Source organism: Myxocyprinus asiaticus, chromosome 46 (genome assembly GCF_019703515.2).
Source record: "Myxocyprinus asiaticus isolate MX2 ecotype Aquarium Trade chromosome 46, UBuf_Myxa_2, whole genome shotgun sequence".
NCBI lineage: Eukaryota > Metazoa > Chordata > Actinopteri > Cypriniformes > Catostomidae > Myxocyprinus > Myxocyprinus asiaticus.
Genome location: NC_059389.1, coordinates 30,877,982 through 30,938,929, shown reverse-complemented (window position 1 = coordinate 30,938,929; position 60,948 = coordinate 30,877,982). Strand labels below are relative to the sequence as shown.

At 40.0% G+C, this 60,948-nt stretch overlaps 1 protein-coding gene across 2 annotated transcripts; it reads left to right on the top strand.

Annotated features, from left to right (window-relative positions):
• Nucleotides 1-1,977: 1,977 nt before the first annotated feature.
• On the top strand, nucleotides 1,978-49,637 carry cd44b (CD44 molecule (Indian blood group) b). Of its 2 annotated transcripts, none has more exons than XM_051689474.1 (7): nucleotides 1,978-2,265; nucleotides 30,178-30,343; nucleotides 30,958-31,091; nucleotides 31,195-31,287; nucleotides 41,441-41,749; nucleotides 47,025-47,103; nucleotides 48,207-49,637. In XM_051689474.1, the coding sequence occupies exons 1-7, from the start codon at nucleotides 2,169-2,171 to the stop codon at nucleotides 48,403-48,405; spliced, it is 1,077 nt and encodes a 358-aa protein (XP_051545434.1). In that variant the 5' UTR covers nucleotides 1,978-2,168; the 3' UTR covers nucleotides 48,406-49,637. The 2 variants fall into 2 exon arrangements, with proteins under 2 accessions (XP_051545434.1, XP_051545433.1); XM_051689473.1 differs by having other exon boundaries at nucleotides 1,980-2,265; nucleotides 30,175-30,343.
• The last annotated feature ends 11,311 nt before the right edge of the window (nucleotides 49,638-60,948 follow it).

Sequence of the window (60,948 nt, the reverse complement as noted above, 5' to 3'; positions counted from 1 at the left end):
AAAGTGCTATACAAATAAAACTGACGACTCAAATGCTTCCAAAAATTAGACCCACTATGTCTTTTGACATCACTCCCATTTAAATGTTTCATGCGTATAATCATGTCTTACTCTTGCTAAGTGTTATCAAAATGAATTGCAGAGCCCAATACTTAGACTTATTATTTTGTCAAATTATTTGATCAGCAGAGCAAAATGGCTCGTTAGCCCTTTGTTAGACACATTAGCCCCATTCACACATGCAACCAGGTAAATTACAGGAAAATGGTTGGGTTGCCATTAGTGGTAAATGTACAAAATGTTCTGTTAACACATACCAACAATAAGAAAATTTATAGGTACTGATACAACTTCACAAAAAGGAAAATTGCCAGAGCCAAATTTAACAGTATTTTCAGTAAGGTTGTATGTGAGAACACGACTATTGACAACAGAAAGAAATAATAGATTGTGAATCTTTTAGAGGCAGTATTATTCCATAGATGAGGGAAAATAGGACAGCCATTATTCCTCAAGGAGCACTGGAAATAGGCCAGCCCTTTAAGAATACAAATCTACAATAGACTATATATGATTACGTAAAAGAGATTGAAGGCTTTACATTTTGGAACTAATGTATATATTTCTTTATGTATTTATAGTCATAACAACATAACAAAGGAAGTAAACATAGCCGTATCAGTAGCAACAGCTCTAAACAGGAAGTGAGAGGAGAGAAGTTGTGAATCTAAATTTCCAAGAGTTGCAATCTGTTTCTGATATTTCCTGTTTATTCAGTAACATAACAACAGTAACAAACAAAACAAATAAACCCTGTTTTCCAAAATAACTACAGACTGGTCCTGACTACTAAATTATCATGAAGTGTGAAATTGGTTAGGTTTCAGCAGAAGAGATAGGATATTCAAAACGTATGCCATTTCATATCCTTCCCTAATACGAACAACATTAAACATTAAGTGTGAGGATGTACATTTAAAACTGATCATTTCATCTTCAATCTACTTTTAATTTAGATAAATACGTGTATATATACAGACCTCTCTTAACCAAAACTAATTTAAAGAATATAAACAAAGTGTTGTTTCTGTTAGACCAAAATAACAGCATAGCCAGGCCACTGTATGGAAGCAGCATCTTTCAAATACCCTTATCAAATTTACAATGGTAACCATAGTTTCTGCCAAAATACCATTGCTATTATGGTTATCGTTACTACTGTACTACTGACACTGAAGAAGGCCTTGGGCCAAAACATTTGTTTTTATTCCCCTGCTGCTATTTTAAATAATAAAGAACCAATATTTTTGTATGACATTTCCAGAGTACAGACCTTCCTTTTGTTTCTTTTGCATGGACTTGATCATTGGGTCAAAGAACCTGGATTAACTAGGAGAGCGCAGTGATGACCTCTTTTTGTATTGTTACTACTGTAAAATAAAAAAAGAAACTTTCTGTTGATTTGAATCCGATTGAATAATACAGTTTGTTTGTTTTTTTGTCACAAACAGTTTGAATTAGATTAGTAAAAAAAACAAAACAAAAAAAAAATATATATATATATATATATATATATATATATATATATATATATATATATATATATATATATATATATATATATATTCATTCTTCTGTTCAGACTTCTTTAAACTCTGAATCAGAGATGAGAAAAAAATTTAAGATTTAGGTAGGCCTATACAATATGAGCTCATAAAAACTGCATGCACAATAATTAGGATATACAAGAATTAGAAAGATGCTTTGGAAAAATTGCCGGACATTGTAGACACTGCTTGAAATGTTGATTACTATATGTAGAAATTAATGTGACAAGCAACGGCTCACAGTATGCGAACAGTGTGATTGCTCAGATTTGCAGAAGTGGGGGGCATGCTGATGAATGAGGAAGAGAGAGAGACAGAGAGAGAGAGAGAGAGAAAGAGAGAGAGAGAGAGAGAGAGAAGGTTGTGAGTGGTGTAGAAGGGTGTGTTTGTAGACTTTTTACATGCACCACCCTCTGCTCTCCATCAGTGAGATTTCACCTCACCAAACTTACTTGGAGCTTTATTAGATAGATAGCACACTCACTCCTGAGCTTTGAATTCAAACACACTTCTTCAGTCTCACGGCTCACACACACACACACAAAAGCACACAAGGTTTAAATGCAGATATACTCTCCAGCGCTCACAATGTGGATGAAGTTACTCATTTTTGTCTCTGGATTACATCTGGCCTTTTCCGGATCAGAGATTCCTACAGGTAAGATACTTTGAAGCCGGAAAATACAAGGCTGTCTGCACATTTTTCTTTGATTGATTTGACCAGTGTATAAGTGTATGAATGTGAGTTTTACACATGTGAAAGGAAGAAAGGAGTAGCTCTGGAGTGACAGTGTTTGTCAGTGTAAGTCATAGATAGGCTTTTGTCTGAAAACAGACACAAAAGAAACCCAATTAGACCTGAAAACAGACAGAAAGAATCTCATATAAAACTCTAGGTGTTAAACATGAATCTAAACATGTGAGATTACTGGGGTATTTTTCTAAGAAGAAACAGAAGTCCTCATTTCTACTCCACTTAATCTCATTGCTGTCTAAGAGAAACAACTGATATTAAATACATGAGATCTTATTTGTGATTTTTCTCCCTTTCAAGTCATCATTTTTATTTGTATAGTGCTTTTATGAATATACACATGGGTTTAAAGCAGCATTACAGAAAATGATGCTGTAATGTCTGAGTCCTCATAGAGCAGTTTAAATGAAAACGTGATTGAAAATCATGCTTTAAAAATGATTTGTCTTTAGGCCCCCAGTGAGCAAGCCAAAGGCTACTGTGGCAAATTTGCAGCTGTGGTTTATTGATAATCATGTATGTGTTGTCTTTCATTTCAGTCTTTAATCATTATAACCGCTGTCCTTCATCAATACAATGAGACTAAGAAATGAGACTAAGGATGTTTTTGACGATAGGGCTCACTCCATGAGCGGGGTCGAGGACAACCCAGGTAGACAGCTATCCAGCTTGGTTGCCTCTAGCTCTGAAAGCACGTCTCCAAGGTCTCGCAGACTATATGGAGGGTTGGGGAGTAACGGAATACATGTAACGGGAATACGTATTTAAAATACAAAATATAAGTAACTGTATTCCACTACAGCTACAATTTAAATCATTCGTAATTAGAATACAGTTACATTCAAAAAGTATTTTACTAAAGAGATTACTTTGCATTTGTGTCATTTAATATTTAGTCCTTTCAGATGGAAAACATTAATACATATAAATGATGCGATCCAAAGTGCATTTGAACAGCGGTGAAACACTTTCTTATGATGTGTTACATTCATACGAGCAGACAGAGAAGTAAGTTTGAAGTAAGTTTGGAGCAGAAGAAATAGAAATAAACCTTGTGTAAATTGTCAGCTTTACGACTTCCTTTCTTCTTTCTTTATGTGTAATTATTACGGTGAAAATGTGAAAATGTCCCACATGGACATTATGTATTATGCTGAAATATAAACCAAAGCAAGTTCATGTTTTATTAATGCCTACTTTTGCTATTTCATAGCTTTTAAAGTCCTGCGTGGATTCTTATTTCAGTGTAGTTACAGTTTTCAGTGTCGAAAGAATTTACATCATTAGTTTTGTACAGCAGTACCTCCGCTCTCTAAATGCAGAGTATGCAGCCTAGTGTGTAGGGTACCAACCCTGGTCATGGAACATTCGCTGTGTCTGAAACCGCCCCCTATCCACTATCTAGTGCACTATTTTAAGTGTCCGCCATTTTGTAGGAGTGTCAGAATTCTGAGTGAGCCATTCGTTCCCTACTTTTGTTCACTCATTATTACCCACAATACACTCTAATTTCGGGTGTACATTTGATGAACACTCGACGACAGTTAATTACCCATAATCCACCACGGGGAAGACATACGAGCTGGGAGTTTTCTGCTTCCTCCACTCCTGCAATGGTTTCTTTCATGCTGAATGTAGTAAATCACTTTTTGACAAATCATTACTTGATTCAAATAACATAATAACATATAGAGAGGCAAAACATACAGATACATTTTTAAATGTACTCTTTATTTGATCTAATGTGTTTACTCTTTATATTAACACACAGTATATATTAAAAATGACAAACAGAATGAAGATTTATTGTATTAATATATTATTTAATAAGAATAACAAGTAAGGCCCAAGTATTTTAAAAGTTCATATGTGATGTTGTTTCTGTGACAGCCCCAGAGATCCGACGCTTTGTGTATCCGAATTCACTCATTTCATTCACTCACTGCTGACATATAGTGCTCTAACTGCCATTCACTATATAGGAAAAAGTGAACGACTGAACAGCCACTCTCTTCGCCATACGATCGCCTCGCGCCCGCACATCTCTCATGCGCGCCCCGCGCACCTCGCTGTGCATGCGCAGAAATGCTGTCTGTTCGCACTCCAGTTGTCAGTCACGCGAACAGCAGAGCCAAGGCATTTATTTACACTTAACTTGGATGTTTACATGGATTTATACAGTTAATCCGCCTGAAGTAGCTGCGATAGTTTCCAGTACCCCCGCGAGGGCGCGGAGTAAATGCGTAAATACTGCTCATGACATGCGGGACGCGGGACAAAGCGCACTGATATATTGCTGCACTTATTTAAAAATGTACACTTAAAAACTGATATCATAATAGCCCAGTTACAGAATCACATTGAAAATGACCATTACATTACACAGAAAATCCCGTGTTAGCATTAGAGCCAAAACTTACCTCAGCATGCTGCCTTAAGTTTGCCTCATGCTGCCTTAATATCAGTTTGTCTTGGTGTTAAATGAAGGCATTGCATGACGAAACTATTCTTTTTTTCACTGTGCAAAGCGAAAAAAAATTTCACTTTGAAGAGTTTGATGCTGCAGCACTGATGACTTGAGTGACAGTCTATGACAGCAGCGCTCGCCTCTGTGCAGGGCCGGAGTGGCAATCGGGAAGATCGGGAGAATTCCCGCTGGGCCGGTCAAAAATTGGGCCGGTTAGGTCCGCATGTTGATTGACAAACTTTCATGATATGTCGCATAACAATTGCCAACAGTCCGTAACATCCGGTATTTAAAGGATCAGAATTGCGTTCTGTATTATAGCGTCTGTATTTTATCATCTCACACCAAATGAGAGAGTAGCCTGTGAGAGACCAAACTGATGTTGAGCCGCTTCAGTTGACAGCGCGGGAAGGAAGATGCATCGAGAACAGATAGGCTACTAATAGCTGAATGGATGAACGTGCTTCAGGTACAAGATCATCACAAGTTTAATACTGACTGTAGTCTCACAATCACAATTAATTAATCTCTGAAATCCTCTTCCCTAGCAGTGCAGAATGATAATAGCAAAATTATTTTTTGTCACAAAATAACAGAATACTTAAAGTAAATGAATACAGATGCAACAGCACGACACGGTTCGAAAATAATGGAACTTTACAGCTCTCAAAAGATTAAACTCAACGAAACAAACTGCACAGAGTGCCTTCAAGAGTGTTGTATAATGCGATAAAACCCTCTTAAAGAGACAGTAACCATTTTGCCTTTGTCCTGAACATTTACATTCCAAGTAAAAGAAAAGTACAAATGTGTTATTTTTAGTCTTTTATTTCACTCTTATCATTGTAAAATGACACGTTTTTGAATGGCATGTAAAAATGTAAAAACAATTACTCAACCTTCATTGTTTCACTGGATCTGTTGCTATTTTAATTATCTAAAATACAAAGCACTGACCATTTAAAGTGTGAGCCTGTACATCTTGAAAGAGTTATAAACATTTACAGTTCTATAGTGTTATTATGTGCCTAGATAGTCTTTAAAATAAACTTAGTTTACCCAAAAATGAAATTTCTCTCATCATTTACTCACCCTCATGCCATCCCAGACGTTTATGACTTTCTGTCTTCTGCTGAACACAAATTAAGCTTTTTAGAAGAATTTCTCAGTTCTGTTGGTCCTTTCAATGCAAGTCAATGGTGATCAGAACTCAGAAGGTACAAAAATCTCATAAATGCAGCATAAAAGTAATCCATACAACTCCAGTGGTTTAATCTGTCTTCAGAAGCGATATGATAGGTGTGGGTGAGAAACAGATCAATATTTAAGTTTTTTTTTTTACTATAAATTCTTCTCCCTGCCCAGTAGGGGGTGATATGCTTATGTAAATCACCAAAAACAGAAGAAGAACTCTTAAGGGAGAAGAGTGCTTATGAAAGTGAAAGTGGAGATTTATAGTAAAAAATGACTTAATTATTGATCTGTTTCTCACCACTTCTCATTTACTTGCATTGAATGGACCAACAGTTCTTCTAAACATCATTCATGTTCTGCAAAAGAAAGTCATACACACCTGGGATGGCATGAGGGTGAGGAAATTAACAAATATCCCTTTAACATTCACTTATTTTTACAACACATACAATGATGTCTTATGAAAAAGTGAAAATCTTAGTGAATGCCGTATGTGGTATAATGACATGGAGAGCTTAAATAATTTTCAAGTAATTACATATATTGCATATTTTTGCTGTGATCTTTTTTATTTGTTATCATCTTCACCTCCAAACCCCCTTTTGGGTGTGGGCTGACTTGGACATGACATCATGGGCTGAATATGAATCCCACTCCGGCCCTGCCTCTGTGTGAACTTTTGCTGTCGTAAAAGTCCCATTCAATAATCTCTCAATAAATTACGCATTAATTAAAACTAAACCCAGTTATGTAACGACAGGAACGCCGCCCATTGTAAGGAAGTAAAAGTAAAACAATTTCATTAGAAATTTACTTGAGTGAGAGTAAGAAGTACCCACTTTTAAGCCTACTCTAAGACTTTGGGATGGAGACCACGGACACCATGCGAGAAGCAGACGTGTGTGAACTTTGCTAGTTTTTTAATTATTTTCATGTTATAATCCGGTGAGATTCGATACACCCAGTTACATACTTGCTCTTTGAGGTAAACATGGCAAAGAAGTCAAAATCCTCAGACTCTGGAGACATTAAAAGACACTTACGTGTTCAAGCTGAGGCTTCTGACAGGCCTGCGAGCCGGGGACTCGATTTGGAAGGCACGTCGGTAGATGAAATCCAGCGTCAACTGTTCAACATTTCGATAATGCTGACAAAGGTTTTTTATATGACTTGGAGGATCTCGCTGTAATACGTCGCTTGATTACAGCGATGGAAACAAAATTCTCTGAATTTGTTTCAAGAGTTGATAAACGAATTGATTATCTTGAGTCATCGGAAAGGGAATTATCCGCTAATCCGCCCGCATCCAAAACAGATTTGGAATTAATTTGGAAAAACTGGAATATTTAGAAAATATGAGCCGAAGGAATAACATACGAATTGTTGGAATTCCTGAGCATGAAGAGGGCAGAGATATGGTGAAATTCCTGGACAAGCTCTTCCCGAGTCTGCTCGACATAACAGGCCATAAACTGGAAATCGAGTGAGCTCACAGAGTCCCGGCTCGTAGATCTGCTGAGGGAGACAGGTCCCGATCGATTCTGGCCAAATTTCTGAAATCATCCCATAAAGATCTCGTGTTGCGCCAGGCGAGGAGCAAAGGAAAGCTTTCTTGGAGGAATCACAATGTTTTCTTGTTCCCGGACTTTGCGAATTCGACAAGAGAGAAACGCGATCGGTTCAAGGAATGTAAGAAACTCTTACACCAACAGAAGATCACTTCTGCACTGATGTTCCCGGCCAAACTGAGAATAGAAACGAAGAATGGTCGCAAAGTATTTACATGTCCAAAACAGGCACTCTCCTTAATAAATACACTGGAGTAAGCCATTTGATGTTTCTTATATTAGTGGACTGACTCGCGGTTCAGGGACTCTATTATCTGAGGAAGCTGGGTGCCATTTTTGTTTATTTTTGCACTGGCTCTGCCTAGCGGCTGGAGTTTGTTTTGTGGCATGACTCTAAGAAACGTTTGCATTGACGGAAGATCTTTTTTTTTTTTTTTACACTGAAGTTCCCGGCCAGATCGAGAATAGACACTATGGATGACCACAAAATATCTACATGCTCACATAAAGGACGTCTTTTTTAAAGTTGACGGGCTGAGCAAGTTATGGTGTATTTTTCTTTTTTTTTTTTTTTTTGTGGCCTCCGAGTTAGTTTGGCTCTTGATCATCCGAGGAACTGGGATGCCGGTTTTGTTTTTCGTGCTGGCTCCGCCTAGTGGCTGGAGCTTGTTCTGTTGAATAACACTCCTTTGGAACAGCTGTGGATAAATCTGTTTGTTCTTTGTGCTTATGCCTCCTGTTGGCTGGAGTTTGTTTTTGTGGAGTATTTTTAAGGGACAGTTGAATGATTACGTCATCTGCACTGAACAATTGTTTGTCTGTCCGAGGAAACTGAACGGCTTTATATCAGCTGGAGTTTGGTTTGCGGAGGATCACACCTTCAAGACGGTTCTGTGAATGAGTCTACATGTTTTTTCTGCCTGTTGGCTGGGGTCTGTTTTACAAAGTATTTTCTGTTATGTAATTTTGCCTCACAAAATTTGTATAGAAGCACCGGACATGAGCAATCAGATGGCAAAGTTGTCACGGGTACTCTCGTTGGCGTACATGGACTCTTTGAGTTTTAATGGATTGACACCAGTTGGCGCTGTCGTGCGTGTGGTTAATGCGCACATTTTTCTTTTTTCTGTATGTTTTGTTCGGGGGGAAGTTCAGGATTTGATTGTTTCATTAATGGGGAATGTGGTCTGTGTAATCTTAATTTTTTTATTTTTTTTATTATATCAATATGTCAAATGTTAATATGAATAAGTTGTCTCTCTCCACATGGAATGTGAATGGGTTGGGGCACCCTATAAAAAGAAGGAAGGTTATTTCTTTTCTTAAACGTAAGAAATATGATATAGTGTTCCTTCAAGAAACACATCTCTCCCTGCAGGAAGCTGAAAAATTTGTGAAGATATTCACAACATCATTTCATTAATAAATAAACATCTACAATTCAAATTTCTCAAACAGATTAAAGATAAATTAGGAAGAGTCATTATTGTTTTAGCAGAAATTCAGGGGCAAAGGTTGATTTTGGCTAATATTTATGCACCTAACGTTGATGATCAGGGCTTTTTTATAGATCTTGAAGGGATGCTGCAAGCTGCTGGCACCCCTCATGATATAATATTGGGAGGAGACTTTAATCTTTTGATGGACTCAGTCCTTGATCACAGTGAAGCAAAAGTGTGTATCGCGGCTGCTAATGGTTCCAGGGCAAGATAGAACAATAATGGGGAAAGAGGGCAAAGCTGCCGGGTGCCCCTATCCAAAGTAAAATAATCTGAAATTAACCCGTTTGTTTGTACCACTGCTACAGGGTGTCTATAAAGTAACTTAATCCAACCAATAAATGTACTCCCGAACCCATACATTCCAAAATCTTAAAAAGATAAACCCATTCTACCATATCAAACGCCTTTTCAGCGTCAAGTAAGATGGCAGCGACTGGAGATTGATCATTCGTTACTGACCAAATGATATTGATGAGACGCCTAATATTATCAGAAGAGCTACGGCCTCGAATAAACCCCACCTGATCTATATTTATAAGTGATGTCATAACTTTACTTAATCGATTAGCCAGAATTTTGGACAAAATTTTACATCTAACTGGATCAGGGAAATTGGGCGGTAACTTTTACACTCGCTTGGATCTTTGTCCTTTTTAAGAATCAGACTGATCCGGGCTTGCGTCATGGTTGGAGGAAGTTCTTTAATGATTCCATATAAACTTCTAACAAAAGTGGAGCCAGTTCTGTAGCATAAGATTTGAAAAACTCAGAGGAAAAGCTGTCAGGCCCCAGAGCCTTGCCTGTAGGCAAGGCCTTAATTACCTCATCAAGCTCCTCCAAGTTTATCTCAGAATCAAGAGAATTTTTTTGCTCAGTCGTCAGTTTAGGGAGATCTAATTGTTCCACAAAGTTCCTAATATCTTCATCAGTAGACGAAGACGTGGAACTATAGAGATCAATAAAGAATTCTTTAAAAGCATTATTAATATCAATGGCTGAGGTAAATATTTTACCACCAGCAGATTTCACTGAGGGAATGGTAGAAAAAGACTCTCTCTGCTTTATATATCTAGCCAAAAGTTTTCCTGCTTTGTCCCCTGACTCAAAGTATGACTGTCTTGCCCTGAATAACCAAAACTCCACTTTCCGTGACAAAATAGTATTATATCTATGTTTCAATCGGGTCAATTCTCTGAGGCCATCAGATGACATACGGCGCTTCAGCTCTGCCTTGGCACTTTTAATATTTCCTTCCAACTCCACAAGTTCTTGTGCTTTGGATTTTTTGGTGAATGAGGCATACTGTATGATCCGACCCCTAAGAACTGCCTTAAGTGCCTCCCAAGCCATGCCCACAGAGGATACTGAGGACCAGTTGGTCTCCATATAAACATTAATTTCAGTCTTTAACATTTGTTAGAAATCAGGATTTTGCAAAAGGGACACATTAAGGTGCCAACTATATGATTTATTTTTCTCTGTATATGGCAACACCTCTAAACTCACCAGGGCATGATCTGAGACTAAGATATTTCCAATTGAGCAATCAACAACAGATGAAATGAGGGATTTGGATATCAAAAAAAAAAAAAAAAAAAAAAATCTATTCTAGAATGAATCTTATGGACTGATGAAAAAAAAATGTATAGTCCCTACCAGATGGGTTCAAAAGTCTCCAAATATCTGTAAGACCAAGATTTTTACACATCCTGTGAAGCGTCAATGTTGCTTTAGGGGGTTTACACACTTTTGCTTCACTGTGATCAAGGACTGAGTCCATCAAAAGATTAAAGTCTTTGCCCTTGAATTTCAGCTAAAACAATAATGACTCTCCCAAATTTATCTTTAGTCTGTTTGAGACATTTGAATTGTAGATGTTTGAATTGTAGACTTGAGCCAGCACTAAAAAAAACATGTCCACCCCATATCTTCCCAAATTTTTCAGCTTCCTGCGGGGAGAGATGTGTTTCTTGAAGAAACACTATATCATATTTCTTACGTTTAAGAAAAGTAATAACCTTCCTTCTTTTTATTGGGTGCCCCAACCCATTCACATTCCATGTGGAGAGAGACAATCCACTCATATTAACATTTGACATTTTGATATAGTAGAAAAAATAAATTGTGTGTCAAAAACAAAATTATACAGGCCACATTCCCCATTAGTGAAACAATCAAACCCCAAACTTCCCCCTGAACAATACAAACAGAAAAAAGAAAAACGTGTGCATTAACCCCGCGCGCGAAAGCGCCAACCGGCGACAATCCCTCTAAACTCAAAAGGTCCATGAATGCCCACGAGCCCCCATGACAACTTTGCCTTCGGGTTGCTCAATTTTGCCTCACAAATTTGTGAGGCAAAATTACATAACAGAAAATACTTTGTAAAATAAACCCCAGCCAATAGGAAGAATGAACACAAAGAACGTGTAGATTCATTCACAGAACTGTCTCAAAGGTGTGATCTTCCACAAAACAAATTCCAGCTGATATAAAACCATTCAGATTCCTCGGACAGACAAACGAATGTTTAGTGAGCCAGCTGTTATGAGTTCAGCAGATGACGTAATCATTCCAATGTCCCGTAAAAATACTCAACAAAACAAACTACAGCCAGCAGGAGGAATAAGCACGGAGAACGAACAGACTAATCCACAGCTGTTCCAAAGGAGTGTTATTCAATAGAACAAGCTCCAGCCACTAGGCGGAACCAATACAAAAAGAAACAAAACCAGCATCCCGGTTCCCCGGATGGTCGAGTCGATTCACTCGGAGGCTGCATAAAAGTATATCATGACTTACACAATCCGTCAACTTTATAAAAGACATCCTTTGTGTGAGCATGTAGATATTTTGCGGTCATCCGTAGTGTCCACTCTCAAACTGGCTGAGAACTTCAATGCAAATGTAATCTTTCGTCAATGCAAAAGTTTCTTTAAGGAAAAGTGTTATTCACAAAACAAACTCCAGCCGCTCGGCGGGGCAATGCAAAAAGAAACCAAAATGAAGCCCAGCTTCCTCAAAAGCCAGAGTAAGTACAGTGAGTCGACCCACTCACATGAGAAACACCCAATGGTTTACTCAGCCATTGATTCAATAAAATACATTGCCTGATTGGGACATGTAAATACTTTCTTTCTTTCTTTCAAACGTCCTTCGTTTCTATTCTCAGTTTGGCCGGAAACAGAGCAAAAGTGATCTTTCGCTGATGTAAGAGTTTCTTGCATTCCTTGAACTGATTGCGTTTCTCTCTTGTCGAACTCTCAAAGTCCGGGAACAAGAAAATATTATGGTTCTTCCAAGAAAGCTTCCCTTTGCTCCTCGCTTGGCACAAAACAAGATCTTTATCGGATGATCTCAGAAGTCTGGCCAGAATCGATCGGGGCCTATCTCCCTCAGCAAATCTGTGAGCTGGGACTCTGTGAGCTTGCTCAATTTCCAGCTTGTGGCCTGTTATGTCGGACAGACTCAGGAAAAGCTCGTCTAGGAATTTCACCATATCTCTGCCCTCCTCATGCTCAGGAATTCCAACAATTCGAAAGTTATTCCTGCGGCTTCTATTCTCAAGATCTTCAAGCTTTTCAAGGAGATGTTCCAAATCAACTTTGGTCACGGGCGGATTAGCGGTTAATTCCCTCTCTAAAGATTCCAGACAATCGATTCGTCTCTCAACATCAGTCACTCTTGTAACTAACTCAAAGAATTTTATTTCCATCACCGTAATCGATCGCCGTATTACAGCGAGATCCTCCAAGTCAGCAAGAACCTTCGTCAACATCACCGACATGTTGGACAACTGACGCTAGATCACCTCTCCCGCTGTGCCATCCAAATCGAGTCCCTGATCTGCAGGCCTGTCAGGGCTTTCATCCTGAACATGTAAGTGTCTTTTAATATCTCCAGAGACCGAGTATTTTGACTTCTTTGCCATGTGGACTCAAGATGGCGCCGAGTATGGCTGCTGCGTTGCGAGCTCCGACACAACATGGTAGTGTTTTGTTTGTTTTGTTTACAATTCTTATGTTTTTTGTCTTGGATGTTGTCTGCCTTATTGTCTACGACAGACAAACACTTTTGGACATTGGTACAGCAATTACACACCATAAACCGGACTTCAAATTCCTCAATGCCGACCCGCTGTTTACAAACACGCAAGCGGAGCCCTTTGTCTGGGCTGCACGGCCGTGGAAACGCATGAGGAAAAGGGGAAACAGAGCCGGCGTTCTCATCAGAGTAAGACGCCATGCAAATCGACCCCCGCTACCCACTATTCTACTGGCAAATGTTCAGTCTCTGGATAACAAGCTCTGCAAGCTGAAACCGCAGATCTCTTTCCAATGAGAGACGAGGGACTGCTGCATTATCTGCCTTACGGAAACTTGGATGACTGCGGAGATTCCAGACTCAGCCATTGAACCCGTGGGGTTCTCCGTGCACCGAGCGGACAGAGCAAAAGACCTCTCAGGTAAAAGCAGAGGTGGTGGTGTATGTTTTATGATCAACAAATCCTGGTGTGATCAGAGGAACGTACATTCTATCAAGTCTTTCTGCTCTCCTGATCTGGAATTTCTCATGCTTCTGTGTCGACCATTCTGGCTACCGAGGGAATTCACAGTGGTCATTATCACTGCTGTGTACATCCCCCCACAAGCCAACACAGACTGTATTGGAGTATAAGTGAGCAGGAAACCACGCACCCTGAGGCTGCATTCATTGTGAATGGGGACTTTAACAAAGCCAACTTCAAGTCAATAGCACCGAAATACTTCCAACACATCAGTTGCAACACACGAGGGGACCGGGTTTTGGACCGTTGCTGCTCTCCCTTCTGGGATGGCTACAAATCCCTCCCCCAACTACCATTTGGCAAATCGGACCACTTTTCCGTTCTCCTTCTGCCCGCTTACAGGCAGAAACTGAAACAGGAAGCACCCACCCTCAGAATGATCCAGTGCTGGTCAGACCAATCAGATTCTATGCTACAGGACTGTTTTGATCATGTGGACTGGGAGATGTTCCGGTCCGCCTCTGATGACGACATCGAGGTCTACACTGATACCATAACGTGTTTCATCGGGAAGTGCATAGATGATGTAGTGCTGACCAAAAAAATACAGATCTACCCTAACCAGAAACTGTGGATTTATAGCGATGTTTGTGCGGCACTTAATGCGCTGACCTCCGCTTTTAATTACAGGAAACATAAACAAGCCAGTTATGCCCTCCGCAAAACTATCAGAGCAGCCAAACACCTGTACAGGGACAAGATTGAAGGACAGTTCAACACTGATTCTAGAAGCATGTGGCAGGGAATTAATATCCTCACTGACTTCAAAGGGAATAAAAACTCCACTGTGACCACCGCTGCCTCTCTCCTGGATGAGCTTAATACTTTTTATGCTCGTTTCGAGGGAAATAACACCACAGGAGAGAACTCTCGTGGCCGAAGCTACAGAGGTTAGTTCGCTCTCTGTCTCTGTAGTGGACGTAACCTTATCCTTCCAATGGGTGAATATCCGTAAAGCCGCGGGTCCAGACGGCATTCCGGGATGTGTCATCAGAGCGTGCACGAACCAAATGGCTGGTGTTTTTATGGACATTTTCAACCTTTTCCTCTCCTTGTCTGTGGTCCCCACATGCTTTAAAACGTCCACCATTGTGCCTGTACCAAAGCAACTCATAATCACTCATGATCACTCACAATACATATATCAGCACTGCACTTTATTAGCCTCAGACTGGACTCACATTTTATACTTCTCTTAATAATACACTGGCAACTGACTACAACCGACAGCTGAATGTCAACACAACACTTCATATTTATTTCCACTGATTACATTTTTATTGTATACAGTCTTCTTATTTTGTGTATACTGTATATTGTATATTATTAGGTGTATATTGTATATTGTGTTGTGTAACAAGATGTGTAAACTGTGTTATGTGTAAATCAGATGTTTATTGTAATTGTCATACTGCTATGTTGCTTGGAACTGCACCCAAGACTTTCACCCACTGTTGCACTTGTGTATATGGTTGAGTGACAATAAAGGGATTTTATTTTATTTGATATATGTATGTTCATATATGATTTTCACTAATATAAAAATCCACAAACTTTTTCACATTGTATAAAAGTTAAAAAATAAAAGCCACATATGGTGAGCAGGGCAGAACCGAGCGGTGTCTGGGCAGAGCGAGGCCAGGAAGATAAGTGGCGAATTACTTTCACCTGCCTGACACACCGGTCTCGTGTTCCAGCGAGGGGCAGCGGGAGTACTTAAGGAGAGGAGAAAGTGGCAGACGGGAGAGAGAGACGCGTGAAGCTGTTTGTGTGTTGAGCTGAAAAGCCAGAGTTTATGTGTGGTGAAGCTGAAATCAAACCTTGTGTGTTCTGCTGAAAAGTGGCCTTATAGTTTGCGACTGAAAAGTGCAACAATAGCAACAGCATCCTCCTTTCCACGAATTGTTACACCACATTGTGTGCAACAACACACATTTCAAAATTCTACAGAAAATGTCTGTTTTCATATATGTAACATATTTCCCAAATCAAAGAGGAATTTGAATATGTATGGCAAAATATATGAACTGTAGTTTAAATGTTCATGGCCATATTGTAAGGGACTCGACATGGAGGCGAAGGTAGAATCCATATGCAAGAAGTTTATTATAATCAGCAAACAAATCCAAGACACTAGGCAGAGACGTAATCTTTGTAGCAGGCAAAGTAGTCATTACACAGGTAATCAGTCCAACCAGGCAAACAGAGCAAAACAGTAATCCAATAACGGTAATCCAGTGAAACAGGCACAATGGTCATAACAAGTAGGCAAATAAACAGGCAATGAAAATAATGCTTGGTAAGGCAGTGAAACTGGCAATACTTCGCAAAGTCACAATGGAAGAGCATGGCTACTTATATGGTTCAAACAGGAAGTAACATAGAAGAAACGGTACAGTGTCAGTATTCGGGAGAGGGCTCCCTTTGGTGGTCATCCTCATTCGTTACACATATATCATATTTCTTTATGGGAAGGGTTATGGAATACCTTTTAACTTACACTATTAACAAGCAAACAGTATTATAATGTTCTGTATGCTCATATTAACAGACTATGTGCCAGGATCCTGTCATTTGTGTAGTTTTGTTTACAGTTCTTTGTGGCCGGATCCTGACACCCATGTCTTGTCCCGATAACACTTTATTTTAGGGATCAGACAATAAAAATTAATTAATGACTAATAATTGGACTTGCAAGGGACTAGTTAGGGATTTATAAGGCCTATAATGTATTTATTAGGCCTTTGTTTGCTGATTTCTTACCCATGCCTAATAGCCTCTTTACATTTTTTTTCCCCTAAAAATGAACTTATGAAAAGATACCAGTAGTGATGCTATTTGCACCCCTAATTAATTACTACCAGACGGTATAAGGGCATCGCTGCAGTGTGTTTATTGTGTTTATTTAGAGTCCCACAGACACCCTACACCAACCCTTTTCCTAACCCTAAACTTCCCTGCTTTGTTGAAATGCTATATGCATTCTACAGGTATTTTATACCTATAAGCCACATATTCGCACAGAGTACTGAAAAACCTATAAGGGATATCATTTGCATCATACTAGCTATTGATATGTTTTGTTTAGCTAATACATTAATTGTTATGACAAAAGCAAATGTAAAGGGGCTATAAATCAAGAAGAAGAAATGAGCCAATAAAGGCTAAATCCTAATAAATACTATATAATGCCAAACTAGTCCATACCTAGACACTTACAAGTGTAATTATTAGTCATGAAGTACTGTTTAATTTATGGTCCCTACAATAAAGTGTTACCCTTGTCCCTTGTGTTGTGTGTGTATATGTGTGTGTGTGCATGCATGCATGCAAATGGTTCTTGTTTGTGTTGTTTTGCCATGTGCTCTTTTTTCTTTGTATCACTTCTGTTCCTTTAATTCAGGTGAGCATGTGGCTTCTGTCTGTTTCTCTGGCCATGTGTCCTCCTGTCAGTTCCCTGTCTCCAGTGCTAACCCCGCCCCCCTTGTTTGCCTGATTAATAGCTTATCTGTTCAACCTGTCTGTCTCGTTACCCTCTTAATTTCTCCCCCTATTAAACCTCCCTGTGTGCTCTGTCTTGTGCCAGTTTGTTGTGGTTTTATTAAATTTCTGTCAGTCTTTTTGGTTTGTTTTCTGTCAAGTTCCTGGTGGTCCCTGCTTGGTTGGCGCTTGACCACATTGCCTGCGAGGCCTTCCCTTCAGTCCTGCCTGCTGGTTCTGTGCTCTGGCTGTTTCCCTGCCTACCCTCCTCCCTGGCTGTCAGTTTGACTCTGTGTCTGTCCTGGTTGCCTGACTGCCAGTTGTGGCTCATTGTCTGCCCCTCCAGTTCAGTCGCATGACCAGCTCCTCCATTCTACCCCCTCCTTCAGCCAGTCTGCCTGTGACTCACACCTATTTTTGGACTGCTGTTTTTTGCCCTACGGGGTACTTTTTGTTTCAGCCCATTGTAAATTAGGGTTGCAATAGTATGAAATTTTCATGGTATGATAACCGTCTCAGAAAATATCACGGTATACGGTATTACACAATTATTATTATCGGTTATAATGACATTGAACAGAAGTTTTTTTTTATTTTTTATTTTTTTTATTTTATTTTTTTTTAGTTGAACAAATGCTTTATTATAATTGAAACTTGAAACCACAATTGATGTGTAAAAAAAGTCTCCCTTTTGAAAATAAATAGAATAAATAATAAAGCTAACAGAATTATTATAATAAACCGAATTATAAACATGATAAAAAAAAAATAGCATGTAACTATAACATGTTATATAACTAAAGCATGTTAAATTAACTACTAAATGAAAAATAACATCAGCTGTGTGAGCTTTTAAAAGTAATGTACTATGATTATTAATAATTAACATATACTGTATGTGCGCGACAGTGCAGCCAGACTGCTCCTGTCTGTACCTTTAACAGTGGTTCTCAACTGGTTTTGCTTCAGGACACAGATTTTACATTGGAAAACAAGTGGCGACCCACCATAGTAAAAACTTAACCTGTATTTAATGTATCCTGGGTCGCATTTCTACAGGAAGTTTTCTCTTCCCCCCTTTTAAAAATTGAAGAGCATATTTACTTATATGAGCCCATTATATCCTGTTTGTTTCCTAATTTCAAACATAATTCAAACAGAACATACATATTACACAGGAGGAAAGACTCCTCATTACCATGGTTAGGTCAGTGTAGCTAGTCTTAAATAATACTACTAATAATAACAAATTATAGTATTTATGAAAAAATAAGTACAAGCTGAAACACATCTTGAAACTTTAACTACAACTGCCACTGTTGATATAAAATGAGGTCTGATAGATTCTACCTTTAGATTATTTCATATGAAACTATATACTGTCATAATATAACAGTTACTTTTACTCATGTAAAATCGTGAAACAGTTTTGTAAAGGTGATAAAGGTGAAAAATTTGCGCATAACACAGTGTTGCTCTTTTCCTCTTCATTGCTGTTTGGCATGTCAGGGCTGCCTACTGTCTGAGAGGTTCGACTTGACTTCCTCTGTAATGCTTTAAACTAGAAAAGTCTCACTAGAATTGAAATTGGTCACATCAGTTTTGAGGTCTGCGCGCCGCAATATCGAGGGAAGCCCGGTTTTTGCACGAGCGTGTCAGAGAGAAGAGTATATCATGATCGTGAGCTGGTTCCGTTACACTCATGCGAAAGTGCAGATGAGAAGCCTTTAGCTGATTGTGAGATTATCATTAAATCTGCCTCGGCAGTCCTAAATAGGCTATCACTTGGGTGGCTGTCGAAATATATTCAATGGGAGAACCATGGCATTGTTCTTTCCCTGCTGTCCGCAAACCAGTCCGAATAGACCTGTGACCCACCAGTTGAGAAACACTGCTCTAACTCACACACACATTCACTTATGTCAGACCCCCTCGCCTCACTTCTCTCTGACATTTTCTCCACTGCATGTGTGTGTGTGGTGCAAGCTGTCGAGTCTGACAGGCAGACAAGGAGGAAAGGAGATGCGCAGGTGAGATTCTCCGTCCGGTCGCATTTTTTTCATGTATCAATACCGTAGATAAGCAAATGTATATGGTATGATAACCGTCAATTTTCATACCGTGGTATACCGTGAAACCGCATAGTGTAAATAAACCTTTTGTGTTTAATCCTGCTACTGAGTCCTTGCCTCCTTGCTCCTAACCTGACACTATGTCACTGGATGTTTGCATTAACCCCAAAGTTTATTGTGAAAACTTGCACAATAAACTCCATGGAGGCAAAGATGCTGTTTATGAAGATTTATCATACAAAACTTTGAAACTACAAATAAAATAAAATATACCAATATGAATTTCACAAATAATACAGCAGGTAACATTATGTATTGATATTCTCAATAGAGAGGAAAAACAGATGACTTACAAGTATAAACCTTTTTTAACTACAGCATATATTATAATTTGCATATGCTGAATATGCTGAGAGATTGGCTAATTAACTAGCTAAAGCTGCCTTATGAGACTGGATGAAGAAAAGTTTTCTGCTTACCTTCTCTAATAAGCTTCAAATCTATAAAGACTATCTTTGTGTGGTAGTGTTTTGGCAATGATAGCCATAGGCCACTGATTTCACTTGGCTTGGCTGTTCGTTCATCAACTCTTGATACTTTAAAAGACATATTTAAGATTCCAGGGAAAATTTTATTTCAGGGTTTACACATAACACACATCCAACACATTGCATCCGAATAAATTAAACTGTTCACTCAAGCACAGCAGCACCATAAACTATCAAAAAGCCATGACATTTGAAATATTTATGAATGAAACTTTTTACAATTTACAATTTTTTTTTGTATTTTTATTTTTTATTAACACTTTTTATTGATTCACACAATGACAAAGAAAAATAAAACATATATTCACAGAATCAACATTTAACCCCCATTATTAACTTTCCCCCTCCCAATCCCCAACCCCACCATGACCCTCAACAAATATTCATATGGTCACATATGAGTATACACACAAAAAAAAAAAAAGAAAGAAAAAAGAAAAGAAATATATATATATATATAAATAATCACACACATTTAAAACAATGTCCAATGCCCCTCCCCGAGAGCTCTCCAAGAAGGCCAAATAGCTGCCCCAATTCCTATCAAATGAATCTAAGTTTCCCAACTTCTACATGACATTTCCTCGAATGCCGCCACCCTCCTCATCTCTGTGTACCATTCATGAAATGATGGCGCTCCAGCCGACTTCCATCCCCTAAGAACAATCTGTCTGCCGATCATAACACTGGCTAGGACCCAATTTTTTATGTGTTTATCCCCTATATTAATGATCGCCCCATCACTTAAAATACAGAGTGGGGCAAAATTAAATTTGAGCGCCCAATACATCACACATAAAACTCTGAAACCTCAACCATAATTCTTGGATCTTAACACACCACCAAAAAGATGGGTTGTGTCCCCATCTTCTGATTGGCATCACCAGCAGGTGGGTGTGTCTTTCAGACCAAGCCTATACAATCTAGGGGGGTCAAATAGAATCAATGTAAACTCTTAAACTGCATAAGATGCACCCTTGCACCTCTAGATGTAGACTTGACATTTTTTAGAATCCTAGCCCACACTCCCTCCTCAAATACCAAGTTTAAATCTTTCTCCCATAATCTCTTGAGAGAAGTTGAAGCTCCTTCCCCCAGACTCTGAATTACCACGGGGTATTATACTGATGCCTCATGACCTTTTCCAAAAGCAGTAATCACCTCTCCCAGAGTATTTGCCACTTTAGGGGGGTGTATGCTACTCCCAAAAATAGTACAGAGCAGGTGGCACAGCTGTAAATACCAAAAGAACTGAGATCTGGGAATCCCAAAATGTTGAACCATATTTTCAAAGGATCTCAACACTCCACTCTCATATAGGCCACTGAGCATATTAACCTCCCTCTCAATCCACTCTGTCCAGCAGAAAGGGGATTTATTAATACATAATTTTGGGTTCAGCCATATGCTCAAGGCTACATTTAAATAAATGTCCGAATTAAACACTCTGGACACTTTTGTCCATACTGAGTGCAAATGCGAGATAACAGAGTGTAACGTAACTTCTCCAATTAGTTTGATAGAAAGGCATTGCAATGGCGAAATAGGGGCAAGAATTTCCTGTTCAATACAAAACCAGGGAAGGGCTCTCTCAGGTGGAAGAGACCAATGAGCCAAATGTCTGAGACCGAATGCATAATAATAAAACAAAATCTTGGATAGGCCTAGCCCACCTTTGTCAGTCGGCCACCAAATTTAATCTGGGATGTTTACCATTCCAAATGAAGGACTTCGCTCTGCTATCAAATTGCTTGAAATAAGAGAGGGGGACATCTATTGGGAGAGACTGTAGCAGGTAGTTGAATTTTGGAATACAAATCATTTTAATAACATTAACCTTCCCAATCATAGATAAATGTAATGAAGCCCACCTGCCCACATCGCTCGAAAACCTTTTTTTAAAGGGTCAAAATTTACTAACTAAATCACACAAATTTGCTGGGAATAAAATTCCCAAATACTTAATGCCCTGTTTGGGACACTGGAAGGCACCCAGCTGAAAAGCCGTTACCAGGCAGTATGCTGTCAGAGCCAAAGCTTCAGATTTAGACCAATTAACTCTATATCCTGAAAACATAGAAAAATTTATAATTCTGTGGAGGCATGGCATAGATCTAGTGGGGTTGGAGACGAATAATAAAATATCATCTGCGTAAAACAAAAGCTTATGCGCCACACCTGGAAAATCATCCTCCTTTCTTATCGTGACTGTTAATGGTTCCAGGGCAAGACAGAACAATAATGGGGAAAGAGTGCAACCCTGCTGGGTGCCCCTATCCAGAGTAAAATAATCTGAAATTAATCCATTTGTTTGTACCACCGCTACCGGGTGTCTATAAAGTAACTTAATCCATCCAATAAAAGTATTCCTGAACCCGTACATTTCCAAAATCTTAAAAAGATAATCCCATTCTACCATATATCAAACGCCTTTTCGGCGTCAAGTGAGATGGCAGCGACCGGAATCTGATCATTCGCCACCGACCACATGATATTGATGAAACACCTAATGTTATCAGAAGAGCTACGGCCCCGAATAAACCCCACCTGATCTATATGTATAAGAGATATCATAATTTTACTTAATCGGTTAGCCAGAATGTTTGACAATATTTTAACGTCTTGCTGGATCAGGGAAATTGGACGGTAACTCTTACACCCGCTTGGATCTTTGTCCATTTTATGAATCAGACTGATCCGGGTTTGTGTCATGGTTGGCGGAAGCTTTCCATTCTTTAATGATTACGTATGAACTTCTAGCAAAAGTTGAGCCAGTTCTGTAGCATAAGATCTAAAAAATTCAGCGGCAAATCTGGCCCTGGAGCCTTACCTGTAAGCAAGGCCTTAATTACCTCACCAAGCTCTTCCAAAATTATCTCAGAATCAAGAGAATTTTTTTGCTCAGCCGACAGTTTAGGAAGTTCTAATGGTTCCACAAAAATATCCTGTTCAGTAGATGAAGATGTGGAACTATAAAGATCAAGATAGAATTCTTTAAAGCATTATTAATATCAGTGGTCAAGGTAAATATTTCACCACTAGCAGTTTTCACTGAGAGAATGGTAGAAAAAGACTCTCTGTTTTATATACTAGCCAGAAGCTTCCCTGCATTGTCCCCCGACTCAAAATATGACTGTCTTGCCCTGAATAGCCAAAACTCCACCTTCTGCTACAAAATAGTATTATATGTGTATTTCAATCAGGTCAATTCTCTGAGGCCATAAGATGAAATTTGGCGCTTCAACTCTGCCTCTGCACTTTTAATATTCCCTTCTAATTCCACGAGTTCTTGTGCTCTGGATTTTTTGCTGAATGAGGCATACTGTATGATCCGACCCCTAAGAACTGCCTTAAGTGCCTCCCAAGCCATGCCCACAGAGGATACTGAGGACCAGTTGGTCTCCATATAAACATTGATTTCAGTCTTTAGCATTTGTTGGAATTCAGGATTTTGCAAGAGGGATACATTAAAGCGGCAACTATATGATTTCCTTTTCTTCATATGTGGCAACACCTCTAAATACACCAGGGCGTGATCTGAGACTAAAATGTTTCCAATTGAGCAATCAATGACAGATGAAATGAGGGATGTAGATTTAATAAAATCTATTCCAGAGTAAATCTTATGGACTGATGAAAAAAAAGTATAGTCCTTACAAGATGGGTTCAAGAGTCTCCAAATATTTGTAAGACTAAGATTTTTACACATCCTGTGAAGTACCAATGTTGCTCTGGGGGCTTGCAGACTTTTGCTTCACTATGATTAAGGATTTAGTCCATCAAAAGATTAAAGTCTCCTCCCAATATTATATCATAAGGGGTGCCAGCAACTTGCATTATCCCTTCAAGATCTATAAAAAAGCCCTGATCATCAACATTAGGTGCATAGATATTAGCCAAAATAAGACTGTCCCTGAATTTTAGCTAAAACAATAATGACTCTCACAAATGTATCTTTGCTCTGTATGAGACATTTGAATTGTAGATGTTTACTTATCAGTGTAATGACCCCCTGCTCTTACTCGAGCCAGCACTATAAAAAAAATGCCCACCCTATATCTTTCCAAATTTTTCAGCTTCCTGCAGAGAAAGGTGCGTTTCTTGAAGAAACACTATATCATATTTCTTACGCTTAAGAGAAATAACCTTCCTTCTTTTTATGGGGTGCCCCAACCCATTCACATTCCATGTGAAGGGAGACAATCCACTCATATTAACATTTGACATTTTGACATATAAGAAAAAATAGATTGTGTGTCAAAGAAAAGATTATAAATACCACATTCCAACATTAGTGCAACAATTAAACCCCGAACATCCCCTAGAACAAAAATAACCCAGAAAAAAGAAAAACGTGTGCATTAACCCCGTGCACGACAGCGCCAACTGGTGTCCATCCCTCCAAAATCAAATAGTCCATGTACGCCTATGAGAGCCCCCGTGACAACCTTGCTGTCGGATAGCTCAAGTCCTGTGCTTCTATACACATTTTGTGAGACAGAATTACACAGCAAAAGATAATCTATAAAACACACTCCAGCCAACAGGCAGAATAAACACAAAGAGCATGTAGCTTCATCCATAAAACTGTCTTGAAGGTGTGTTATTCTAGAAAATAAACTCCAGCTGCTAAGCGGAACTAGCACAAAAAGAATGGGCAGACTCTTCAAACAGTCAAACGAATGTTCAGTGAGCCGGACCACTCTGCTGCAACATGAGTACAAGCAAATGACTTACTCAATCCAATGACTTTGCAAGAAATACTCCACAAAATAAACTCCAGCCAATAGGTGGCACCAGCACAAAAAAAAAAAAAAACATTCAGTTTCCTCACACTGTCAAGCGGATGTTCAGTGAGCCAGTCCACTCAGCTGCAACATGAGTGCAAGCAAATTACCTACTCCAATAACTTTGCCTGAAATGCTCCTCAAAATAAACTCCAGCCGATAGGCGGAATAAGCAACAAGAGCGTGTAGATTCATCCACAAAACCAGCACAAAAAGAGCGTGCAGAATCTTCATACAGTCAAGTGAATGTTCAGTGAGCCAGTCCACTGGGCTGCAACGTGATACCACAAGATGACTTACTCCATTGACTTTATGAAGGACATCACTTGCTGTGGGCATGTGAATGTTTAACGGTCAGTCTTAGCATCTATTCTCAATTTGGCCGGGAATATCAGTGCAAAAGCAACCTTCCATTGATGTAAAGTTTTTTGCATTCCTTGAATCGATCACGCTTCTCTCTTGTCGAGTTCGCAAAGTCTGGGAACAAGAAAATTTTGTGATTCTTCCAAGAAAGCCTTCCTTTACTCGCCTTGCGTAACACATGATCTTTATCGGATGATCTCAGAACTTTGGTCGCTAACTTGGTCGCTAGCGGATTAGCAGATAATTCCCTCTCCAATGATCCAGATAATCGATCTGTTTCTCGACATCCCCCACTCTTGTAAGTACATCAGTAAATTTCGTCTCCACGGCACTGATTGATCAACATATCTCAACAAGATCCTCCAAGTCAGCAATGACCTTCGTCAGCATTGACGACATGTTCAGCATCTCTCACCGCATTTCCCGCATCTCTCCGACTAAATCAACTCCCAGGCTCGGGGCCTGCTCAGGGGTGTCAACTTGAGCACGTAAGTGTCTTTTAATGTCACCAGAGCCCGAGGATTTTTAATTCTTTGACATATTGTCCTCCTAGAACAGTTATGGAACAGAGTGTATCGAATCTCACCAGTTTGTGTCATAAAAGGTATTAAAACTAGCAAAGTGCGCAGAGCCTGCCATTCACACGTCCGATCCTCGCATGACGTCATGTGACTCCCCGGGTCCAATAGTGTTTTTAACTGCCCCATCCTTCAATAACTGTTCATTTGCAAAGCTTGAATCCTGTTATGACTGGTTTAAGCAATCACGCTGATATGAGCTGAAAAAAACGCACATCCATAGTCCAAAGCACGGTGAAACAAGATGCCCACACATACAGTATCATCCTGCACTAACGCACACAACACCAGAAATGCATCAAACGGTCAAAGACGTCCATCTAGTGCATGTTTACATACACCAACAATTACAAATAGTGCAGATGGGAACAAGAATGCATCCAGAATGCATTTGTGCTCAAAATAGCAAGAGGCAGAGCAGCTGAATGAAACAGAATGGGGTCTCCTTTTCTGAGTTGTAACTTGACACCGCATCTTTTAAAAGCACCACAATATACATGGCAATGGTCAAAAATGTCTGTCTAGTGCACGTTTATATACAAAAATAATTCTAAATAGTCTAGATGAATCCCCTTTGGTGTTCAGGAATAGCCACACTAGGCCTGTCTGTCCTGCTCTTGATAAACAAAGTATACCTGGGCCTTTAGTGGAACAGTGGCATAAGACAATGATTTGAGGGGATGGTGGGAAACTCTGCTGGTTTACTGCCAGATAGATGTACTACTGGGCAGCTGTAAATTTTAACTTTTCAAAAGAAAGTCAGCAGAGAGCCAGAGGAGTTTAATTCATTTGAAAAGAGGGTGAAACAAATTGAAAGAAAGAATAAATTAATTATATTTAGAGAAGACAAATATTAGATAGACATCAAACTAGCCACATCTTTTACTATGCATTCCTGGTCTCATAGAATAACTATTTTACTTTATAATTACTATTAGTGCTGTCAGTCGATTAAAATTTTTAATCACGATTAACTGCATAATTTTTTGTTGTTAAACATGATTAATTGCACATTTTAAAAGTGCATAAATTTGACACTTTATTTACTTATTTTCCTGTTAAAAATGCATTTATTTCCATCTTAGAAAAAAATAAAAAGATATTTAACAATATAGTGCTTTATTAACATTTTCCTAACAAATACTTCCAAAATATAAAGACAGAAATGCACCATAATAGCATCATTTCAAATAACATTAAATGTTTTCCAAAGAGCTCATTTCCCCATCATTTGATCACTGACATGGCGGACCAATTACAAAGGTTCAGCCCTTCAAACAAGTGTTTATGCTGGTTTATTTTGTAGTAACGTTAATTGTGTTAATTGCGATTAAGAAAAATGTATGTGTTAAACTTTTTTAATTAATCGCATATGTTAATGTGTTAAACCTGACAACTCTAATTACTAAACATTTTTGCAAAACGCTTTTTATGTGGTTAATTGTACTAGAGTGAAATAAGCTAGAGGCGCTGCAACAACAATTACTTTAAATAACTTTCATACAAATCAGGAGTAAAACGGCAGATTAGTTCATAAACACTTTTCTCTCTGTTGCTCACTCAATACTGTTATGTTATTAAAACACTTTTACTATATTGCATGACTTGTAAAAGGCATTTTCAGTCCAAACGCATATCTTAACATTTTGAATAGAAACAATTTATTCCTAAAGAGCCAATTACATCTGGAGTGAACATTCATGCACTGACAAAGTGAAGCTTTTTTCACGTGTGTCGATCCTTTTTTCTGAAATGATGAAATTTGAGCTGTGGATTACGTGTCAGGAGCTGCTGCAGTTACCGAAATCAGCTCATTTGGGGTCGCTAAAGCAGAGAAAGCTGTTTTGACCACCAACATTAAATGTCAAATATGAAAATAACAAATAAAACAAGAGTTATATACTTCAAATAACTTGAACGGTTAATGTCACCTCCTTTGTTTGTGATGTCACTTCATAACATATATCAATTAAATGTTACAGTATCATGACATAACAGGAAGGAAAATAAATCGAGGGACACACAAAATATGAATAGAAATACCACAACTTGCACTTAGGGCTTAAACGTCACTGCCTTGTAGGTATGACCCACATACAAGCCTATAAAAGATGTAAACAAACTCACAGTAAACACATTACCATGTTCAGGGTTGATGGTTTTGTGGTAGTTTGTTCGAAAATGGATCAGCAAGGGTGCCAACAGCAGAAGCAAATTCTCGAATTCACAACAGACATTCTGAAGTATTGATGAAAATGATTATGATATAACCTCAACTCCTGTATCAGTCTGTGGAACTCTCTGTGTTTCTCTCTTCTTGATACCTTTTTCTTCTCCTTTCCTTGTTGAGCAAAATAACAAACTCATCATCGCTGCTACTTGAAGAGAAAACCATCTTCTTTTTTCAGCTTGCTAGAGAACTCGCTTGCTTGCTAGACTCTCATACTATGATACCATGGTTGTTTCATGGTTGAGTCGTCTCAGGTGTGAAAACTGCCATAAGATGATACGTTTTAACATCAGCATTACATAACCAACTAAATTTACAAACTTGTTCAAACACCAATGGTTGCACGGTAGCTCAACTGATAGAGCATTGCATGTGCGATGCAAAGGATCGGGATACGGTCACTAAAAAGCATGTGAGTCGACGTGTGGAGAAAGTGTCATATAAATGGAACAAAATGATGTGGTTGCTTCAGAAATTGTGTTTTTCATCTCAGATATGCTTATATGATAATATCGGTTAGGTTTATGGTAGAAAGGTAGGTTTTGGTTATTTAAAACTCCATGTAGCATTAACCTAAAAAACCTTATCTGTTTAGGAGAACATTTAACTTACTTTCAGTAAACATTTCACCACTGAAACTGCCGCAATATATGGAAGCACTTGGCTGGCATAATTCAATTTATAATGTTATTTCTTTGAATTTACAATTCAAAATCTTTTTTTTTTTACAAATTACATTTTAAATTTAATTATGCCAGCCATGTGCTTCCATAACAATTCGTTTAATGGACCATGTAATATCCTTTTGCAAAAATATTGCCACAGTTTCATGATTTTCATGATATCAGGCTGTCATTATATCTACACGACAAGTTTATTTACAAATCTGTCCCAAATACAACCTTGAGCTGCACTGCAGGTCATTTCTGTTTGAAAAATATAATAATTTTAAAGTATTAATATTATATTATATTATATAACTAATATAATATTATAATATATAACTTTAGTTCCTCTGATTGAATTTCTGAGATTTTCATCCTGTTATTATTCCAGTGCCAACAGATGCATCTTGTAATCTTACTAATTATCTTAATTTATTTGTGCATAGATTAGTTGAGGGGAAAACATCCTCTTCTTCCTTTTCTGAGTGATACAGAGATCCTCCCTTACATGCACTTTCATACTTTCACAAACACATGGACAAGGCTTGACTCACACATCACCCAATATCATGGCCTGTTGAACAGTTTGCTTTGTTGCGAAACAGAGGCTAAAACTGTTACAGTGTTGCATTTCTCCTTGGTTCGTTTTGCTTTCACAAGGAAACTGAGCATGTGAGCCAACTGTCTCATCACTGGTCAGAATGTTTTTGAGCTTCAGCGCTAAATTCCACCATACAACGATTGCAAATGACTTTACTTTAGTTAAATGTCCCAGATGGATTGATTTATAAATACATTAACCATTCTTTTACTCTGACCAGGCTTTAAAAATCAATCAGAACAGAATGAAGCAGTTTTAACGTCAAATTAAATAAATACATTAACTGTGCTAAAATATATTTAACAACACAGCCATTACACATATTAAATTATTTTCAAACCTTATAACTTATCTAAGGCAGCTCTTCTACTTATGCATTTATATTTCAACATATGTTATATACTGTACTTATATGTATAATGAAACAATGACACAAAATCGCAGCGTTTTTATATTTATTTTTATAATATTTAGAATTAGTTTTATTATTCCAAACAAAGTCTAATTTAAAATAATCATTTTCAGTTTCGGTTTTCGGCCCAGTGTGTCCAGTGATCAGCCAAGAATTTTCATTTTGGTGCATCACTACCCTACTAGGGTCCTTTCCTAAATGGCACACTTGCTGTGGACTTGCGGTCTCGTGGCCTGCATTTGTTTGTGCCTGCAAAGTTCACGTGACTGTATCATGTCCTATTTGTCAATTTAGCGCTCAGAAGGGTGCTCATAGGCGTCGCTTTGCACCCTCAATAGGCACTTCAGTGGAGCTCATACTGATGCAAGCTCCACAGCTGTGTCGGCTGTCCCGGCTGCTTATCCTCTAGACCAATCACAGTGGACTGGAGTTTTGTGCCAGAGGAAAAATCATGGTGGGCAAGACAATATCAAGTGCAGATTTAATATTGATTTCAATAGGCCTAATTGTTTTCTCTGATTGGGAACAATGGATCTCTTGCTTCACATCAATTGAAAAAAAAAAAAAAAAAAAATTATAATGATGATGATTAATTTAAAATCATGAAGATACTGAAAAAATACTGTAGTACAGTAATGCCAATCAAATGAGAATCACAACTTAGAATAAAGGGATAAAAAACAACTCAAAAGTAAAACATCTGGACATAACAGCAATGAAAACTGGGTTCTAGTAAACTACTTATTATTATTAATATTATGACTCTGTTTGTGTGTCAGAAGTGCGGTCAAGGAGTTGCAGCTATGTTGGAGTGTTTCATGTGGAGGGGAGAGATCGCTACAGTCTGACGTTTGAAGGGGCACAGAGCTTGTGTGAACAACTATCAGCTTCATTAGCCAGTCCAGAGCAGATCACTAAAGCTCATAAAGAAGGACTACAGACATGCAGGTCAGATATCACATGATACATATGAACCAAAACCACATTAATGACACAAACATACACATAAATTTCTTCGGGTGCTTAAGTCTCATTTTAAACTTTAAATAATTGCATTAGATGACAAAATGTTAAAGCAAGTGTCATCTGCAAACAAATAGTGCTAGAACTTTTCTCAAAACTCACTTCACTCTTCTAAGAGATTTTTGCTATGACTTTTAAGCAACTGGTGTCAAGGGGATTCTTAGTGGAAGTATGGAGTTAGATATACCCTCAAGTTCATACAGTGTCCTTGCAGAGCAACCGCAGGTGGAGTTCAACACATTAACTTTGGACATGTTCAACTAATGTTTGACACATTATATTATGTCTTCATTTTCAACATTACATCTATTATTTTATAATTTAAAACCTAACAAACTTCTTTTGTGAAATGTTTTGCTTGAAAAGTGTGCTTGTGCTTTCTTTCTTTCAAATATATCATGCCTTGGTTTTTTGTTATCAATGCAGTGTCATTCCAAATACTTCTGGGCCCACTGTATTTTGTTTTACAGACTTATATGCAAATGAATAGATTTAGAAAATAATACAATGCTAATAATCATCATTTGTTCACTCCTCAGATATGGCTGGATAAACAGCACACAGGTAGCGATACTCCGTCACAAGCCACATAAATCATGTGCAGCCAATCAATCCGGCGTCATCATCAAGAGTCCAGACACAAATAAATCTGATGCCTTCTGTTACATTGAAGGTTTGATGTGCTTTATGTTTGAATCAATTTGGACTAAAGCATCTGCTAAAAGAAAAATGTTCAATTATCTTTTTAATTAAACTTTACATATCATTGTAAACAGATTTGTCAGTGAAGAACTGTACACATGCGATTGACCCTGATTCAACTGGTCCTGAGAATTTAAATAAATCAGATGACAACTCAACAATTACAGGTATGACAATAGAACATACTGACAATAGTTTATAGTTTATGTGATGTAATCTAGTTGTGTCATATTTTGTTCTGAATGCTATTGATGGGCTATTCAATTATTATCTTTAACAACAAAAATGACAAAGCAACCTCTGAGTTGCTTGAGTTTCTCAAAAATAAAAAAATAAAATCAGTCCCAAACAATGCTAGGAAGGCAATTCCTTAGTTTAGGAGCCAATACGAAAAGGATCTACTTCTTTTGAGGATTTTGATAATCAATGTACAATCAACAGACCTGAATTTTGCTAATGTAGTGAACGTGATGGATTATAGCAAGATAGAAGTTTGCTTAATTACTGAGGAGAAAGACCATTCAAATATTTGTGGTGGAAGAATGCTGTCCTACAATCATTGGAAATTTGATTTTCAAATGACATATTGATATCAAATATAACACATAAATTATTTTCTGTTGAAGATGACGTAACAGTACATCCATCAAGAGCCAAATTATATTTTAGCGGCTTATTTTTAGAGGTTTTTGGTCCAATAATTAGTACCTCTATTTTATCAGAATTGAGTTGAAAAACATTTCTAGCCATTCCATGTTTGATTTCATTGATACAGTCTGCTAACTTAGAGAATTGTGAAACTTTGGCAGGTTTGGCATACTATTTCTCTGTATTAATTAACATAATTGGGAGGACACAACCTTTTCTAGTATTTTCGACATAAACAGGAGATTTGAAATCGGTCTATAATTAGCCAATTCTCCAGGATCAAGTTGTGGCTTCTTAATAAGCCGTTTGATGACTGCCATTTTAAAGTTTCTTGGGACATGTCCTAAGGATAGCGAGGAGTTAATAATATTAAGAAGAGGTTCTGAGATTACAGAGAATACCTCTTTAAAGAGCTTAGTTGGTATTGGATCTAAAATACATGTTGTGGCTTTTGATGTTTAGATAAGTTTTGTTAGCTTTTCATGACCTATGACAGTGAAGGATTGAAGTTGCACATGAGGAAAATTATGAGACACTGTTTTCTGAGGTACTGTGACAGATGATTGCATAATTCCAATTTTATTTTTGATTATTTAAATTTTATCAGTAAAGAAATGAATGAAGTCATTACTATTGTGCTGCGACGGAATATCTGGTTCATCTGAGGCTTTATTCCTAACCAATTTTGCCACAGTACTAAATAAACACCTAGGATTGTTGTTGTTGTTCCCTATCTGTCACTCACTCGACGTTGGTGTCGATGTAGTGACACTAGGGGTCACTCTTGGGAGCCCGAGACACCTCTGGTCTTTGATAAAAGGCCAATGAAAATTGGCGAGTGGTATTTGCATGCCACTCCCCCGGACATACGGGTATAAAAGGAGCTGGTATGCAACCACTCATTCAGATTTTCTCTTCAGAGCCGAACGGTCACGCTCATTGAGCTGAATACTACTGTTCATTCACCTCTGCTGGATCTGACGGCGCATTTCAGCAGCTTCTCCCCCCTCTGCCTGGTGCACTGCAGAGAATGCCCCTGGGCGCTTCGGCAGAAAAACTAGAGAGAATATTTTCTGAAAGAGCATTTTTCCTCTCTAAAAGAGTATATATTTCTCTAAAAGAGCGGCACACACGGGACGTCTTTTTAAAGATGCTTTTCCGATTGTGTGTTATTCCTGGTTGTGCTCGTTATCTCTCGCCTTCTAATGGTCACGATCACTGTCTTTCGTATCTGGGCACTGCTCACGCGGAGACAGCGTTCGTGGATGGTCATGTTCTCATTATATGAGAATATGTCCATGGTAACTTTGCAGTCGAAAAGAAAGCGAGCTACCCCAGAGGCTCCCGCCTCGGTCCTTTTACCCACGGGTATGAGGCCAGCGCGGCTAGCACTGGGGGCGATTTGGGGACCCCAATGGGACCGCCTCCGCCGGGTATCCCCCCGCGGACCTCGCATTCCCCAGCACGCTCGTCTGTCCCGATTGGGCTTCCGGGTGAGTCCGCCGGCTCGTCTCACGGTGAGTTCGACCTCTTATTTGGAGCCCGCGAAAGTGATGAGCTCTCGAGCGCAGCATCGGAGAGCGGGCTCGTCCAGTCGGAAGCCTCAGCTGAGCTCCTCCCTTTGGGGTTGATTGCCCAGTCACAGACTGACGTGGAGATGACAACATGCTTTCCCAGGCAGCCGCGAGCGTCGGTTAGAGTGGATTCCACCGCTCTTCCCTGAACCCTCGCGGCTCAGTGATTGGTTCCTGGGCTCGCGGCGCCGCTCAAAGCCACGCCCTGCCCCCGTTCCTTTCTTCCCGGAAGTGCATGAAGAGCTGACAAGGTCGCGGGAGGCACTTTTTACTGCCCGGTCCCGATCTTTTCAGCTTCCCCGCCCTCACTACCCTTGATGGGCTATTTGGCAATCCCCCGGTGGATAAAGGCGCTCGCGGCGCACCTATGCCCGCAAAGCGCTGCCACCTGGTGCGGGTGCCCAAAGCCCCCGTCCAAGGCCTGTAGGTTTACATCGTCTCTGACGGCCAAGGCCTACGGTGCTGCTGGACAAGCCCGGGATTGATGCAGGAACTGTGCTCGGCGACCGCTCTCGCTCTCCGAGCGACAGAGGTCACGGCGCGGTCTCTCGGGCGGACGATGGCCACACTAGTGGTCCAGGAGCACCACCTTTGGCTCAACCTGGTCGAGATGGGTGAGGCCGACAAGACACGATACCTTGCTGCCCCCATTTCCCAGGCGGGCCTATTTGGCGACACTGTCGAGGACTTTGCCCAGCAGTTCTCGATGGTAGAGCAGTAGATGGATGCTAGCCGGCATATCCTGCCCCGGCGCGGCTCAAGATCCCGCACCCCGTCTACTCATCGTCAAGGGCGTCCCCCGCCACCCGTCTCGCGGCCGCCCAGAACCCGTGAAAGGCTTCAAAGTGCCCTTGAGACGGGCGACCCAGGGACAACGAAACCTGCTGCTCTGGAGCTGGTAAGCAGATCTTCATCTTTTTGTTACCTTTTGCATTTTGTGCTGCATGCCCAAGTGGCTGCAGTACTCAAGAGCTCAGCAAGAGCAGTTTCCTTGTTCCCTGGGTCGCGTATCCGGTGTGTACGGCCGTCATCACGACCACCGTCCACCACTCCATTTGGCAGGTTTGGCGCTCCAGCGGCGGTCTCCCGCCCCTGAGCGCCCAGCTGTGGCACAAATCCGCCCCCGATGTGACAGTCTCCACGGGTCATGAGGACAGGCCTCTTCCTCCCCCGTCCCAGGCTGTTCCGGGGGTGGTCACAAGGAGCCAGGTAAGTGCTTCGATGTCCTTAGACTCAGTGTGGCCACGACGTGGTGTGGCACCTCGAGCTCTGCCCCGCCGCAAGGCCCCACCTGCCGGTACATCCGATGACGTTGTCCCTTTGGTCCCCCTTGCGTGGAACGTGGACGCATGGCTTGCGCTTTCCAATCCGTTACGAGGGCTGGTCCGGACCGTCCGACTTGGCTGCGCGATTCACTTCGCCAGGCATCCGCCCAGGTTCAGCGGTGTCCACTTCACCTTGGTGAAAGATGAAAACGCTGCTACCTTGTGACAGAGATCGCTACCCTCCTACGGAAGAGCGCGATAGAACCTGTCCCTCCAGCTGAGTTGAAGAAGGGGTTTTTTCAGCCCCTACTTCATTGTACTGAAAAAAAGTGGTGGGTTGAGGCCAATCTTGGATCTGTGAGTTCTGAACTAGGCTTTACACAGACTCTCGTTCAAGATGCTGACGCAAAAACGCATTCTGGCGAGCATCCGGCATCAAGATTGGTTTGCGGCGGTAGACCTGAAGGATGCGTACTTTCACGTCTCGATCCTTCCTCGACACAGACCCTTCCTGCGGTTCGCGTTCGAGGGTCAGGCGTATCAGTACAAAGTCCTCCCTTTCAGCCTGTCCCTGTCTCCTCTCGTCTTTACGAAGATCGCAGAGGCTGCCCTTGCCCCGTTAAGGGAGGTGGGCGTTCGCATTCTCAACAATCTCGACGACTGGCTAATCTTAGCTCACTCTTGAGATGTGTTATGCGCACACAGGGACCTGGTGCTCTCACACCTCAGCCGACTAGGGCTTCGCGTCAACTGGGAAAAGAGCAAGCTCCTCCCGGTTCAGAGCATCTCTTTTCTCGGTTTGGAGTTGGACTCAGTCTCCTTGACGGCGCGCCTTACAAATGAGCATGCCCAGTCGGTGCTGGCCTGTTTGAAGGCGTTCAAACAGAAAACAGCGGTTCCACTGAAACTTTTTCAGAGGCTCCTGGGGCATATGGCATCCTCGGCGGTGGCCACCCCGCTTGGGTTGATGCATATGAGGCCGCTTCAGCACTGGCTCCAGACTCGAGTCCCGAGATGGCCATGGCACCACGGGACACACGTTGGCCATTACGTTGGTCTGTCACCGTCTTGTCAGCCCTTGGACCGACATCTCGTTCCTACGGGCAGATGTTCCTCTAGAACTGGTCCCCAGGTGCGTCGTGGTCACGACAGACGCCTCCAAAACGAGCTGGGGCGCCGTTTGCAATGGGCACGCAAGCGCCGGCCTCTGGACGGGTCCACGACTGCATTGGCACATCAACTGCCTCGAGTTGTTGGCAATTCTGCTCACCCTGTGGAGGTTTCAGCCGTTGATCCAGGGCAAGCACGTGTTAGTTCAGACAGACAACAAGACAACGGTAGCATATGTCAACCGCCAAGGTGGTTTGCGCTCTCGTTGTATGTCACAACTCGCCCGCCGTCTCCTCCTCTGGAGTCAGCAGCACATCAAGTCGCTGCAAGCCACTCACATCCCGGGCAACCTCAACACTACGGCGGACGCGCCGTCACAACAGGTTACCCTCAGGGGAGAGTGGAGACTCCACCTTCAGGTGGTCCAGCTGATTTGGAGTCGATTCGACAGGTACAGGTGCACCTGTTTGCCTCCCAAGAATCCTCCCCACTGCCCGCTCTGGTACGCCCTGACCGAGGCCTCCCTCGGCATAGACGCGCTGGCACACAGCTGACCCCCGGTTATTCGCAAATATGCGTTTCCCCCAGTGAGCCTGCTTGCACAGACCCTGTGCAAGGTCAGGGAGGACGAGGAGCAGGTCATCCTGGTAGCACCCTACTGGCCCACCCAGAGGTGGTTCTCGGACCTCATGCTCCTCACGACAGCCCCCCCTGGCGAATTCCCCTGAGGAAGGACCTTCTTTCTCAGGGACGGGGTACCATCTGGCACCCACGACCAGACCTCTGGAATCTCCATGTCTGGCCCCTGGACGGTGGTAGTCACCTGCGGGGGTAGACACGATCACTCAGGCTAGGGCCCCCTCTACGAGGCACATGTATGCCTTTAAGTGGCGTCTGTTCGCTAAGTGGTGTTCTTCCCGATGGGAAGACACCCAGAGATGCACAGTCGGATCAGTGCTTTTCTTCCAGCAGGAGAGGTTGGAAGGGAGGCTGTCCCCTTCCACCTTGAAGGTGTATGTTACTGCCATAGCAGCACACCATGACGCAGTTGACGGTAAGTCCTTAGGGAAGCACGACCTGATCATCAGGTCCCTAAGAGGCACCAGGAGGCTGAATCCCTCCAGACCATGCCTCGTTCCCTCATGGGACCTCTCTGTAGTTCTTCAGGGTCTACAGAGAGCCCCCTTTGAGCCTTTGCAGTCAGCTGAGCTTAAGGCCTTCTCCTTGAAGACTGCCCTCCTGACTTCGCTCACTTCCATCAAGAGGGTAGGAGAACTGCAAGCGTTCTCTGTCAGCGAAACGTGCCAGGAGTTCGGTCCGGGCTACTCTCACGTGATCCTGAGACCCCGACCGGGTTATGTTCCCAAGGTTCCCACGACCCCTTTTAGGGACCAGGTGGTGAACCTGCAAGTGCTGCCCCAGGAGGAGGCAGACCCAGCCCTGTCGTTGCTGTCTCCAGTGCGTGCTTTACGCATCGATTTGGATCGCATGCAGAGCTTTAGGATCTCTGAGCAGCTCTTTGTCTGCTTTTGTGCACAGTGGAAAGGAAGCGCTGTCTCCAAGCAGAGGATCACCCACTGGCTCATTGATGCCATAACTATGGCATATCACGCCCAGGACATGCCGCCCCCGGTAGGGCTACGAGCTCATTCTACCAGGGGTGTAGCGGCTTCCTGGGCCCTGGCCAGGGGTGCCTCTCTAACAGACATTTGCAGAGCAACAGGCTGGGCAATGCCCAACACCTTTGCAAGGTTCTACAATCTCTGGGTGGAACCGGTTTTGTCCCAGGTAGTGGCATGCAATACAAGCGGATAAGCCCGGGATAGCCGGCCGGGTGTATCGCTTGCACATAGCACCTTCCACCTCCTTTTGAGCTGAAGACGTGCGCCATTAATTCCCAGTAGTGTTCACAAGTTTTGTTCCCTGGTTGACTTCCTCCAAGTCCTGTGGCAGTCGAGTTTTCGGAGAGACTCGCTGCCGGCCCAGTACACGTGCTAACTAAGAGTCCTGTTCTGGGGTAGGTGCTCCGCATGTGGCGGTTCCCTGTAAGGCTAACCCCATGTGATATATATCTTCCGCTAATTCGTTCCCCTGTTGGCAAACTGCGTCTTCCTTGGGCAGAGCCCCTCTGCCCCAGTCTCCATGTTTGTAGTAACTCTTCCCCCGTTGGGTAGGATCTACCTTGAAGACTCTCCACATGGTCGGAAAGACCATGTGACGTATTCTTCTTCCACTCTCTTTGGGCAAGGTGTGGTCTCCGTGGTGTCTTCCCCTTGGGAGGGACACCCACCGACTAGACCTGGCGGCCCAGTCGGATAATCCCCCTTCTTTCTTAAGGAGTGGAAAAAGAGAAGGGGAAAAGAGGCCACGACTGGGTTAGCCTGTCTCTATCTTTTGGGTAGTCGACTTGTCCCCAAAGGGCCGTTCAACACTTATAACTATGTTGGGGGAGGTTATGTGTCGACCTGGTGTGATAGCTATGAGGCACACAGTAGTCTGCCCATCACACACCGCTAGTTCACGTAACACAGTTCAGCCAGTTGTGGCGTTTCGTATAGGAACCCCTAGTGTCACTATATCGACACAATGTCGAGTGAGTGACAGATAGGGAATGTCATGGTTACTTGTGTTACCTCCATTCCCTGATGGAGGGAACGAGACGTTGTGTCCCTCCTGCCACAATGCTGAACTACCCGCTGAAATGGCCGGACCTTGTCTCGGCTCCTGAATGAGTGGTTGCATACCAGCTCCTTTTATACCTGTATGTCCGGGGGAGTGGCATGCAAATACACATGGCAATTTTCATTGGCCTTTTATCAAAGACCAGAGGTGTCTCGGGCTCCCAAGAGTGACCCCTAGTGTCACTACATCGACACAGTCTCTATATGATATATGGGTGATACAGACTATACAGTATGTGTTGTAGTTTATGTGACCTGTGTGACATCTCACACTGCTAGCAGACCGACGGTTCCTGACCTGGGCCCCAGTAAGTCAAGTACTATCACTATTAAGACTATGAGCCAAATTACTAGAGAGCAGAATGGCACCTTTCCTGGAAAACTCCAATTGTTTTTAAATCCTATGCTATTTTCCAGACATCCAGCCATTCAGTAACATAAATCTACTGTAAACCTTGTCACCACAACAAGCAGGGAGGAGGCCAGAGCATATTACATTGTCTGACATCGTTTTTTCAAGTTCACACACCTCTTTAACATTATCTTTAGTGATCTTCAACTGGCGAAGCCGGACATTGTTAGTCCCAATATTAAAACCAATTTTAGAAAATCTACTTTTAGCATTAGTCAGCACTTACATTTCATTTACATTTATTCATTTGGCAGATGCTTTTATCCAAAGCGACTTAAGAGGAAAACATAAGCGAATCATCTTAAGGAGACAGTGGTATGAAAAGTGCCGTATTACAAAGTTTCACTAGCATCATAATAGTATTCAAAACAGAATAAAGTGCAACAGAAATTTTTTTTAAAAAAAATTATTTTTTTTATGACTGATTAAGTGCTCGTGGAAAAGATGTGTTTTTAGTCGTTTTTTGAAGACAGAGAGTGAGTCAGCTTCACGGATGGAGTTGGGAAGGTCGTTCCACCAACGTGGTATGATGAAGCTGAAAGTCCGGGAAAGTGTTTTGGTCCCTCTGTGTACAACAAGGCAATGTTCCTTAGCCGACCGCAGGCTTCTAATGGGCGCGTAGCTTTGCATAAATGATTTTAGGTATGCTGGAGCAGACCCAGTGACTGTTCTGTATGCCAGCATCAGAGCCTTGAATTTGATACGTGCATCAACCAGCATCCAGTGGAGAGAGACAAGGAGTGGTGTAACATGCGCTCTCTTTGGTTCATTAAAGACCAGACGTGCTGCTGCATTCTGGATCATTTGCAGGGGTCTAATTGCATATGCAGGGAGGCCTGCAATGAGAGCATTACAGTAGTCCAATCTAGTTATGACAAGTGACTGGACAAGCAGTTGTGTGGCATGTTCAGAGAGGAAGGGTCTTATCTTCCTGATATTGTAGATTGTAAGTCTACATGATCTTGCGGTCTTTGAGATGTGGTCTGTGAAATTTAGACTGTTGTCGATGGTTACTGCTAGATTTCTGACCCATTTGGAAGGTGTTACTGTAGTTGCACCCAGCTGCACGGACAAGACAAGGAGTTCAGTCTTGGCTGGGTTGAGTTGCAGGTGGTGCTCCTTCAACCAGGCTGAGATGTCTGCCAGGCAGGCAGAAATTTGAGCAGTCACTGTGGTGTCGTTGGGCTGGAAAGACAAGTAGAGTTGCGTGTCATCAGCATAGCAGTGGTAAGAGAAACCATGTGCCTGAATGATGGGTCCCAGTGAGGTTGTGTATATAGAGAAGAGAAGTGGCCCAAGCACTGATCCCTGAGGTACCCCATTAAGTAGCTGATGAGGCTTGGATACCTCACCTCTCCAGGCTACCTTGAAGGACCTACCTGAGAGATAGGAGTTAAACCAGTCAAGCACAGTTCCTGTGATGCCCAGCGAGGAGAAGTTTGAGAGTAAGATCTGATGGTTGACTGTGTCAAAGGCTGCAGAAAGATCCAGTAGAATCAGGACAGATGATCTGGATTCAGCTTTCACCTGTCTCAGCAACTCAGTGACAGACAGTAGGGCAGTCTCGGTGGTGTGTCCACTTTTGAAACCTGACTGATTATCATCCAGCAGCTTGTTCTCTGAGAGATAGACAGAGATTTGATTGAAAACTGCCCTTTCAAGTGTTTTTGCCATGAATGGGATGAGAGAGACTGGTCTGTAGTGTTCTATTTGTGTGGGGTTCTTCAGCAGCGGGGTTACTCGAGCCTGCTTGAATGTAGTGGGAAAACTTGTAAATTTTATCTGATGTCAGACGCTCCGGGCAGGCAATTAATAATGGTGGCTGGAGTCTCTATTTGCATGTTCCTCAAAATAGAATCACCTATATCCAGGGCACTTCCAACAGGCTTCTCAGTGGGTGCATCACTGAATGGGGAGAATCTGATTGAAATCCTAACAGGAACGAGAGAGTGGTATCGCTTTCCCCTACAAGTATGCCACCGAGATGTCACTTAAATGCCTTGCTACGGGGGCTCTACTGCCGGAACCAAAATGCATTTGTTGCTCGCTGTACTACCTGCATCTGAAACGATTTCAACCATCTTTTCTTTCTCACTGACCTCCAATAGCATTCGTCTGCGTGTCTCTAACTCGTTAATCTTCTCTGTCAGCCTAACTAATTCCTTGCATTTATTACATGTAAATCCCTCACTGTTGATGGATGAGGCTATCATAAAAATGTGGTATGCAGTGCAAGTAGCGAAAACATGTGCTGATGCCATGACTTAACACAATTGTTAGTCACTGTTGTGATAGTGGTTCCTGATCAGTGGGGGTTTGAGATCAATGCAATTATCTGTGTAAATGCAGTGGAGAAAACAGATGCTGAAGTTGAATCGCGATAAAATAGAAAAGCGGAAAAAATGAAGCACGTGGTAAAATGGCAAAGATCAAATATTAAAATGTTAAAAATAGAAAAATAAGCAATGCTGAGCAGGCTAGCAGTCTACAGACTAGAACAGGCTGTAGGCTGAAATTTTGTTTCACAGACCATTTTTCAAAAAGAAATATAGAATTTATGCCTTCCATAATGACTATCATTGATATGTGTCTGTTTTGCATATACATACTGCATAACTTTCATTTTACAGAAGACACCACACAGCAGCCTCATGCTGGAGAGGAATATTCGACACCAGAGTTTAAGACGAATACTTCAGTTTACAGTCATGGACTGTATACTGAAGAGTCTGTAAATACCACATGGAGCCCTACTGAAGAGACTGATCAAACGGCTGATATAAATTACCATAAAAATATAGGGGAATCTATAACTTTAATACCTGATACGGACGTCACAGAGCTGAGAATGACAAATGGGTCATGGAAGAATTTCTGGGAGACAACAGCAGTGAATATAGACGATTCACATCACAGAGATGATGCTACAAACAAAACAGGTAACCATTTTTATTTAAGCTTTTGTCAATCATTTTGTCAAGTTCCTCCCTTATTATTTATTTATTTATTTATTTATTCATATTGTATTTGATGTGCTGAATTTTAAAGTCATATATTTCTATAAATGTTTATAGACCAAGGGGAGGAAGTTGACAAAAAAGATTTAGAAAAAAATTCTTGTTTTGTATATATATATATATATATATATATATATATATATATATATATATATATATATATATATATAATATAATAAACTTTCAGTCATGTGTGTCTGTCCGCCAACTGTCCTTATAATCTAGTATTTAAGGGATCATAATTACATTCCGTACTATAGCGGATGCAGTCTCTAGCATTATTTATTGTTTCGTACCCAAATGAGATAGTGGGCTGTGAGAGATGAAAAAATTGGGGTTGCACTTTATTTTACAGTATTTGTATTTTCAGTGTACTTACCCAAGAAAGGTATTAGGTAACTATAGTTACTTAATATGGGTTAAGTACCTAGTACCTAACGTAGGTTTAGGGTTAGTACCTAGTAATTACTGTAGTTGTTGTAATTATATAGTACATAAATGTAGAATAATACTGTAAAATAAAGTGCTATCAACATTGGCTGTTGTACCATTACACGGACACTTCACTTGATGGGGGAAGAATCATGGAAGACCTAGGCGAGAACAGAAACTGGCTAGGTTTCCTGATAATGTTGCAACTTAAGCTTATACAATCATCCAAACTAACATCACTTGTTATTTTAAGATGGAGTAAGCCTGTTTCCCAAACCAGCACGTACACAGATCGAATGTCCAATGTGCTGAAACTTTGGCAAATATTGTCCATGAGTTTGTCTTCTTAACATGAAAATAATGTGGAAATACTAACAAACACGGAAGTTGTTTGTAACCTTGTCGAGGCTCCTAAATTTATTAACTATTACAGAATTTAATTAAAGAAATAATTATGGCTTTGGTAAGAAAGGGTTTCAGATGTTTGCTCAGCTTATAGCCTAGAGATGAATAAAACTGATGCAAAGAGTGCATGTAACGCGATGAGCATCACATCATAATAAGGGGATCTCACACACTGAGTGTTCCCGAACAGTGTTAGGGAGACTATTCCATAGTTTAGGAGCCAAATAGGAAAATTATATACCTCCTTTTGTGGATTTTGATTTTCTAGGAACTATTAACAGGCCAGAATTTTATGATCGTAATAAACGTGATAGAATGTAGCGTGGTGAAGGTCACTTAAGTACTGCAGAGCTAGACTATTCAAATCTTCGTACGTAGTTAACAAAATTATCAAATTAATACGAAATTTAACAGGTAGCCAATGTAACAATAAAATGGGGCTATTATGATCATATTTCTTGGTTCTAGTTAGTACTGTGGCTGCTGCATTTTGAACCAATTGAAGTTTATTTAATGAACTTGCAGGACATCCTCCCAGTAATGCATTACAATAATCAAGTCTTGAGGTCTTGAACGCATTAATTAGTTTTTTTGGCATCAGCAATAGAGAGCATGTGTCATAATTTAGCAATATTTCTGAGGTGTAAGAATGCAAACATTTGTAATTTGATTTTCAAAGGACAGATTGGTATCAAATATAACACCTAATTCTTCGCTGTAGAAGACAATGTAACTACATCCATTGAGAGTCAAATTATATTTTTGAGGCTTTTGGTCAAATAATTAGTACCTCTGTTTTGTTGGAATTGAGTAGAAGGAAATTTCTGGCCATCCAGTCTTTGACTTCATTGATACACTCTGCTAATTTGGAGAATTGTGAAATTACGTCGGGTTTAGAAGAAATATAAATCTGGGTATCTTCGGCATAACAGTGGAAACTTATTCCACTTTTCCTGATAATATCTCCCAGGGGAAGCATATATAAGGAGAAAAGCAGAGGCCCTAAAACTGATCCCTGTGGCACTCCATACTTTTGTTTGATTTGACAATTCCTTGTTTACACAGACAAATTGGTAGCAGTCTGCTAAATAGGACCTTAACCATGCATATGCAAGTCCACAAATGCCAACATAATTCTCAAGCCTATTCAAGGGAATGTCCTGATCTATGGTGTCGAAAGCGGCACTAAGATCTAAAAGTACTAGAAGAGAAATGCAGCCGCGATCAGATGATAAGAGCAAGTCAATTGTAACTCTGATAAGTGCAGTCTCTGTACTGTAATGGGGCCTAAATCCTGACTGAAATTTTTCATATACATATACTATTTCTCTGTAGAAATGAACATAGTTGGGAGGACACTACTTTTCTAGTATTTTCGACATAAAAGGGAGATTTGAAATCTGTCTATAATTAGCCAATTTTCTAGGATCAAGCCGTGGCTTTTTAATAAGCAGTTTGATAACTGCCATTTTAAAGTTTCTTGGGACATATCCTAGGGATGGCAAGAAGTTAATAATATTAAGAAGAGGTTCTGAGATTACAGGGAATATCTTTTTTAAGAGCTTAGTTGGTATTGGATCTAATATACATGTTGTGGCTTTTGATGTAACAGTAAGTTTTGTTAACTCTTCATGACCTATGACAGTGAAGGATTGAAGTTGCTTGTGAGGAAAATTATGAGACACTGTTTTCTGTGGTACTGTGACAGATGATTGCATAATTCCAATTTTATTTCTGATTATTTACATTTTATCATTAAAGAAATTCATGAAGTCAGTACTGTTGGGCCTCATGTATTCAGATAGAAGACAAAGGCAGGCCTAACAGTCAAAAACATTCCTCAAGCCCCCTCCTTCTAAGTCGTAAATCTTACTGATAAAAATCGCGCCAAAATCAAACAAAGGGAGTCCAAAACAGACTACAGATCCATGAAGCCTTGCCCTCTAAAGGATCGAGCTCTCAACTCCTATTGGATGAGGCACACAACAGAACGTCCCTCAAACATGACATCATCAGGACTTCAAATAATTCTGAAATGCTTCCAAAGGGGCTTCCGGCGACTTCGTTCACCGAATACGGACGTAGCTTTTTGCTGCTCTCCGGTGCAACCTCGTGGCATAAGGAAGTAATGTCCGACTTGAAACTGTAGCCATACAATCTCCATCTCGCTGGACGAGCTAAGATTACTCTGTGTTCAACCAAACACTCTAACGGATCCGAAGGAGACCGCCGAGCAATTCGCATCTTCATCCGTTGGCCTACAGAAGTGAAGAGATTAAAGATTTCTCTTCCATCTTCAATCAAGTCGACATTTCTGAGTTCTCCGCCAGCCCGCCGAGAATCAACAGCCCTACCACCCGCCGACAGCGCGAGGAAACGGCTCTCGTCATCACACGAGCCTCAAGGAACCTGGTCAAAGTTAAAGGACGGAGGAAAACACATTCTACCTGTGTCCTCATGCGATTCAAGTAAGAGGTTTACGTCTGGGCAGAGATAGAATATTATAGTGTGTTATTCTTGTGTTTCAAGGTTTTTGCTTGTACAGTTTACGGACCGCCATGTCCGCTCATTATTAATACTCAGGGTATTAATTATCACGAATTTGTTTTGCTGTATTGTGGTCCAACCAGATTGGACTGTTGTGCATTTTCGCCATCGCGGGTGAGACAGCAACTGAGTTCATCCATTAAAGAGTCAAATAACAAGGGACTTTTACGAGCCCTGCTCGTAAAACCGCGTCTCTGAGTGATGAACACGGCTGCTTCATCTCCAGCTATCGCGAAATCAGCTTTCGGGCTGTCACTGAATAATCTCTCTCTCTCTCTCTCTCTCTCTCTCTCTCTCTCTCTCTCTCTCTCTCTCTCTCACTAACCACACCGACACACACACACCTTATGTGTTATAGGATTATTTTATTTCCATATCTAATCATATCACTGTTTAGTTTATAGTTGTAAGTCGGAAGTTTATTGACTGCATTGTATTAATTATTAATTGATATTACTGCATAAATAAACTTTGTTATATTACAAAGAGAAGTGTTTTGGTTTGTTTTGCATACGCCTGTGTCATGCTGACGGGATGTCAGTGCTCGGATTCAAGCCTTCATTCATTGTTTTTTTTCCCGAAAATCGATATTCTTCGGATGTTGATTTTCCTAAGAAAACAATCTAATATTGAGACTGTTTTAATATTCGGTTATTAGTCCCTGATTCCAGGGTGGTGCCCCGTCAATGTTAATCCTTATTAATATTCTATTGATTTTTGATAATTGATAATTATCTTTGATTGAATTTGAATGATCAATAAGCTAGTGTTAACTTTAATGTTTCATCGACGTTAACAATTAACGATTATCTTTGATAACTGTTGATTTAAAGGATTAAAAAAAGCTAACATTGATTCTCATCAATGTTCTATTGATTTTAATAATTAATAATTATCTTTGATAATTACTAATTATTGCTAATAACCAAACTTGCTCCTAAACATAGCACACTACATTTACTGGAGTCCCATATGAGGTTTTAATGAGTTAGATACAATTAATTAATTAATTTAAATATTGATTAATAACTACAGAAATAATTATTAATTATTTCTGATAGTAACACTGATCTAAACAACCAGTAAAGCCCTACAGTACTATTGTGCTACGACGGAATATCTGGTTCAGTTGAGGCTTTATTCCTAACCAATCTAGCCACAGTACTGAATAAACACCTAGGATTCTTGTGGTTATTTTTTTTGAGTTTGCTAAAATATGCTGACCTAGCAGCTTTTTGTGCCTGTCTGTAGCTACAGACACTATCCTTCCATGCACCTGCGAAATACCTCTAATTTTGTATTCTTCCACTTGCGTTCCATTTTTCGAGCTGCTCTCTTGAGAGCATGAATAAATAATAAACTACAATAACATTTTATACTGTTTTATGTGTCATGTAAATTTAGATTTATCTTTAGACCTAATTTAGACCTATCACGTTGCACACGCATACTGCGGAGACTGCCTATTGATTTCAATGCGATTTTTTCACACAGTTTTATCCTCTAAAACAGTGTACAATGGTTTTCCAATGATCAAAATATATTAATATAATTTATTCAATGGCCCTTATGATAAACTGTGGAAGATGCGAGAAAGATACATTTAAGTTGCACTTGATGGACCTAAGAGCGGTTCAAAGCTCTTATTAATTTATAAGCGTTTTTACGTACTACTTAGATAACGATACTTTTGGGAAACGTGCCGTAGAGATTAAGTACTACGTAAGTGCTACTAACGTTCTACCTAATGCTTTGGGAAACCCAGCCACCACTGAAATACAGTAATGTGTCATTTCTTATAATCTCTTTACAGATTGGCTGATCATTGTGATTGTAATTGTGGCTGTCCTTTTCATTCTGCTTCTGTGTGTAGCTGTAGCAACCAGAAAAAGGTACGTTTTTATTAACTGAAGATTTTACAGTTCACAGCAGGAACATACATTGAAAATATGTTGAGTCAAGTTACCTAAAAAATTTGCTTTATGTGGTAAAATCTATTTATTTGGAGTGGTAGTGGCGTAGTGGGCTAAAGCACAGAACTGGTAAGCAGAACGTTGCCAGTGCGATCCCCAGAGCCACCACCATTGTGTGCTTGAGCAAGGCACTTAAATCCAGGTTGCTCCAGGGGGGTTGTCCCTGTAATTAGTGCACTGTAATTCACTTTTGATATAAGCGTCTGCCAAATGCATAAATGTAACTATTTATTTAAATCCAAATATTATTTAAAATAATAAATATAATATAATAATAAATATAAAAATAGCTGCAAGCAACAAGTACAGGGCCAAGCACACCATACCTAAGGAAGTATGATTGGACATCACTGATTATGATTTCAAGAAAAGCGGTATAAAAAACATAAGTAGAATTGCTTTTATTACATTACAATTCATTCTAACTTTGTCCCCAAATGTATATAGTGCAGTCAGGGTGTGGTGAAACTGAAAAAACTTGTGTGCAATGTTGAACAGTTGGTGGCACTAGAGGGATAGAGATCCCAAATATGGGTCAGTTACATTTGAGAGTGTTCTTTATCATTGTGCCAAATTTAAGAACTTTCCTATGTACGGTTCTATGTAAGGTTCCATGGACTTCAAGAGTGGAATAATAATAAGAAAAAGAACACTAATGGATACAATAGGTGCCTACGCACCTTCAGTGCTTGGCCCCTAATAATATAATAATAAAAAACTAAATAAACATGATTTCAATAGGTAACACCAACTGGGTTAGATGAAGTAGAAATAGATCCTTAAGATAACAATTGCAGGTTACCCCATTTTACAATGTATATTTATTAAATGTCTTGCAAGGAAGTTCTATGCTCCATAGAAAGAAATGTGGTATCAATCATTAAAATAACTTCAGGCAATCTTGTAAATAGCAATATGTTTGGTAACACTTTTTTAAAACTTTCAAACACTGTTGGATTTCTATCTTCATATGTCAACATTGTTAATGGGCTTTTGTAAATGTGTGTATTTTGTGCCGACAGCTGGTGTGGTAAGAAAAAGACTCTGATTATCACATCAAAGAGCAGCAGCAAAGAAAACGGAACATCAGTGTCCTTCACTCAGGAACAACAGCAGGAGATGGTCACGCTCATGAATACTGAGAAGATCCAAACAAACAGCAACTCTGAGTTTATCAACATCAGTCTGGACGAGCCAACAGAGAAAACACTGCAGGCATAAGAACACAAGCAGAGTAGCATTATAAATACGTAGACCAGAGAAACTGCCTGAATATCAAAAACAGAAGAAATGAGAAGCCTAGAGAATGAGATGGACACTCATTTCAGACCAGACAAAAGGAGGGTAAAGAAGACTGAGCACGTTAACATGCACATTACTCCCAAAAATTAGCTTATTTAAAAAATCTGACAAAGCAAGAAAACCGTGTTTACATGAGATTTTAAATAATCACATTATTCCCTGCTTTTGATGTCAAACCATGAAGAGACGTGCTCAACACGTGCACATATTGGATAAATCGGTGAGAACACTAGTAAAGGTGTTTACATGCCACACGAAATCTACCCGTGTGGACCGGTTTATTCTTATGCCGTTTATGAGCTTACACCATTAAAAGAACACAGTTTATTGTGTTTACATGACCACACGCGTTGTCGGCTTAAGCATAATCGTGTAAGAATGTGCATGTAAACGTGCTCATTGAGAAAGATTGAGAAGACTGATTTTGGTGGTGGTAAGAGTTTTTGGTCCAGCAATTTCATTAATTCCATTTCAGAGGGCAAGGTTGTATTTTATATGTCCTAATAACATTTTTCTTTATGTTTGCACATTAGGCATTTACATAGTTAAGAATTACATAGAACATGTCACATATGATCCTAGTTGGTGTCATTTTGTTTTGAAAAGTACTGATTCACACAGTTGTATGACCTTATAAATGTACCATGCCGATTTGTAAAGGAGATCAGACAGCTTTATATTTACTCAAATATTTTTACATTCTAAAAAAACCCCCTATATATATCATTTTTTAACTTCTTATATATAGTAATCCGAAATTGTTTGTACATTTATCTGGATTTTTGCTTGAAGTAATCATTTAATGTTATCTTAGTCAAAATAACAATTAAAGACAAATCAAATCTTATTTGAACAATCAATGCGAGCCTCTAGTAGAATTCAGACAATGTGTGTTGATTGTGAATGTCTATGACACCTGTTTCCTAGCAACTTTCAAATTCCACATGACATTTTTGCACCCTTGAAGAGCACTGCTTTGCTAGTTTTTAAATCAAGTAGCTTTTCAGTAGTGAAGCTATATTTTTGATTATGTAGTGCGTAGTTTTGACAAAAGCTACACCGCTACATCATAAATCACATTGGTGTTTACTGTCGCCAGTTTTGAATCAGAACTAAAGATGTCCTACTCACAAATAAATCGCTCATCTGAATCAGTTCTTTACAATGAATTGGTCACACTTTATAGCAAAGCGGTCTGAATCAGTTTGTGATTCAATCTGAATGACTCGGAAAGCTCACGTGCATGCTGCTGAATCATTTGGTGCGTGCTCTCACTTAACACGCCCACGGTTTAAAATATGGAAAACATTGATAACACTGGTTACACTGGATCTACAATCAAAGGAAACCAAACCTAAAAATGCATTCTGTCTTTTGCCAGTCATAAAGTAGGTCTTTATAAAGTTCAACATGTGTACAGCTTGAATAGCACTGCAAGATTTGACCACCAAAATAGTATCGAAAGACTTAGTAGCCTACATGAAAACACATAAAAAAGTTTTTTGAATATGCAGCATTTGAAATTTGGCCTCTAATCAGAAGCTTCCAGTACATACAGAAATACAACAGCAAGACACAAAATTACAGGTTCAGTTGAGTACAGAGGTTTTATACAGGAATGTGCAAAGGAAAATATGTTCAAATAGGTAGTAGTATAAATATAAATAATAAAATGTAAAAATAGCAATTTTTCATTTTGAACACAGGGATTTTTTACATGCAGATTATATTGCACCATACTGCATACTTGAATACTGTATTGCATTATACAGTACCATACTGTACCATGGCTTTGAAAAACATTATATGAATAAGTCTTAAGATGCTTTGTCTATGACAGAATGCTCTGTGCATCTGTTTGAAAAAAATATGAAGTAGCTTAAATGTAGCAAGCTACTTTTGGTGTGTAGCTTGTAGTGTAACTTGCTACTTTCTCTGAAGTGTAGCTTTTAGCTTAGCTTAACTAATGTTTCTGTTGAGTAGTTGGTAGCTTAGCTTGCTACATTTTTGAGTAGCTTGCCTAACACTGGCAATAAAGCTGTAACAACAATAGACATTGAAAAAAATCATCATATACAAATGCAAAAATCTGTTCAACCTTAAATACTGGGCTGCCCACAAAACAATCAAATATAATAATTTGTACTTGTTTGTAATTAAAGGGGACCTATTATGCAAAATTCACTTTTACATGGTGTTTGAACATAAATGTGAGTCGGCAGTGTGTGTACACAACCACCCTACAATGTTAAAAGTCCACCCACTCCTCTTTCTTATATTTCTATTAATCAAAAATATTGTCTCAAAATGACTAGTTTTCATATCCGCTCTAAAGTGACGTCACTTTAGAGCAGGCCACGCCCACGACTGGTGACGGACTCCACCCTATTATTATAGATCCTCCCCTTAGTGATCGACACACAGTCCGCCATTTTTTTCCACGCTGGAGCAGCTACAGTGAGAAGAATAATGTCTCAGCTTCGTAAGCGTCATAAGTGTTCTGTTGTTGGCTGTAAAAGTGAACATAAGAGTCTTCATGTACTCCCGGCATCAGAGCCACTGAAGACGCAGTGGACAAGTTTTGTTTTTGAAGAAAATGTGCCCCAAAACATACCAAAATTTGTGTATGTTTGTGCAAATCATTTTACACCAGACTGCTTTGTGAATGAGGGTCAATATAAAGCAGGATTTTCAAAAAATTTTACTCTCAAGCATGGATCAGTACCAACTGTTCGTGTTCCAACTTTATATCCTGAAGATGTAAGTATCGCACTTTATGTTTTGTGAATGTTTGCAATTCGCCTTTCCGAATGTGCTTGTTAGCTGATACCACTGCTAATGCTGCTAAAGTTACCATTGTCTTTGATTGTATTCACGGAGACCAGAGCTATGTCGTTATAGCTTGTTTGCACATGACGTCAAGTCATTGCGTTGCTGTGCCGTGAAATGCAGATGGAGAGCAGGAAGTGATTTTCTACATAAGAAGCACTATCACAAACTCAAAATGCCTATGTTTTGCGTAGTACGATGCATCGATGGAGAAACTAACTAGCTAGTCACGACTGTTTCCCGAAAACCTAGTAACTTTGTCACACATCCATCATTCAAACCACATTGGTTCAACAATGTGGAGCTGTTGTTAATGACGTTACACAGGGGGTGGAGTAATAACTTCTGCATTTTACACCAGACTGCTTTGTGAATGAGGGTCAATATAAAGCAGGATTTTCAAAAATGGATATCAAATTATAAAAGCTCATTTACATGGACAGAAAGACGATTATTGTGAAAAAACTGCTTTAGACACGAAATAGACTTTTACGTTTATATGCGTACTCTTTACTACAGTTTACAAGCGGTTCGGTCAGTAAGGAGCTCCACAGCAACGTTAGTTCTCCGCAATGCTGCTGTAAATAACGATCATGGCATCTGAGGACTACTTCTGTTATTTTCTGTTCTCCGTTGTTTCGCTTTATTTTCACATGCCCCTCTGTTGCTTGAGTGTTTATTTTCATCGCAACCTTGAGCTGCAATAGTGGGGTTTCCCTCTTACCTCCGGGGCACTTGAGCACATACATATGCACCCTTTTCAAAAAACAATAAGAACGCCACTTTTATTCTTGACACAACGAAAGATATAGGATTAAATATATATGGAGTGAAAGATACAAACTGGGTCTGGCAAAGGGGGCTCTGGTGAAGCTGTGTGGTGCTGCATGGCAACAAACATACGATTTTGATGTTGCTTTTCAGTGACAGAGAAGTTAAAACCCTTCACAATCTGAATTTAAATACAAAATATAATATCATTTTTAACATGTGTTTTGAGTTAGTGTTTTTCTTTAAAGGAATTAATGCAGTAGTTTAACATGTAGAAATGAGCACATAACAGGTGATACTTGTGACATCACAGAACCATTGGAATGCCAGATCAAATGTAAGCAATTATTGTGTGAATCATGTCATGCAATGTCATTACTTCATTATCAACTACCAGAATAATGTCATTAATAAATTATATACTGTAAGTGTGATTAAGAATACTATGTATGGAATGAAATACAAACCTTTATTGTTTTGCAGTGGTAATGACCCACCATCACATACACTACAACAGTCAAGTAAATAAAGCTGTCTATGTAAAGATTTTCTCAAAACACAAGATAAAAGCCATGATAATATAAGCCAACCATGACACAAAACACATCCTTTATTTAAATCCTCAGACAATTCTAAAGAGAGGCTTTCTCATTTTCCCCAAGCCACAGCATGAAAACTATGAGAAAAAAAAAAAAAAAAAAAAAAAACAGCATGAAAGCAGTCTATTTTAAAACCAAAAACCCATTAACAGATGAATACATTAATATGATAATCAAATTAAGCTGTGCCCTATTACTGTCACAAATCATTGATGAATTTAGCTAGTTAATTTAGATGATTATTAGCCACCAAGGTGTTTCTATCCATTCCTCAAGTGCATCAGTAGCAAGTGTATTAATGAGTCTATGTGTGTATCAAATGCTCAACAATGGCGGCTTTACAAAGAATCCTACAACTTGAGCACAGAAGGCGACGCAGAAGCCAGGTAGTGTATATAAATGCCTACATAAGGACAAATTTCTCCCCACTTGACTCTCTATCTGATGATGACATCATAAGAAAATTCTGGATTCCAAGGACCAAGATCCTTGAATTGCTGCAGGTTGTGAAACCACACCTTCAAAGGACCACAAGAAGAAACTACGCCTTAAGTCCAGCAGTGCAGTTCTTAGCTGCACTGCATTATTATGCTGTTGGAAGTTTTATGGCGGTGGTTGGTGATGGCCTGTGGCTCAGCATGTCTTAGGTCAGCAAGGCTATGAAAGCAGTAATACCTTTGCGATTACAGCTTATGAACATCACACTGACTTTCCCAAAAACTCCTCAAAACATCCAGTCACAACATTGCAGTCACAGAAATGTGTTCAACTTCCTGAGGAAGAAGAGGGGGTCATGCTGGTGCTGCTGATGATGAAGATGCTGCTGCTACTGATAATGATGATCCACTGAACCCACATCAAGGCAGATTGCATCCTGCAGGAACAGAAGTCAGAGAACATTTAATTTAGAAAATGTTTGGTTACTTTTTTCATTTTTAAATACAGTTTAGTTACTGTATTTTCTATTATTTCATCTCACTGACATAACTTGTGTTAATAAACATTTTGTATAATTTCCTACCTTGGTCTATGTTTTCCCCCTGCAAACATTAATTGAAAGACTACTGCAAACAAGAAGTATACATTTGTTTTCAACAACAAATTGTCACGGTCTGTCTCCTTCATGTTTTCTTAGGACTCTTATTTTGAAGTTTTCCCCTGGACTACATTTCTTATGGTACACTGCCCTCATCAGCCATCTGTTCCCCATCATCCTCACCTGTCTTTCATTCCATCATTAGCTCCGTTTGTGTATAAATACCCTCCTGTTTTGCTTGTTGATTGTCAGTTCTCGTCTGTGTACTACTTGTTACTGAGAAGTTTATTTGGTCCTTTTGTTCTCCACGTTGTTTGAACGATTCCTCATCTCCTTCATTAAAAGCCTGAAAGTTGATTCATTGCCTCTTCATCATCTCTACTACACACTATACGTGACACAAAGCCTATTGAGAACATTCCATATTCTATTTTATTCTACTTCTGTGAACATCTCACAAAACCACTTACACAGACATGTTATCCTATACAGAAATCATATATATGGCCGTACATATATATTTCTACAATTATTTGTAATTTTATTGGGCATATTGGCTATATAAAATTACGCTGTGATTATGTTTTATGAGTGTAATATTTAGAAATATGTAAATGAATGACTTTTACACTTACATAGTGCTTTTCTGACACTATACTCAAAGAACTGCAGATATGTTGCATGTACAGATACATACAGTATGAATGGTTTTATATTAGTGAAAACCATTAACATGCATATTGTGTTTTACATATATAGCCATATGTGAAATTTCTCTTTGGAAAATGTTGTAACAAAGATATTTGCTGTAAATAATAAAATAACTAATTTTCTACATGGAAACGAAGCCAATCCTGCATTCCAAATGGCATAAATAATGCATTCGGAGGGTACTCTGAAGGGAGAACAATTGTGACAGTCACACTGGAAGATAGTTTCAAACTGAATTTCCATTAAAAATAACTTTGAGGACCACAACTTCAAGACTTTACCATCCACTCTGAGAGCTTTGAAAGTATTTGAAAGGAATAGGGCATAGGGGTGATAAGTCTGAATAGTACACACCCCAGCTGCAGCAAAATCAATGATGTCGACAACACAAACTAACAAGGAACAATGCTTCTAATCACAGGTGGAGAGTAGTTCCAACTACACAACTTTGCGATGCTGTTTGCGAATGTTCATTGGAACTACGGTTTCGAGAAACGGCAAATCGTTCAACTATGTTGGTAAAAATGAAACTTGCGACCATGGTTCACTAACGACGCTTTTGGGAAACGCACCCCTGTATGACTTAGTCTCTTCCGTGTAATACAAAAATGGCTAATAGGCAGAATGTTAGCCTCTGTCACCATTCATTTTCATTGTATGAAAAAAGATGGAGCATAATGAAAGGGTTTATTGATAAACCACTGGGTTGAACTGGATATTTTTCCAATTCTAAAACTAACTTTTGATCCAGGTCATTCAATCAGCTTGAGAAAGCAATATATGTGTTAATTCACTTTAACTTTGATAAAAGGGTTTTAATGAGGAGTCCCGTCAAACAGTCCTATAACCCCAATTCTGAAAAAGCTGTGACAGTATGAAAAATGCTAATAAAAACAAAAATGAGTGATTTGTAAATTGTAATCACCTTTGCTTATTGAAAGCTCTACAACTACACATTATATGATGTTTTACCTTGCGAATTTCATTTTTTTTTTAAAAATGTACAGTCATTTCAAATCAGATGATTGCAACACGCTCCAAAAAAGTTGGGACAGTCGAGTGTTTACCACTGTTTCTTCTAATAACACTTATTAAGCATTTGGGCACTGAAGACACAAGTTAAGTTTAGAAAGTGGAATTTTCCCTCATTCATCCATTATGTAGGTCTTTAGCTGTACAATTGTACGGGGTCTTCATTGCTGGATGGTGTGTTTAATAATGCACCACACATTCTCAATTGGAGACAGGTCAGGACTGCAGGCAGGCCAATCTAGCACCCACACTCTCTGCTTACACAGTCATGAACTTGTAATCCCGAAAGTATGTGGTTTGAAGTTGTCTTGCTGGACAATGCAGGGACGTCCCTGGAAAAGACAGTGTTGGATGGCAGTATATGTCGCATTTATGGTGTTCTCACAGACGTGCAAGTTACCCGTGCCATGGGCACTGACACACCCCTGACCCATACAAACACTAGCTTCGATGGTCCTTTTCCTCTTTGGCCTGGATAACTTTTTGAAATGTGGACTCTTTGGACTAAAAAACAGTTCCACTGTTCTACTTTCCATCTAAGATGAGACCGAGCCCAGATAAATTGGCAGCGCTTCTGGACATTGTTGATGTAGGGCTTTTGCTTTGCATAGTAAAGTCTTAACTTTCATCTGTGGATGCAGTGGCGAGTGGTGTTGACTAACAAAGGTTTACTAAAGTTATCCCAAGCCCATGTTCATGATATCCATTACAGATGAATGACGTTTTTAAGACAGAAACGTCTGAGGGATCTGAGATTGCATGCATTCAGAAGTGGTTTTCGTCTTGCCCTTTACGCACTGAGATTTGACCAGATTCCTTGAATCTTTTAACTATATTGTGCACTGTAGAGGGTGAAATGCCCAAAATCCTTCCAATTTGTCTTTGGGGAACATTGTTCTCAAAGTGCTGGATTATTTGCTGAAGCATCTGTTGGCAAATTGACAAGTCTTGAATAATCTTTGCTCTTGAAGGACTAGACTGATTTTGGAGGCGCCTTATACAGTATACAGTACTATGACACAATTGTCTCACCTGTTTAATATCTCCTGTTTCACATCGGCTAGTTATTTCAACTTGTCAAATTGTTATTAGTCTTAAATTGCCCCTGTCTCAACTTTTTTGGAGCGTGTTGCAATCATCTGATTTGAAATTACTGTACATTTTCAAATAAATAAATAAAATTCACAAGGTAATACATCATATTATGTGTAGTAGTGTTTTCAATATAGCAAATTGTGAATATAATCTACAAATTACTCCTTTTTGTTTTTATTAGCATTTTCCATCCTGTCCCAACTTTTTCGAACTGGGGTTGTATTAACTAATTATGAAGGCCCATGTTAACATCTCCACTTTATCAGAGTGGGCAAAATGAGTTAGAACTCTTACAGAGAAGTGTATGTGTGATAGGTGGTTGATGTCCTCTAGCTCACCCCTGCCTCATTCTCATTTCATGTGCCTAAAGAGTCAGCTGGTTTCTTCTTGCTACTCTTAATGAAGAAGGATACATTATGTGCTGTATTTCTGACATGCATACACCTATGTAAAAGAAAAACATAGCCTATCTGTCAGGTGCAATGAATTGCAATGAGCTTTATTGAATAAAAAAAAAAAACAAGGAGGTGGCCAGGGAGGAGGATCCAGGGAAGGGGCAGGGTCTGGTGGTCAGAGAGGGGTCTCCAGGAAGGGGGCGGGGTCCAGAGGCTGGAGGGACAGCTCCAGCAAGGGGCAGTCTCCGTAAACGGGATGAGGTCAGGCAGTCTCAGGACAGGGATGAGGTCAGGTAGCCTTAGGACAGGGATGAAATCTGGCAGCTCCAAGACAGGGGAGAGGACATGGATGGCGGTGGCCGCTGGGCAGAGGTCAGGATGGGCGGCGGCCACTGGCGAAGGGTCAGTCCAGGCAATGACCACTGGCGAAGGGTCAGACTTTAACAGGGAAGCGATGAGGTCAGGCGGCTCCAGAGCAGGGATGAAGACAGGGTCGGTGACGGCCACTGGGGAGAGAACAGTGGCAAGGATGGGAGTCTCCTGGCGAACAGCAGCGTGGGTCAGACATGGGCTTGGTTGACGCCTCCTGACAGGGGTCAGACCCGGGCTTGGTCACCGCCTCCTGGCAGTCAGCTGCGGGCAGGATTGAGGCAGGAGTTCTCCTCCTCCTTCTCTTGGAAGCTGCAGCACACATGGCCACCTTTCTGGGAGTTGCAACGCACTCGGCTGTATCTCTGGTAACTGCAGCGCACTCGGCCACTTCTGGGAAGGTTGCAGCAAGGAAAGATGCGGTATCATTCTTCCTGCATACAGGTCATTGGAGCGCTGGGGTGCTGGCTAACCAAGGGTGGGTGGGTGGTTTAGTCCAAATGGGGGAGCTTCTTTTGGAATGAGTTCGGGCTCCCCGTGATGGAAAATGTGGTAAATAAAATCCCAATAGCCCAGATGTCCCAGCTTCTCCATCTCCCACTGGCTGAGAGGTTGATTGAAGCAGGTGTTAAAAACCTCTTTACGGTCAGCCTCATTATAGTCCAGCTTGTCTAATGCGATTAGAAAATCACAGGCAAATTCCCTCACATCAGCCTCCCTCTGACGGATGTTGTGAAGGTTGACAAGCTGGGCCATCAAGCTGGGCCACCGACAGATGGAACAACTGGTGGTGGGAGATGGGAAAATCTCAGAGTCCTCTTTTGGCCAGTTCTTTCTGTTAGGTGCAGGAGTAGAAGCAAGGACTCAAGCACAGAGTTGCAATGGGCTTTATTTGAATAAAAAATAAACATTGACTAGGAATTATTTGTTTTGCCTCTAATAATTAACATACTGTAGGGGAGACTGATTTTATATAAAATACAGCTGTGCTCAATGCATCATATCATGAACAAGATGAACAATCTATTACTGTATGAATGAAACTCACTCACAATGCCATCAAATTCTGGTACATCATCCAACCTACTCCATCCCATAAATAATGAGCATTCTGGAGAGTAAAGTGTTATAAGCTGCAGCAACGCTCAGTCATATCAATGAACAATCTTTCAATGCATCAACCAAACTCACTCAGAATACTGTCAGTTTCTGACACAGCTTTTCCATGCATCGTTTTATTATATCCATGTATAACAGTGAAATTTTTGACAACATTCACTTGTCCTCTATCTTGCATGCACTCAGCTCAGAGGAGACTGATGATGTGAGCTCCACTGTCTTCTTTCATTGGTGACAGAGACTATTTAGCAGAGACGGGCCACTTCTATTAAAAAAATTTCAGTTTGAGGACCTCTGCTTTTCTCCTTATATATGCTTCCCCTGGGAGATATTATCAGGAATTGTGGAATAAGTTTCCACTGTTATGCAGATGAAACCCGATGAAATTTCACAATTCTCCAAATTAGCAGAGTGTATCAGTGAAATCAAAGATTGGATGGCCAGAAATTTCCTTCTACTCAATTCCCAACAAAACAGAGGTACTAATTATTGGACCAAAAACCTCTAAAAATAAGCACTAAAATATAATTTGACTCTCGATGGATGTACTGTTACATCGTCTTCTACAGCGAAGAACTTAGGTGTTATATTTGATACCAATCTGTCCTTTGAAAATCTAATTTCCAATGTTTGTAGAACAACATTCTTCCACCGCAGAAATATTGCTATGTTATGACACATGCTCTCTGTTACTGATGCCGAAAAACTAATTCATGCGTTCATGACCTCAAGACGAGATTATTGTAATGCATTACTGGGAGGATGTCCTGCAAGTTCAATAAATAAACTTCAATTGGTTCAAAATGCAGCCACCAGAGTGCTGACTAGAACCAAGAAATATGATCATATTAGCCCCATTTTATCATCGTTACATTGGCTACCGTTAAATTTCGTATTAATTTAAAAATTCTGTTAACTACATACAAAGCTATGGACGGTCTAGCTCCACAGTACTTAAGTCCAAGAATTTCACACACCACTGCACTTGTGTATATGGCTGTGTGACAATAAATGTGATTTGATTTGATTTGAAGTGACCTTCTACCATGCTATATTCCATCACGTTCATTACGATCGCAAACTCTGGCCTGTTAATAGTTTCTAGAATATCAAAATCCACAAAAGGAGGTAAATCATTTTCCTATTTAGCTCCTAAACTATGGAATAGTCTCCCTAACACTGTTTGGGATGCAGACACACTCACTCAGTTTAAGTCTAGACTAAAGACTCATCTATTTTGCCAGGCATACACCAAATTTATTCATCAACTCACAATTAGGCTGCTTAATTTAGGTCTGCAGGAACCAGAAAAATTTCTCAGAAACATTTCTCATAATCTATTACTCTGAAATAAATTGAATGGCATCTATGCTAATATTATTCTATTTGTATCCCTTTTTCAACCTCGGGATTCATATCGGCTCATACCAGAGCCGGCCATGTCAAGCTCTGTTCCTGCTTGGTGTCGGACTCCACTGCTACGTGTCACTGAGTGATGACGACAAACTACAATTAAAATATCAATTAAAATAGGGGTCCTTGGAAATTCATCAGTAGTTGACTGAACCACATAGTGAAATGGGTAGGACACCATCAAAAATTTGAAATTCTTTGATGTGTTTGATTGACCTCTAAATGTGTATCCTCAAGCGGGCAATCTCTTGTGTGTGTGCTATTTCATCTTTATGGAATTGCCCACTTGGCCCTGTAAATGTTGGGGTTACAAGATCAACATGGATGTCAGCATGGAGCTCTCTCATAAGTTAGCCCTTATCGGACATTATTTCATTGCCTGTCTCGAGGTTTAGGATGCCTGACTCTTTGGTAATTTCCTTGTCAGACATGGAACCTGCATTCAGGTTGCCAACTAGGCTAACTGTCCCACAGGGGTGATGCCAATCAGGGATTTCAAAGTTGTAGTGCCTTTGTAAGGGGAATGTGTCACTGTGTTAAGCACCTTTGAACTTGAATTTTCAATTAACATTTTTTATTGATTCATAGATATATAACAAAGAAAAACACAACATATTTACATTGAATCAATATTTAAACCCCACTATAACCCCTCCCCAATCACCAACCCTACCCTGACCCCCAACGAACACCCCTGTTGTCACATATAAATACACACACACACACACACACACACACACAAAATAAATAAATAAATATATATAAAAAAATATATATATATATATATATATATATATATATATATATATATATATAAAATATTCATACATAATTAAAACTAAACTTCTCTCTCCAAAGCCCCTCCCCGAGAGTCCCCCAAAAACGCTAAATAATTGCCCCATTTCCTGTCAAACAAATCCCAAAACCCCAGCCTTCTACTTGACACCTCCTCGAAAGCTGCCACCCTCCCCATCTCCGCACACCACTCCGGAAATGAGGGCACTCCATCCAACTTCCTTCACCTTGAAATAACCTACTTATCTATCATAACACTGGTCAGAACCCATTTTTTTATGTGTTTATCCCCTATATT

Excerpts from the sequence above, each read along its gene's own strand:
- cd44b (XM_051689473.1), top strand. The coding sequence starts at position 2,169 with ATGCAGATATACTCTCCAGCGCTCACAATGTGGATGAAGTTACTCATT. Across the intron at positions 2,266-30,174 it reads CGGATCAGAGATTCCTACAG|AAGTGCGGTCAAGGAGTTGC; the intron begins GTAAGATACTTT and ends TTTGTGTGTCAG. Across the intron at positions 31,092-31,194 it reads TGCCTTCTGTTACATTGAAG|ATTTGTCAGTGAAGAACTGT; the intron begins GTTTGATGTGCT and ends CATTGTAAACAG.